Here is a 71,266-nt window from a genome sequence, read left to right as displayed (position 1 = left end):
GAGAGGGAGAAGGGTCTACGACAAAGGAAGAATTCACAAAGATGAAACAGGTGCTGGAAGCTGAGTATTTGGCAGTATTCAAGAAGACCATTGCAATGCATGAAGTGTTCCTGTGTCGTATGGCAGCACACCCTATTTTGAGGAAAGATTTAAATTTCCATGTCTTCTTGGAATATAATCAAGATTTGAGTGTGTGAGGAAAAAAATTAAAAAGAGAAACTTGAAGATTGCTTTAAAAAAAATGATTAAATCAGCAGATCGAGTAATTGTTTCTGAGGTAAAAGATGTAGATGATTTCTTTGAGCATGAACGAACATTCCTTTTAGAATATCATAACCGAGTTAAGGACGCATCTCCTAAATCTGATAGGATGACAAGATTCCACAAAAATGCTGCAGACGATTACAATAGAATTGGTACTTCATTATATGCTTTAGGAACTCAGGATTCTACAGATATATGCAAGTTTTTCTTAAAGTTTCAGAACTGCTTGATAAAACAAGAAAAATATCAATAGATGCACGAATGTCAGCTGATGAGGACCTCAAACTTTCTGATCTTTAAAATATTACTTAAGACAATCTCAACCTGCTAAGGATCTCCTCTATCGAAGATCTAGGTCACCAGTGGGTTATGAAACTGCTGATAAAGCACTGGATAAAGCAAGAGCGAAAAATAAAGATGTTCTGCAGGATGAAATGTCCCAACAATTATATTGTCAGAAATCTGAAAATATATCTGAATCTGCAAAACAAGAACTTATAATTTTTTTTTTTTTTTGTGGTACGCGGGCCCTCTCACTGCTGTGGCCTCTCCTGTTGCAGAGCACAGGCTCCGGACGTGCAGGCTCAGCGGCCATGGCTCACGGGCCCGGCTGCTCCATGGCATGTGGGATCTTCCCGGACCGGGGCACGAACCGGTGTGCCCTGCATCGGCAGGCGGACTCTCAACCACTGCGCCACCAGGGAAGCCCAAGAACTTATAGATTTTAAGACAAGAAGAGTTGCTGCATTCAGAAAAAATTTAGTGGAACTGGCAGAGTTAGAAGTGAAGCATGCAAAGGGTAACGTGCAGTTGCTGCAGAACTGCCTGGCAGGGTTGAATGGAGTCACACAAGCCACACTCCACCTTCCAGTTATAAAGGGCTGCCTTCCTTCAGATCTGACTTTTTTTCTTAATGATGTTAGGCATTTACTTACTGTTCACTGGAAAAAGAAAAAGAAAACGGTGATAAAGTGCATCTACTCTCCCTTTTTCTGAGAAACAATGGAGTGTTGCCGCCCACAGGTGCTGCGGACATGTGCTCCTGTGCCTGCGCCCCAGACAGTTGCCGATCATCGTGCCCTCCTCCTCTTTAGAAGCCCAAAGTTCTGTCTTTTTTAAAGTAGCCTCTATAACTGTGTTTATTTTATAAATAGTATTCCTTATGGCGGCCAATCTTATTTATCTTTAAGTAATTTCTGAAGTTTAACCCTTTCAAAATACGTTGTTCAAACAAGATAAGGATTGCCGTTACATGGTTTTGAATTTTGTTTTCAAAAAACACTGTATACCACCTTAGTTCACTCTTGTATCCTGGTAAAGCGTCTTAACCAGACTTATTTTTTTTAAATTATTTATTTATTTTTTGGCTGCGTTGGGTCTTCATTGCTGTGAGCAGGCTTTCTCTAGTTGCGGCGAGCTGGGGCTACTCCTTATTGCGGTGCACGGGCTTCTCATTGTGGTGGCTTCTCTTTGCTGTGAAGCACAGGCTCTAGGCCCTCGGGCTTCAGTAGTTGCAGCACGCGGGCTCAGTAGTTGTGGCTCGCGGGATCTAGAGCGCAGACTCAGTAGTTGTGGCCCGTGACCTTAGTTGATCCGCGGCATGTGGGATCTTCCCGGACCAGGGCTCAAACCCATGTCCCCTGCATTGGCAGGCAGATTCTTAACCACTGCGCCACCAGGGAAGTCCCCAGACATTTTAAATTAATGAACATTTCTTAGAAGTTTTGGGACAGACTTTATGTAATCTTTGTAAGTATGATTTCTGTAGAAAAGCAAATGCAATAGTATGCTTGCCTTAAACTTGTAGACTAAACCAACTATTGTCAAATAAGCAGTGATAACAGTGAATAAAACAAGCATATTGCCTTCTACACACCAGAGCAGAGCTGCTCCATGTGGCTGTCAGCTGCCCAGGGGCAAAGGCTGTGTCTTTCTTGCTCTCAATCCCTAGCATCTAGTACAGTGCCTAGGACATAAGTTCTCAATAAACAGTGAATGGAACTAGGTATTTCTTCAGGAATTTACACTTCGGGAATTCCCATAGAATTCAAATGTTTAAGCAGCTTGCTAAACAGTTATCAGATTGCCCAAAGTGGAAGAGCTATGTCAAGAAGCTTAAGTTAAAAAAAAAAAAAAAAAAGACAAAAGACAAAAAAAGAAGCTTGTGTAGAAGTCAGTTCTCAGTGGTTCCAATTTTATATTTAACCGTAAAAACGTGGAGTGACACGGATTTGCTAACTGAAGTTGTTCTGATATCGACCAACTTTGTGAGTAGTACGTGGAAGAAAGAACTTCTAAGAGAACTGAGGACTGATAAGAAGAACATCTATGAGAACAGCAAACGCTTAAGCAGCAGATGGTAGCCATGGGGTTAGTATCGTGATCTTTTTAAAATATACGGATGGGAGTGTACATGTAATAGTGTATTCTCACATCTCACATCTCCTATTCACCCTCAACAGACAAGCTTCCCTCCTACTCTCCCCCACCCCCAATTAAAACCATCTAATGCGAACACCCACAACTTCCCTCCCTTTAGCCTCTAAACTTTATTATAACCACATAGCCTTTCCAAATCTCTTATATTAATTACAGGAATATATGATATGGCCTTACTACTTTTAGATCAACTTCACTTCTGTTCTCACCCCATCTCCTTCCTCCTTCACCTGTCCTTGACCCATGTTCTCATGTTCCTCACCCCAAATAAAACTTTCCTTGAATCTCTTTCCCCTAAAACCTCAATCCCCTTTCACTCTTCAACCCATCGTCTTTCCAAAGCTTCCTTCTCTGGCTTTTCCTTTCTCAGTTTATGGAGTCACAGTCTACTCAGTCTCTCAAGCTAAAAAGTTTGCAATTATCCTTAAGATCCTCTCTTCCATATCAAGTTGATCATCCAGGCTTGTGACCAGTTAAATTGCATTTCAGAAATATCTCTTGAATACATTCCTCCTCTGTCTCCTCTCTACCCTGTTTTGGTTCAGACTCTGATCATCGTTACCCTTAACTACTGCAACAACCACCATATCTTTTTTCCACCAGGCATCTTACATTCTCCAGCCCAACTTCTACCCCACCACCACTGCCACCACCAGAATTATCTTTCTGAAATATGAATCCAATTGGGTCACTCCTCTGCTAAAACTTTGACTCTGCTTTGCCTAAGGGACAGAGGCCAAGCACTTGGGTGTGGTACTAATTGTCCATCCATCAAATTCCCCATCACTTACCCCAGGTTGCTGCCACATTGACCTTCCTATGGTCCCGTGCTGTGAAGCCACACTTCTTCACATGTTGGTCCTTCTGCCTGAGATGACTTTCTCCTTCTGGAAAATTTCTACTTGTCCTTCAATGCAGCTTAAATAACACCACTTCTGAGAAGGCTGCACTCCCCTCTGAAGAGCTGGATGTTCCCTCTCCTCTGTGTGCCCATAGCATTTTGTTTATATTTCCATTTTAACATGTATAATGTTGTTTTAAGGTTTTTTGAGAAATCTCTTTTCCTCTATGACCTCTTTATAAACTAAACTCATTCAGGACGGGAATCAAATTTTATTTGTCTTGTATCTGCTGTGCCCAGAGCAATAATTGACACATCTAGTAGAGGCCAATCAACATTTGTTGAGTGAATGACTGAGCCAGCAGCATTCTTCTACCGGGCAGTCCCAGGCAGCTGGTGTAAGGTTAACAACACTACTTCTTAAAATGTGCAAGAGAAAGTGCATTGAGTGGATATGCTATAACTGCAGGGTAACACACCCCAAAGACAAATGCAAATGATATTTGCTCTTTTTCTGTTATTTGGACTAACTGATGTTTTAGGTTAACTACTATTTTGGATGAACTCTACCTCTACCTCCTTCCTGTAATGTTGATCTACTTGAGTGTATAAATCCTTTTCTTAGATTGTCCACACCACTGTACCTCTTGCCCAGGATAAATAATTGGAAGTTAGTTATAAATCCTGCCTCTTTCTGGGATAGCAGATTTGGGTGCTCTTTCCTGGCCTATTGTGAGTCATACATGACAGAACTTGAAACAGGTTTACTTATATTTTTCCTAGCTGAAAGATTTATTTTAAATGTTTGCTGTTTTCACCTTCTAATTCCAAAATCCCTTTTTTTTCCTTTCTGTTTTGTTCACTCCTATGTCTCAAGCACTTGGAACAGTGGCTGGCACATAGTAGGTGTTTGATAAATATTTGTTGAATGAGTGAATGCATGTTTATTATTCTCAGATATGTTGTACATATGAGAAATATGTATAACATAAATATAATCTTAAATAAATAAAACAGATGTCCATGTACATCCCACCAAGCTTAATAGATTATTTTTAGTATTAGTGAAACCACCTTTGTGTCCCTGATTATATCACTTTTCTCTTCCTCCGTAGGAAACCTCTATTCCAAATTATATCATTCCTTACATTTCATTGTGTTTTACTACATATAGATCCTTTAACAATATATTATTATTTTTTAAAAAATATTTATTTACTTGGCTGTGCCAGGTCTTGGTTGAGGCACACGGGATCTTCATTGCGGCATGCAGGATCTTTAGTTGCGGAGTGTGGGATCTAGTTCCCTGACCAGGGATTGAACCCGGGCGCACTGCACTGGGAGCATGGAGTCTTAACCACTGGACCACCAGGGAAGTCCCAACAATATATTATTTAGATTTAAATGTGTTTGAAGTTTTGTAAACATTCTGTCATGATGTATGGATTCTTCGGTGACTTGCTTTTTACTCTCAACCTTATATTTATGAGATTCATTCCATTGTAGCATATGCTTTCAGTTCAGTTTAACCGCAGTATTACAGTTAAATAAATGAATATAACACAGTTTATTTAGCCATTCTCCTGTCAATAATAGTTGAGTTGGAGAGGATAAAAGGTAAAGCTTTGAGAGTTAGAAATACTCTTCTTGAGGACCAACAGAAATGTGGAATCATCTTCCCTGGAGCCTTTGAAAGTTAGACTAAAATAGCTTTGAGTGGAGGAAGGAGGAAAACTCTGGAACTATTTGGATCCCATGGAGGACTGTTGTTTGGCGGGGGTCTCATGACTGGATCATCTGAAAAGTCCTTCTCCTTCTACTTAACCCAGGGTGGCTGCCCCAACAAGAAAAACATTTCAGGAGTCAGTGGACAAGGTGTGGGGAAGAAGAGGAGACAGAAGACAGAAAGACTGTCCTCTAGAGCAGGGCAGGAGGAGTGGAGTGAGAAGAAATGCTCTAGAGGGATGGACTGACAGAGAGTGGGTGAACGACACTCCTGGCTCCTCCAAAGGGACATCACCAACCATCTTCAGGTTTTCATCCTAGGCAAGTGAAGGGGAGTGAGAGAGGAAGGACAATGCAGTGTAAATTACGACACAGCACTTGGCTTTCAGAGTACTGCCCGTAAAAGAGATTTATGGAGTGAAACTTCGAGCATAGGGTTCTAGAAAATGCTCACACCACCTTCAGGCACATATATCAACTACATTTGTGCACTCGTGCATGGACCTCCTCCATGTGCATACATAGAAATTCATGCCCATAGAATAAGCATATATGCAACGGTGTGCAACATAATTTCACTACACTTTGCAGATACAACCCTGTCCATTCTTGTGTTTCACACAGGATCCAGGCTAGATCCAACCACTGATGTGAGTTTTGTTCTGGTTGACATGGTTGAGAGGGGCACCTGTAAAGGTGATGAGGAGTTGCAGAAATCTGCACTAAGGATTTTGAGTTGAATACAGCAAATGATTGTTCTTCAGGAAGGACATGAGGAAAGCAGTGTTTCACACAGGTTATTTTGTTAACTGTACATAAGAGGGAGTTAGGGCTTCCCTGGTGGCACAGTGGTTAAGGATCCACCTGCCAATGCAGGGGACATGGGTTCGAACCCTGGTCCAGGAAGATCCCACATGCTATGGAGCAACTAAGCCCATGCACCGCAACTACTGAGCCTGCACTCTTGAGCCCGTGAGCCACAACTACTGAGTCTGTGTGCTGCAACTACCGAAGCCTGCATGCCTAGAGCCCGTGCCCCGCAATGAGAAGCCACCACAATGAGAAGCCTGCGCACCGCAATGAAGAGTAGCCCCCCCGCCGCCACAACCAGAGAAAAAGCCCGCGTACATCAACAAAGACCCAACTCAGCCAAAAATAAAATAAATTTATTTTAAAAAAAGAGGGAGTTAAATTTTTTTATTAGTTTCTGCTTTATAACAAAGTGAATCAGTTATACATACACCTCTGTTCCCACATCCCTTCCCTCATGCATCTCCTTCCCTCCCACCCTCCCCATCCCACCCCTCCAGGCAGTCACAAAGCACCGAGCTGATCTCCCTGTGCTCTGCAGCTGCTTGAGGGAGTTAAATTTTGATTCACTAGAAATGGAGACTGAGAAGGAGACAACGCCACTGAACAGACGCAAAAGACGAGACTCGGAAATTTCAGATGAAAAATTAGGACTGTAACTACAAAGACCAGAAAGATTGAACCTGGGATAATGTGTATCTGTCTCCTTCTATTTCCAAATTCCTGGGAGTCAGGGTGCAGCCAGGAGCTGGGGGAGAGGGATTTTTGATCTCATGCCCTTGCGTGCTCTAATGAGAAAGGCTGCCTCTGAGCTCACTCAGAGGCCTGCAAACAAGGGCTTTTGAGCCAAACCTATGGCGACGTCCTGGCTGATGTGAAGCAGCCTCCTGGACAAACTGAGAAAGGCAAAAAGGAAGGGAGACTTAGGGTGCTGAGAGGGCAACTCAGCCATTCCCCCCTGCAACCCCACGGTGGCTGCACACCACCCTACATTGATCATGACCACTCTTTCCTAAAAAGGCTTGCTTTCTTCACTTGATTTCAATGTTAATGGTTGGGAAGGGATTTCCAAGCATTCGTGCTTCAGTGGTAACATCTAGGATGTGCATGCAGAAGTCTTTCATATGTTTAAGAGCAATGGTAGAGTCATCATAGAGCCTTTTCATATGATCATTTTAGTTGTATTTGTATTTCTTTGCCATTTAGTGGTTGAACCATATGCAATTGCTGACATATTTGACCATTTTGGCCTACAAAAACAATCTCATAGGTTTCAAATGAATATTAAGAACCTGCTGTGTGTTTAATAGGGTTAGGAGGTGATTTGGTGTAATGGTTAAAAATCAGAGCCAGGGCTTCCCTGGCGGCGCAGTGGTTAAGAGTCCGCCTGCCGATGCCGGGGACACGGGTTCGTGCCCCGGTCCGGGAAGATCCCACATGCCGCGGAGCGGCTGGGGCCGTGAGCCATGGCCGCTGAGCCTGCGCGTCCGGAGCCTGCGCTCCGCAACGGGAGAGGCCACAACAGTGAGAGGCCCACATACTGCAAAAAAAAAAAAAAAAAAAAAAAAAATCAGAGCCAAACTGCTTTTCTTCTCCCAGATCAGCTCCACCATTTAGTTTTGATACATTACTTAACTTTTCTGTTTCCATTTTCTCATCCTTAGAATGGAGATGATAATATTAGTTACTTCAAAGGCTTGTTGTGAGAATTTAAATGAGCTGTCACATATAAAGCACTTAGAACAGTGCCTAACTCAAACCAGGCTCTATATAAATATCAACTATTATTACATACCAGTCCCTATTATCTCATTTAGTTTTATTATTAAATAGTTCAGGCATACAAAAAATATATATATAAGAAAATTAACACTTATGTGCCAACGTTTCAGCTTAGAAATTAAGTATTAACACAAATATAAGGAAACCCATGGGTACACTTCCCCTATCATATTAGTGTTTCTCTTTCTCAGAGGTATCCTCCATCATGAATTTGAGGCTTATCATTACCATGGAAGTTTTTTCTTTTTAATTAATTAATTAATTAGTTTAAGCAGATTTTGTTATTTATTTATTTATTTATACCACACTGTGAGGCCTGCAGGATCTCAGTTCCCTAACCAGGGATTGAACCCAGGCCGCAGCAGTGAAAACCCGGAATCCTAACTACTAGGCCACCAGGGAATTCCCACCATGGAAGTTTTTAAATACTTTTACTACATATGTACGTAACATAAGCTATATACAGTATTGTTTTATGTTTCTTAATTTGCATACCATATTTATCCTTCAACTAGCTTTTTTTTTTTTTTTTTTTTTTTTTTTTTTTTATAAATTTATTTATTTATTTAATTTTTGCTGTGTTGGGTCTTCATTTCTGTGCGAGGGCTTTCTCCAGTTGCGGCGAGTGGGGCCCACTCTTCATCGCGGTGCGCAGGCCTCTCACTGTCGCGGCCTCTCCTGTTGCGGAGCACAGGCTCCAGATGCGCAGGCTCAGTAGCTGTGGCTCACGGGCTTAGTTGCTCCGCAGCATGTGGGATCTTCCCAGACCAGGGCTCGAACCCGTGTCCCCTGCATTGGCAGGCAGATTCTTAACCACTGCGCCACCAGGGAAGCCCTTTCAACTAGCTTTTGGTGTTCAATATTGTTTTTGATATTTATCCGTGTGGCCACACGAGACTAATTTATTCATTTTAACTGCTGTAGAGTATTCTAGTATAAAGAATTGCCACAGTTTATTAGCCATTCTCCTTTGGGATACCTTGAGGATGCGTCCAAATCTTTGCTATTACAAACTTGTTATTTAATTTAGTCAACCAACTTTTATTGAAGACATGGCAAGTGTGCCTAAGTGGCATAAGTGTGGGGAAGGGTGGTATGTGATTACTTCAGAGAAGTAGCTGAGGATTTTATTCTGTGATGGGAAATGACTGGTGGATGTTGAGCAGGGGAGTGATTTATTTTTTAAGAGATCATCATGGGGCTTCCCTGTGGCACAGTGGTTGAGAGTCCACCTGCTGATGCAGGGGACACGGGTTCGTGCCCCGGTCCGGGAGGATCCCACATGCCGCGGAGTGGCTGGGCCCGTGAGCCATGGCCGCTGGGCCTGCGCGTCCGGAGCCTGTGCTCCGCCACGGGAGCAGCCACAACAGTGAGAGGCCCGCGTACCGCAAAAAAAAAAAAAAAAAGATCATTATGGCTACTATCAAAATATCCAAGAGGTAAAAGTAGAAGCAAGAAGACTGGGTAAGAATTTATTGCTACAGTCTAAATGAGAGGTGGTGATGACTTAGATAGTGATAGTAGCAGAGAAAATGGTGAGAAGTGGTCAGATTCAGAATATTTTTTGAAGTTAGACCTAACAAGATTTTCCAGTGGATTTGGTAAGGATTATATGAAATAGAAATCAAGAATAACTCCAAGTTTTTTGCCTGAGGAAATGGATGAGTGATAGTGCTATTTTCTTAAATGGGGGAACGTTGCAGGAGAAAGTTTGCTGGGGAGAAATGAATACTTGGTTTTGAAGATGTTAATTTTGAGATGCTTATTAGACACCCAAGTGGAAATTTTATTTTATTTTATTTTATTTGCATTATGTGGGCCTCTCACTGCCGTGGCCTCTCCCATTGCGGAGCACAGACTCTGGACACGCAGGCTCAGCGGCCATGGCTCACGGGCCCAGCCGCTCCGCGGCATGTGGGATCTTCCCGGACCGGGGCACGAACCCGTGTCCCCGGCATCAGCAGGCGGACTCTCAACCACTGCGCCACCAGGGAAGCCCCCAAGTGGAAATTTTGAATTGGAAGTTGGATATCTGAGTGTGGTGTTTAGGGGACAGGTATAAGCTAGAGATGTAATTTAAAAGTCATTAGAATAATAGTGTTTCTTACTTTAAATTCCCGCATATTTTCCTCTAAAGGTGTTGCACTTTTCGCATTTCACATTTACATCTTTAATCCGGTTGGAATTAATTTTTTTGTTTGGTGAGAGAAAAGGATTTAAGTTCCCCCCTAAGGGTGCCCATTGTCCCCAGCAGCATTTAGTACATAGTCCAGCCTTTTCTCTACTGGTTTGAAATATCAGATACCAGATTTAAATAGCACAGGTCTGTTTCTGGGTTCTCTATTCTTTTAAATTGGCCAATCTGACCATCCCTATGCAAATACCACACTATCTTAATCATTATCTGATTTAGTCAGGGTTTAATGCAAGAACAGAAGTAACTCTAGATATTCTAAGCAGAAAGGAATTTACTACAATGATTTAAAGAAATTCGATGCTTACAAAATTGTTGGAAGGGCTGAAAGAACAGGAGTCAGAAGGTACTACTAAACTTGTTTGTTGAAGAACATACCACCATGGTTGTGATCAAGAGGCCAGGAAGCTGCTGCTCCCATCATAGCTGCCAGCACCACCCATATATGCCCCAAAGCTTCAGAACAAAGCTGTAGTTGCTATTTATAACTTTCTTTTTTTTTTTTTTTTTGCTGTACGCTGGTCTCCCGTTGCGGAGCACAGGCTCCGGACGTGTAGACTCAGCGGCCCTGGCTCACGGGCCCAGCCACTCCGCGGCATGTGGAATCTTCCCGGACCAGGGCACGAACCCGTGTCCCCTGCATCGGCAGGCGGACTCCCAACCACTATGCCACCAGGGAAGCCCTATAACTTTCTTAATCAACTACTCATTCCATGTTCTTTTGTCTTCAATCAGTACCTAGCTGGTTCGGGTTCCTAGTGGAGAGGTCCAAACCTTTATTCCTGACAAAGCTAGCTTGTAGTGGTTCTGCCTGCATTGGAGGTGCTCTAATCCTCCATTAGCTCTACCCTGGTCATGGAGGTACTGTGAGGCACCCCAGAGGATCCCCTGGGTTTAAGCACACTCTTCCCTGCTCTCATTGCAAGGCAACCACTCTGTTTCACCCCAGCTGTTAGAGGAGCTCCTTTGCCTGTTAGTTCCGTGGCATGAATATAAAATGTCCAGAAGGCCATAAAAGTCTCCTAGGAATTAATACCTCTAAATCAGCAGAATCCAAAGTTAGAGGAATGAGAGGCAAGAAAAATGTTTAAGTAGGTCATTATGTGTAACAGTGAGAGAGGTCAGCCCTACATACATTCCTTGGTACCTAGACCCATATATTCTGGCTATGGGAGAAATATCTCCAAATATGGCTCTCCCAGTCAGTCATATTAGACAGCACCCCCAAAATCACAAAGTGTTTTCTCCCATCTGTCTCTGTAGTAGAGTCTTCATTAGGCCCTTCTACCATTCCATAAAGTCTGCTGTCTATGGATGATGGGAATACATGTTAAGACTGTTGAATCTTGTGAGCATAAGCCCACTGCCTCACTTCTTTCGGATGGGAGAGATACCGTGTGGGCTATCATAATGGTGAAGAACACACTAGTAAGTTCGGATGATGGGGCTGACAGAAGCACTGTGGGCAGAGAAGGCAAATCCAAAGCCAGAGAAAGTATCTATTTCAATGAGGACAAAACACTGCCTCTTCCATGATGGAAGGGATCCACTATAATCAACCTGCCTTAGCTGGTTCCCTCAGGTACAGTATCATATGGCTCATTATGGGTCTGTGCTATTGGCAGATTATCCTCAGGAGGTATATAGTAGCCAGACCTACCTTGGTGAGAGAAAAATTTGTTGAGTAATTTCCAACCTCGTCCTCATAGCTACTGTGTTAATGAGCTCTCTTGGCAAGCCCTGAGTCGTTCAATAGCGAGTGACTGACATTTACAGACCCAGGTGATTTTGTCTACCTGATTATTGAGACCTCACGGTGCCTTTTGGTGAGAGAGCATTTACCAATTTGTAGTTTTGTTGATTATCCCTATTGTATCCTTGTTTTCTAATTTTTACTTTTACAATTATTATTTCTTTCCATCTGCTTTGATTGGGGGGAGGTTCTGTGACTGTTTTGGTTTTTTTTTTTTTTTTTTTTTTTTTTTTGCGGTATGCGGGCCTCTCACTGTTGTGGCCTCTCCCGTTGCGGAGCACAGGCTCCGGATGCGCAGGCCCAGCGGCCATGGCTCACGGGCCCAGCCGCTCCGCGGCATATGGGATCCTCCCGGACCGGGGCACGAACCCGTATCCCCTGCATCGGCAGGCGGACTCTCAACCACTGCACCACCAGGGAGGCCCTGGTTTTTTTTTTTGGTAATTTCTTGAGTTGGAACTTAGCTTTTTTTTCTCTTTCTTCTTTTGTAATGTATTAAGACTATAAAGACCTTTCTAATGCTACTTTAGCTATATCTCACATATTCTGATTGTGTATTTTCTTTATTGTTAAATCTAAATATTATCTAATTTCCATTATTAGTTACACTTTAAATTTTTTTCTTTTTTTCCAACTATCTGGGAATTTAATCTTTTTGTTATTGCTATCTAAATTAATTGCTTGTGTGCAGAGAAATGTGGTCTTGTGTAACCCTGATTCTTTTTATTTGTTGAGATTTGTTTTGTGGCCCAGTGTTTGGTCAGTTTTTGAAATGTTCTGTATATTCTTAAAACAAATGTGTATTCTCTAATAGTTGCATAAAGCATTCTACGTATATTCATTAGAGAATGCTTGCTAATTGTGTTATTCAAATCTCCTGTCTTTACTAGTTTTTGTCTACCAATATACCAGTTACTAGAGAGTTATAATTTTTTAAATCTCCAACTATTATGTTGGATTTATAAATTTCTTCTTATAGCTTTGTTTTATGTACTTGAAGTGACCACATAAAAGTAAATAATTGCTATATCTTCCTGGTAAACTGTTGCTTTTATGATTACGTAGTGATTCCATTTTTAAAATCTTAAGGGCTAATTTTTTAATTGTGGTAAAATATAAATACCATAAGATTTACCATTTTAACCATTTTTAAGCAGACAGTTCAGTGGCATTAAGTCCATTCACATTGTTGTGCAATCATTACCACTATCCATCTCCAGAACTTTTTCATCATCCATCACAAACTGAAACTTTGTACCCATTAACCAATAACTTCCTATTATCCTCTCCCCCTAGTGCACAATAACCACTTTTCTATGTATCTTAAAGTTTATCTTGTCTCATCTTAATATAGTAATACCAGCTTATTTGGTATTTTTTCTATTCTTTTAGTTTCAAGCATTCTATGTCGTTATGACATATAACAGCACATAACTAAATTTTAAAATCCAGTCTGACAACCTCAATCTGTTAACTGGCAAGTTTAGTCCATTTATATTTAATGAGTTTACTGATAATTTTTGTTTTATATGTACCATATTATTTTGTGCTTATAGTTTTTCCGTGCATCTCTCTTCCTGCTTTCTATTAAATTGATGAAAGTTTTTTTTTAATTCCTTTTCTCCTTTACTAATTTGCAAGTTGTATATTCTATTTCTATTCTTTTCATGATTACTCTAATTTTTAAAAAATAATCTTACCGTCTTAAACAATATCCCTATTATCATCCCGAATAATGCAAGAACCTTGGAATACTTTAATTCTGATTGTATCTCACTCATTTTATATGTTATTGTTGTCCAGTATTATAATAAAACTTTATTTTTATATCCCCAGATTAGTCACTCTTACTATTGTTTCCCTAGTCAATGCTTAATACCCCCATGTTTTCCAGTTTCTTTACTCAACAAAACTGTTCTCACTATTCTTATTTTTATCTCACTTCATCCTTCTGGGTTGAAATTCTCTTTAGGAAATTCCCTAAAGAAAATGTCTTTAGTGGGAGGTCTGTTTGTGTTAAGAAACCTGTTGTGTTTGTCTGGAAATTTATCTATTTCATCCTTACTCTTGAATGATAGTATATCTGAGTAAAGAATTCATGATGAAAAAATTTTAAAACTCAGTACTTTGAATACATTATTCACTGTTATCTTGTCTCTGTTGTTGCTTTCAGAAAGTCTGCTGTGAACATAATTGTTGTTACTTTGAAGGTAATGTGTTTTTCTCTCTGTTTGCTTTTTAATCTTTTCTCATTGTACTTGGAATTGTCCAATTCATAGCAACATATATGAGTATGGATTTAGTTTAATCGATCGTGGTGAAGATTTGTGTAATCTGAACCTGAGGATTCATGTCTTCTGCTAATTCTGGTAAATTCTCAGCCATAATCTTTGAATGTTGCCTCCTCCAATTCTCTTTATTCTCTCCTCCAGAACTAATATAAGTTGGACCTTCTCATTCTCTAACCCATCTTTTAGTCTCTAATACTTTCTAACTCTTTATCTCCTTGTATTATCTTCTGAACAATTTCCTCAGATCTCTCCTCTAGCTCTATAATTCTCTCTTTCCTTATGCCTAGGTTTCTTTTTATTCATCCATTTATTTTCTTTTTAAACTTAAAAAAATATGACGTGTAACACACATACATAAAAGTGCACAAAAAAGTATTGTTGAATTAAGTACTATAGTTACAGATCAAGAAATAAAATGTTGCCAGACCTCAGGTGCCCTACATGTGCCCCTTCCCAATCACAACTGTTTTCCTCTCCACTAGAGGTAATCATAATCCTGATTTTCATGGTAATCTCTTTCTTGTATTAAAAAAAAAAAGTTCTACTACCTAAGTTTGCATTCCTAAACAATATAGGTTAGTGTCATTTGTTTTGAAACTTTATAAAATAAATACTGTACATAAATTTTTGTGTCCTTATCTCTGGACCAATATTATATATTAAATATCCACCTTATCTTATTGTGTTTATCCATGGCTCACTCATTTTTGTGTGTGTTTATACAATATCCCACTGTCTAATATACCAAATATTTAACCATTCTACTGCTATGAACATTTTGTTGTTTTCAGTTTGGTGCTATTATGAACAATTTTGCTATGGACATTATGGTTCATGTATACTGGTATATATAGGTGTGCATTTTTTGGTAGGTTATATACTTAGAATTGCTGAGTCCTAAGGTATACATACCTTCAATCTTATCAGGTAATGCCACACTGTTCTTCAAGATGTACTAAATTATGCTCCTATCAGCACTATAGGAGTATCCCCACTGCTTAGCAACCTCACCAATACTTGGTATTATGAGAATAATTTGAGCCAATATGGTGGGTATATAATAGTATCTCATTGTGGCCTTAATTTGTAACTAGTAATTTCAATAGTTACTAATTAAATGATACACTTCTATTCATTTGGTTTTTATATTTAGCTACCCTCATAGATATGGTCTATCTGTGCTGAACATCCATTTTCATTACCTTATCTTTTCATATAAGAGGATCTAGAAAGCAAAACAAATAAACACCTACCTACATTTCCCAAGTTCTGGATACAAATTAGGTTCCACCCAAGAGATGTATTCATGGGAGATTTAGAAGGCAGAAACAAAGTAGAGTCCACCCTTCTGCTACTTTTAGTGCTGCTTTTATTTTTGTCAATGTGAAAGGCAGGTGTGATAAAGACAATGAATTAACTCAGGCTTCCACTCCTCTAGCCCATTCAATGATTTGTAAGCATTTAGTTCCCTGATTTCTTCCTGTTTAAAATACCTAGAGAGATTTCTTTTCAGTCCTGAATCCTGACTCATACAATGACTATTGTACTTCACATAACCTAACATGATATCAAAGGTAAGAAGCACCATTATTTTACTGACATTAAAAAAGCCATTAGTGGGCTTCCCTGGTGGTGCAGTGGTTGAGAATCTGCCTGCCAATGCAGGGGACACGGGTTTGAGCCCTGGTCTGGGAAGATCCCACATGCCGTGGAGCAACTAGGCCCGTGAGCCACAACTACTGAGCTTGCGCGTCTGGAGCCTGTGCTCCGCAACAAGAGAGGCTGTGATAGTGAGAGGCCCGCACACCGCGATGAAGAGTGACCCCCGCTTGCCGCAACTAAAGAAAGCCCTCACACAGAAACGAAGACCCAACGCAGCCAAAAATAAATAAATAAAATTATATTTTTTTAAAAAGCCGTTACTGCAATTAAACTAAGACAATTGTTTCTTTTTTTTAATTAATTAATTTTTGGCTGTGTTGGGTCTTTGTTGCTGCATGTGGGCTTTCTCTAGTTGCAGTGAGCAGGGGCTACTCTTCCTTGCAGTACACAGGCTTTTCATTGCGGTGGCTTCTCTTATTGTGGAGCACGGGCTCTAGGTGCGTGGGCTTCAGTAGTTGTGGCACACGGGCTTCAGTAGTTGTAGCTCATGGGCTCTAGAGCACAGGCTCAGTAGTTGTGGCACACAGGCTTATTTGCTCTGAGGCATGTGGGATCTTCCTGGACCAGGGCTCGAACCTGTGTCCCCTGCATTGGCAGGCGGATTCTTAACCACTGCGCCACCAGGCAAGTCCCAACAAATAGTTTCTTTACACTTAGAATTTTTTGCTACTTCAGGAGCTGGTTCAGGCTTTGGACATAGGTTTTATAATTTATTTATTACTCTTGTGTGTTCATTAGAAAAGAAAATAGGGAATTCCTGGTGGTCCAGTGGTTAGGACTCCGAACTTGCACTGACGAGGGCCTGGATTTGATTCCTGGTCAGGGAACTAAGATCCCACAAGCCATGTGGTGTGGAAAAAAAAAAGAAAAGAAAATATAAGGAAAATAAATGTTAGGGCACTCCTGAAACTTCTTAACATTCAGAGTTCATATCTTCTGAATGTCTTTTAAATTCCATGCATGTCCATATAATGGCATCCTCTGTGACATCAAGAGCATTTCAGAAGAGTGCTCCATATATATAGCCTCCAGAATTTGTTCAAAGTCACTGTTATATCTTCTGCAAATTTTGATGCATATGAACAGGCAGTGACAACTACATCAAAGGAGCTGCCTAGTCCACAGTAATTGTAGGAAATATGCTGATTTCAGAAATGTTAAAATGTGAACAAAGCTCATCTTAGAACGATAAAATATGGTATATTTTTCATATCTAAAAATTCTACTAGATTCTTTTTCAAATTAGTCTGTTCTTTCTGATATTTTTTTCTTATTAAAAATTATTCCTTTGTATCATTAATCATATGAACATGCTTACTTTATTATCTGGATCTGATGATGTATTATCTTAAGTTCTTAGGAGTCCAAATCTATTTGATGTATCTGCTGACATTTGTTCTTTCTGGTGGTTTCTTTGTGCCTTCACAATTTTGATTTATGAGTTTATCTTAAGCAAGACTTTATCTGTAGGAATACTGTATAGCTTGGTTGAGGTTTTATATGTTTGCTCCTGCCAGGCAATCAAGCCTGGGATCACTTTTTTTTATATAAGTTTATTTATTTTATTTTTTATTTATTAATTTTTGGCTGCATGTGGTCTTCATTTCTGCACGCAGGCTTTCTCTAGTTGTGGGGAGTGGGGGCTACTCTTCGTTGCGGTGTGCGGGCTTCTCATTCAGGTGGCTTCTCTTGTTGCAGAGCACCGGCTCTAGGCGTGTGGGCTTCAGTAGGTGCGGCGCACGGGCTCAGTAGTTGTGGTTCACGGGCTCTAGAGTGCAGGCTCAGTAGTTGTGGTGCACTGGCTTAGTTGCTCCGCAGCATGTGGGATCTTCCTGGACCAGGGCTCGAACCCATTTTCCCCTGCATTGGCAGGAGGATCCTTAACCATTGCGCCACCAGGGAAGTCCCAAGCCTGGCATCACTTTTAATATTAATTTCTCAGCTAAAGAATTCCTACACCATGCACATGATAAAAAAATTTGAACCCCAAACTGGCATGAAGGGAGGCAAAAAAAAAAAAAATCTCATAGGAGAATGTGTTTTGATATGTTGGAATTTTTTTCCAGCCCAGAACCCAGACCAAGATAGATAAACTTCTTTGTCCTTTCCCTTACCAGGCAGCAGATATTTTTCCTACTCTTCCTTTTTCTTTGGGCCAAATTTTGATTCCTAATCTGATATGATCATTAAAACCTTTAAAAAATAGTGGGTACTGACTGGAGAAATGGAATACAAATTACTTAATCTAGTTAAACATATCAAATTGGAAGAAATAAATAAGCCCAAATAAATCTAAAGTTTGTATTCCTGTATTTATAATATTTAAAAATTAACATTCTGATTAGTGTTTAACTTTAAAACAGAACAAAACAAGACAAAAAAACCCAATCCTTTTGGTTACCAAGATCAGCAACCACTCCTAAATATGCCGTAGGGAACCTCCAGGATCAGCTCTCTCATTTACAGTTCAAGCTTTCAGTTCTCTTCTTATTTTTGGTCCCTTAGGAGACTTTTCTTTCTTTCTAACAAGCTCAGCTATGCATTTAAAAATATTTTATATTTTATCCCATATCTCTAAGTGTTTTATAGTAAAGCATTTTTATTTGCTATAATGCTGGAAACAAAAGCCCATTTTATTAATATGTTCTACAAAATTTCCGTTTAATAAATGAGAAAGTTAAGTCTCAAGGAGATTAAATCATTTCCCGAAGTTTACACAGGTAACAAGTGGTGGAACCAAGTTTAAAACTGATCTTTTGTCTTTAAACCCACGCTCTTAGCACCGAACCACAGCTAGACAGCCTTGCAATGTTCAATCTGCTGATACTCCAGTGATCATTTCCATACTTCCAGATAATTGAATGATTACATTCTTATGTATTATAACAGAGTTAATTTGTACTTTATAAAAATGCCACTATGCTTCAGTAAGTGGTATTGGGAAAGCTGCTCAGCCTCATGTAAATCAATGAAGTTAAAACACAGCCTCAAAAATAAAAAAAAAAAAAAAACACACCCTCACACCATACATAAAAATAAACTGAAAATGGCTTAAAGACTTAAGTATAAGACATGACACCAGAAAATTCCTAGAAGAGAATATAGTCAAAACATCCTCTGACATACAATGGTGTGTTAGTTTCTGCTTTATAACAAAGTGAATCAGCTATACATATACATATATCCCCATATCTCTTCCCTCTTGCGTCTCCCTCCCTCCCACCCTCCCTATCCCACCCCTCTAGGTGTCATAACAATGTTTTTTTAGATTAGTCTCCCAAGGCAATAGAAATAAAAGCAAGAATAAACAGATGGGACCTAATCAAACTTATAAGCTTTTTCACAGCAAAGGAAACCAACAACAAAACGAAAAGACAACCTACGGACTGGGGGAAAATATTTGCAAACGATGCAACCAACAGGGCTTAATTTCCAACATATATAAATAATTCATACAACTCAATATCAAAAAAAACCAAACAACCCAATCAAGGAATGGGCAGAAAACATTTCTCCAAAGAAGACATACAGATGGCCAATAGGCACATGAAAAGATGCTCAACATCGCTAATTATCGATATTAGAGAAATGCAAATCAAAACTATAATAAGGTACCACCTCACACTGGTCAGGATGGCCATCACTAAAAAGTCTACAAAAAACAAATGCTGGAGAGGGTGTGGAGCAAAGGGAACCCTCCTACACTGTTTGTGGGAATGTAAATTGGTGCAGCCACTATAGAGAACAGTATACAAGTTCCTCAAAAAACTAAAAATAGAGTTGCCATATGATCCAGCAATCCCACTCCTGGGCATATATCTGGAGAAAACCTAATTCAAAAAGATACATTCACCCCAATGTTCATAGCAGCACTATTTACAATAGCCAAGACATGGAAGTAACCTAAATGTCCATCGACAAATGAATGGATAAAGAAGATGTGGTACATATACACAACTGAATAGTACTCAGCCGTGAAAAAGATTGAAATAATGCCATTTGCAGCAACATGGATGGACCTAGAGATTATTATACCAAGTGAAGTAAGTCAGAAAGAGAAAGACAAATACCATATCACTTATATGTGGAATCTAAAATATTGCACAAATAAACTTATTTACAAAACAGAAACAGACTCACAGACAGAAAACAAACTTATGGTTACCAAAGGGGAAAGGCAGTGGGGGAGGGATAAATTAGGAGTTTGGGATTAGCAGATACATATTACTATGTATAAAATGGATAAACTGGGCTTCCCTGGTGGCGCAGTGGTTGAGAGTCCGCCTGCCGATGCAGGGGACGCGGGTTTGTGCCCCGGTCCGGGAAGATCCCACATGCCGCGGAGCGGCTGGGCCCGTGAGCCATGGCCGCTCAGCCTGCGCGTCTGGAGCCTGTGCTCCGCAATGGGAGAGGCCACAACAGTGAGAGGCCCGCGTACCGCAAAAAAAAAAAAAAAAAAAAAAAAAAAAAAAAAAAAAAAGGATAAACATCAAGGTCCTACTGTATAGCATAGGGAACTCTATTCAGTATCTTACAATAAACCATAATGGAAAAGAATATGAAAAAGAATATATATATGTATATATGTATATATGTGTATATATGTGTATATGTGTATATATGTGTATATGTGTGTGTGTGTGTGTGTGTGTGTGTGTGTGTGTATATAAAAAACTGAAATGGGACTTCCCTGGTGGTGCAGGGGCTAAGAATCCTCCTGCCAATGACGGGGACACGGGTTCGAGCCCTAGTTTGGGAAGATCCCACATGTCACGGAGCAACTAAGCCCGTGTGCCACAACTACTGAGCCTGCATGTCACAACTACTGAAGCCTGTGTGCCTAGAGCCTGTGCTCCACAACAAGAGAAGCCACTGTAATGAGAAGCCTGCGCACCACAACAAAGAGTAGCCCTGCTCACTGTAACTAGAGAAAGCCCGCGTGCAGCAATGAAGGTCCAACGCAGACAAAAATAAATAAATAAATACATTCATTAAAAAACAAAAAACAAAAAACTGAATCACTTTGCTATATACCAGAAACTAACACAACATTGTAAATCAACTATACTTCAATTTAAAAAAATTTGTAGAACCAAAAAATAAGCCACAATGAAACTTTGATGAATTTTTTAATATTCTAGTTTTTAAAATAGACAATAGACTTCTGGGCTTGGAAGCCAATTTAAAAAAGTATCTTGTCCATCCCCTTGCTTCCAGACAGAACCATCCTCCAGCCATTAATCACAGTCTTTGCTAGATGATAATTTCCCTGGGATCTAAGGTGCTATAGAAGACAAACTATAAATTCTTTTAGTCAAACTCAGGCTTAGCGAGTCTCACTGGCATGGTTTTTCTTCCTTGTCTGAACTCATTCTCTCCTTCTGCACCTTCAGTCACTCCTGTTCACAGGGGAGAGACAAAAGAGCTTTCCTTGTCCTCTTTAAATAACATCTTTGCCCTGTCCCCATTACTGAGTAACCGCAAGCCCCTATGGAATCACTCAAATCCTTTAAGCTTTCCCTTCTTTCTTCCTTTTTTGTCATGAATTTTTTTCTCAGCTGTAACTCCTGGTGAGTTATCTCCCATTAATGATGCTGGCTTACAGAACCCAGATAAAGTGCTATATAAATGCTAAGTAATCACAGCCAGTCTTGGCTTTGTGATGCAGGTTATCTCAGACTGTTGTGTTATGGGATCAGACCCCTGTTGACATTCAGGATGAAGTTTACCAGCTGCAGACTTTTTTTTTTTTCATTTTTTGTAATGGAATATTATGGCAAGTGCCAGTGCTCTACTAGGAGCCCTCAAAAAAGAGCATGCTCTTACTTGATGGTTTGTAAGTTCAACATGCATACATATGTGGGACGTTACGGCATACTAATAGGTTTTCAGAATGTGGCTGCTCTGGGAGACCAGAGCAAAATCTCTGTGTTGGGTATTGGGATGAGGGTAGAGAGAGATCTAGAGAGAAGAGGGCCCGAGCACTAATTCTGGAGGAAATGGGCACACATCCATAACACAGAAAAACAGTCAATCTGCTTAAAATGTTAAAAAAAAAAAATAGTTTTGACTACCCAATGCCAAATGGCCAACGTAACAGATTTTTGCACTGACTTAACTAAAGCATTCCGTTGTGTAATCTACTATCATAATCTCCAACATTTGTGTAGAACAAGTGACTATAGAACTATTCATTCTCAGGTTCATTGTCCATACAACACCAACTCAGCTCTTTTTTTTTTTTTTTTTTTTTTTTTTTTTTTTTTTGCGGTACGCAGGCCTCTCACTGGTGTGGCCTCTCCCGTTGCGGAGCACAGGCTCTGGACGCGCAGGCTCAGCGGCCATGGCTCACGGGCCCAGCCGCTCCGCGGTATGTGGAATCTTCCCGGACCGGGGCACGAACCCGCGTCCCCTGCATCGGCAGGCGGACTCTCAACCACTGTGCCACCAGGGAAGCCCCCAACTCAGCTCTTGAAAGGTGAAAATTTCTGTCATTAACCCCTCAGTCCTCACAATATCAAAATGTTTGGAATTTTGTCATTAGAAAACAGAACTGAAAAATTATCTGGGCATTTGTGACAACTATGGTCATCTTCTAATTTTCCTTTCCACCAAATTTTCTGGGAACCTGGATAAAATTGTGATATATATATAGATATATATATATATATTCTGACTATAGCTAAAATATTCTAAGACTATAGTTAGAAGGAAGCTTAGATTCTATAAACAACTTTCACACATAATGGATGAAGAAACAGGGTCAGAGAGAAAGTGGCTTACCAAAGGATACCCTGGGGACTTCCCTGGTGGCGCAGTAGTTAAGACTCCACGTTCCCAATGCAGGGGGCCCGGGTTAGATACCTGGTCAGGGAACTAGATCCCGCATGCACGCTGCAACTAAGAGTTCACATGCCTCAGCTAAGGAGCCTGCATGCCACAACTAAGACCCAGCACAACCAAATAAATAAATATTTTTTTAAAAAAGAAAATTTCTCTTTCTTAAAAGAAAAACAAAGCATACTCTTTATTAAATGATAGATGTGGATTAATATTCATATCTTTTGATTCCTACAGGATTCAGTGCACTTTCCTCTACAGCATACATGCTAATGCAGGTTAGATATTGGACTGATTTTTTGTAGTTCTTTAAATAGGCACTATGGTGCTTGAAGTAGTTGGTTAGATGTATTCTTTCTTATAGACAAAATAATAGGATGATTTAAACACCATTTAAAGTCTGTTATTCTCTTAGTATGTGAAATGGATAGCAGTTAATAGCACTTATGTCTCTATACAGACCTGAAAAGGTGTATCTTCGTATATGGGCATTTGTAATATATATATGAAGTTATTCAGTGTGTGTGCGTGTATACTGAGGGGTTAGTATTACATTTTCCTCCATGGATATATATTTCTCAAACTTTATCATCTATCTACCTACTAATTTAATGCACTAGTCTATTTGTTGGTGCATCTTTTGTATACTTTTCTAAAGTGTTCAAGAGGAAACACAATCAGAACATACAAAGACATGTACCTGCAGCCTTTTTTTTTTTTTTTTTAGAATACTTTTGCTGTTGTTGTTGTTAACTAATTTTATTTTTGGCTGCTTTGGGTCTTTGTTGCATGTGGGCTTTCTCTAGTTGTGGCGAGCGGGGGCCACCGTTCCTTGCGGTGCCCGAGCTTCTCATTGCGGTGGCCTCCCCTGTTGCGGAGCACAGGCTTCAGGCACGCGGGCTTCAGCAGTTGTGGCACATGGGCTCCAGAGCGCAGGCGCAGTAGTTGTGGCACACGGGCTTAGTAGCTCCGCGGCATGTGGGATCTTCCCGGACCAGGGCTCGAACCCGTGTCCCCCGCACTGGCAGGCGGATTCTTAACCACTGCGCCACCAGGGAAGTTCCCATGTACCCGCAACCTTAAACACACACATGGAGACATATAAAGAGTCACACGCTACCACACATTCCTTGGCTCTTCCCTGGATACTCCTGCTATAGCTGGAAGATATTATTGCTACTTCATGCTGGAACTGGTGAAGCAATCTGCTTTTTCTGTTGGCCTTATGTTTCTGACAAGAGATGACTGCATCCCCCTCATATGCTTCGATTTTACTTCTAAAAGGTAGCCAGAACAAAAGCTTCTCCCCTTGTCAGCATTATTGTCACAAACACCTTTACCCAGAAATTCATGTTTGATTCATCTTATCCTTCCAGATTTATAATTCAACAGTGTCTAGCCTCTTCTCCCGTGACTTCGTGTTGCAGAATTTCTGCTCAACCAGGCTCCTGTACTGCCCACACCAACACATACCTTGTCTCTCCAGTCTCTACACTGCACAAGCCATTGCCCAATCTGGGACACATGTCTTTTCCCACTTCTGCCCTCAGCCCCTTTTCATTTCTCCTCCCCAACTCTGAGGGATCGACCCTCCCTGGGAATTCCTCTCTTGTCTGATTCCTCCAGCTGCAGCTCCCTCTCCTCCTCCCCCTGCACTGATGTCCATCACCTCTCCTGTGTCTCAGTCTTCTCATCTTTTTGTCTGGGTCCTAAGCCTATGTTCCATCCCCCGCACAGATGGAATAAGGCTCCCTGTGTGCAGGGAACAGCCTCACCTCTTGTTTTGTGGTATCTCCTCTCCCAGTGCCGGAAGTGCCTTGTTCCTGATAGGGGTGTTGACTGACCGACTGGCTAGGGTAGAAGCTCAGCCTTAATACCCCTCTTATCTCTTTTCTTAATTAATTTGACGTCAAATTAATTAATTAATTTGACATCAGTTCTGATGCTTGAGGGGTATTTTCTAGGAGGAGAGGAGTGTTGGAGGCCTTGCTCCTGTTCTTTCCCTTCCCAAATAGACTAGTATTTCAACCTGACAGCTCCCAGCTGGTCCTCTGGCGATGGAGCATTGAGTGTTTATTTTCCTGATGTTTTTATTCCAAAGTCTTTGCCAGGGTCATGTTGTTGAAGTCAGCCAAGTGACAGCAGCCCCTGTCCCTGCTACTGAATCCGACACATTTTACAGGTACAGCTGTTACCAGAAAATTATAGAAGCCAAAAGAAAAAGGAAGGGAAAAAGGGGGTCTTGAGAGGTCATCTTGGACATGCCCCTGTCTCTAGTCTAGTATTCATCCATTTCTTTTCAGGTAAATTAGAAAAGATCGAGTATTCAAAGTGCTACACAAGGGAACTGTATATCACACTCTTCTATTCCCACTCCATTGTCTAACAGCCCTCACTGTCAGAAGAATATATTTCATTAAAGAGACCCACTACCTCTTCTTTTGAATGTAGGTCCCTTTCCACTTCGACTGTTCCCAGAAAGTGCATGATGACAAATATAACCAACTGTACACTTGAAAAAGTGAATTAGAAGATTGGACACAATCTACAGAAAGTGGATCAAGTCGTCATCCATGAGGGATAATTCAATATTTAACCCAATCTACCATTCTTTCCAAAGACCAGGCTAATTTCCAGACTGATTTGGTTGTTATCTGTGGACATCTGAAATCCCTCCTTGCTCACAATGGTAAGCAGGTTTCCAAGGTTAGATGAGTCTCACCCATAGATTTCAATGCTTTTTTTCTACCCACATCCTGCGCTATAGCTCTTTGCTCAGAGAATGCCACTCAATAACATGCACACTTAATTAGGTCTGTGTAATGCCAAGCAATTGTTTGTAAGCAGGAAGAAGATGTCATCTGGCTAATTGATCCACTCACTACCATATATCTAGATATTTGAAAATAACCCGATGAAGGATTGAAGTTTTTCCTTTATCAGCATGTAGACAGGCCTAAAATCTTATAGTCGAGCAGTATCCACAGACAAAGTTAACTGCATCGTTGACACTTCTGCATTTGGCAGGCTGTGGCCAGACAAGCTTTCTCCCCACCTGGTGACCCCAAGTTTGGCCTGAATGTCTTGGCACTGGTTATAAAGAGGGATGCCAGTGTCTCAAAAATGCCAGAGAATCTGACAGGCATTCTAACTATCTGACTTAGTTGCTTTGATTTCCATAAGAGAAGTGGAATGTATAACAGAACTTCAGGACGGAGAGGGCCCAGTTCCTAGGTTTGGAAAGGGCCAAAAAATAGGAACTCATTTCCTGAGAGTGAGTCTAGTCTACAATCTAGGGAAGATGATGGGGGTAATTTGGGTGAACCAGTTCAAGGCAATGTATCCTCATTACCTTTGGAGAAATGCTTTCATACCAGCCACTTTTGCAGGGGACCAGTTTGGGCCATTTTTACACAACCTAGTGAATGAATGGTGATTCTTTACTCAGATCTGGAAATATATCAAACCAATAATTCAGAAAATCTACTTAAAAATCCTAAATTGTCTAGATCTACACTCTCTTGTCTATATGTCAGATTAAGTAACTAATCGCCAAAGTTCTGCTTCATTTGGTGCTATGTAGTTTCCACTACAGTAGCCCTGATCTAGTTAGTTTATCTCCACAACTCAAAATCACTAAACATTGTTCAAACCAATCCCCTACTCTCTCCACCTCTAGAACCACTAGTTGATCTGAAACAGCAGCTGAAGATGGGGCGGGGGGCGGGTAAGAAACCCAAGGTTAAGAAATAAGCCAAAATCACCCCCTCCTTCCCTCTACAGGCACCTAGGCTGAAGCAATCCTGAATTAGGGAGAGGAGAAGATTTCACATTAAATCCAACTCAGGGTCTTGAAGATTCACTGGACTGGACAATCTAACTACAGATCTGAAATTGTGTATATGACTTGAAGCTGTTTTCGGACTGTCACATAAGAAGAGGCAGAAGAGTCTTAGAGCCTCTTAGAGTTTTAATCCCAAGAAAGATTACCTACCATCCGTTGACACTTATAAGGGATGATGGAAGACAAAAATCAAGTTGTATTTTGCTTGTAAAGAGCGTGTTAGTCAAGAATAAAATCCAAAATATACAGTGGAACAAACACAAAAGAAGGTTATTTCTCCCTTGGGTAAAGTCTTAGGCAAATGATTCCTGTCAGTGGGCAGTTCTCCTCCACATGTGATTCAGTGATCCAGGCTCTTCCCATGTGAGTCTCCACTATTCCTTAGGGCCTCAAGGTCAGCATCAAATGGAGGAAGGGGACAGAAAGCATTGGGAGAGGGGATGGGGATACATCCACTTGTTAAAAGCTTTGGCCAGGGCCTTCCCTGGTGGCACAGTGGTTGAGAGTCCGCCTGCTGATGCAGGGAACACGGGTTCGTGCCCTGGTCCGGGAAGATCCCACATGCCGCGGAGCGGCTGGGCCCGTGAGCCATGGCTGCTGAGCCTGCGTGTCTGGAGCCTGTGCTCCACAACCGGAGAGGCCACAACAGTGAGAGAGGCCCGCATACCGCGCAGAAAAAAAAAAAAAAAGTTTTGGCCAGGAAATGGCATATACATTCCATTGACTAAAACTTAGTCACATGGTCACATCAAACTGCAAAGGAAGCTGGGGAATGTAGTCCAGCTGTGAAGAGCTACCAGATTTTGGGAAAATAGTTGCTATAGGGACCAACCTGGAAAATTCTCGAGAAGAACCAATGGTTCAACTACAAGTATCGTGAGAATACTTCTTTCTTCTAGAGGAAGATCATCACTGCCCAAAGAGACTTTTTTCCAGATGGTGTGTGTTGATGAATGGGAGAGAGAAAAGATGGGGAGGAAAAGAGAGGATTACTGTGAAAGAACACAGGTGACCGCCATCACGTGGCCATGAAGATCGACAGGATCCTGTAGCTTGCCTACTGAGACCTTCCACGCTCAAGAGACTGGTTTCTTCTCCCATGGAACTTCTGGCCTCTTGTGTAATGAAGATGTGCCTGAAACCCCTGGGTCTTGGGGAGCCTGGAAGTGGACACAACTCTAAAAAACTTTTTTGTTATTGAAAAGAATCTAGTAAAACTTACCACTGGACACAGAGGTCAGAAAAATTCAGTGAAAGCAGAATTGCCTGGTCTTTCAACCGTAGACAAAATCATATTTTACACTCGATTAATTCCAAAACTGGATTTAATGTTTTTTAAGTGTTTCATTCTGGTAGGATCAGAAGACACACCTGGCAGGGACGAGGTCATCTCAAGAAGAGTTTGAATATTTACAATAAAAAAAAAAAAACCACTCGCTTCTCTCGAAGTCTCACCCCTGGTGGGAGCAGCTTTTAGGACCCGTCACCAAAGGCAAAGTTTCCAGCAACTTGATCCCCTCTGTTACCTATATTTCGAGCCTCTAGCCCGCTATTAAAAATAAAAGGGCATCTCCATTCTCCCCCAGACATACCATTCTGCAGCGACACTCACTACCTTATTCATGTATGTGTGAAGTGAGTGTTTTCCTGTCCCCCTAGTTGCCCTGGAGTTTTACATTAAGCGCCCTTCCCTGCTGGGTTTCTTGAGATGATCTGGAACGCACGCTGGAAAAACACACTGGGGGAGCGGGGAGGTCTGTCCAATCCCAAAGCCAAGAGCAGCCAAGCCTTGCTAAGTAAAATGAAAGAGACTTAAGGAGGAAAGAATCCGTTAGTGTAGACACGTAGGGGTTGAATTTACTCCCCCATGCCCGCAATGCCATAAAGCTGCAGGACGTCGGCGTGTGCAGCTCTGGGGGTTCCAAAGCTGCGAAGTGCGGTCTTTGGAGTCGTGGGAGTCAGTCATCCCTCAGTTCACTCCCGCCGCTCCTTCTTGCCCATCCACGCGAAAGCTGGGTCCAAAGGCTTCGAAGACCTGGTGACCCTGGTGCTGCGCCCCGCGGGGGCGGGAGACCGGTACCCGCCGTAGGCTGCCGAAGCTCCGACGCTGCCTGGACAGGGGGCCGAACTTCTGGAAAAACGGCTTTGGGGAGCTATCGGTCCTGGAAGGGCGAATGCGGGAAAGTGACTCGGTCCCCTCAAGTGGAGACGTTGCAGCGGGACCCAGCTTCTGGGAAGTTCCGCTAGGAATGTTTGAAAATACGTTTCTCCCCATTCGAGGTGTTTTGTTTTGTTTTGTTTTTTCCTTTAAATAAAAAAAAAAAACAAAGATGTGAATGAACGGGCAGGCGCCCCCTGGTCTGAGAACTGAGCTTGTGACTCGTGAAGATTTCGTTTGCTTCAGGTTGAGAAAAGAACCTGACGTCTGCCTGGACCTGTGCAAACCGTCTGGGGCTCCTTCGGAGAGGGACGTGCTCTACCCCAGCCGCCCAAAGCCTCGGAAGGTTCCATGGAGGCGGCGTCGGGACCGCTGGACCCCAGATCACCGGGAGGGGGGTGGGACGGAACGAAAACCCAAAGCAACACAGCCCGCACCCCTCGAAGTCGCGGTCCCGAAAGCGCGGGCCCAAGCACGCGGCTGCGGGGCGGGAAGGGGAGGGCGAGTTCTCAGCCCAGAGCCCCCCCCACCTCCCGCTCAGCTTCTGCCATTTCCTCCGCCTGATTTCGGCCGGAGGAGGTCATCAGTTTTCGAGGGCAGATCGGAAGGCAATATTCCCGAGCAATGTGAACGGCTCTGGGAGAGAAGAAAATTAAATAATTGGACTGAAGTCTAAAATAAAGATCCGGAGCGAGATTATGACCCCACTGGATTTTCCGCTGAGAATCCCCCCCCCATTAGCGTGTACCTCCGAGCTGGCTCTGTCCCCGAGGGCAGAAAAAGGGGCCTTTTAGGCCTTGAGATGGGGGACTCTCCCCTGAAGCTTTAGATTCTTGAAACTGAAGCTACCTTGTAACCAAGGCAGATTTTGAAGTTGTTCCAGATCGGTTTCCTGTTCAAATAGCGTGGACCTCATTCTTCAGGTTCACTGTTTGGGGCGGGTCACAGCCTGAAGGCTGTCCGTGGGAGTGGGGGGACAGTACTAGAAAACACCATCACAGCGAGATTGTGAAAACATTCCCACAACTCTTCCTCTCAACTTTTGATTATTTGTGTAATTCAGGAAGAGGAGAATTCTGATTGCTTGTGGAGGCTCATCGTCCCTGACGAGGAAAAAGACAGAGGAAAAAAAGGAAAATCTAATAGAGACCGGTGCAGTGTGCTCCAAGATGTTGGAACGGGTCCTCCGTGCGTTCTTCCTGGTTTAAAAGGACAGAGTCTGTCTTTCCGGGGAATCAGTTCCTCAAAGGATATTGCTTCTATTGCAATAAAAGGCATAGAACTAGATACAGTTATCAAAATGCATATATATGGAGAGAGAGAGAGCTAGAGAGAAAGAAAACACGGGTTTTCTCCTTATGTCAATGGAAAACATATTTCCTGGCCCTCCAGGTATTTTTTCCAGGATGATCAAAGCTGGGCTAGGACCAGCCCCTTCCACATAATTCTTAGGCTGAATATGCACTTGCAGAGTGGATTTGGGGCGTCACTCCAGTTGACTTCAACTGACACATTCAGATCCCTATTCCGAGCTGGGCAGAGCATCTGAGAGATCCCTGCCGGGTTCAGATCCTAACGAGTGAGCCTTGAGAGGCCAACATGGAGAAAGGAGGGATGTCTCTGGACCTTGCAAGAGGCACTCTTCTGTTTGCACCCAGAGGGCCAGAACCCCGAGACTGAGTGAGCAGTCATCTTGAGGGGAGAAGGGATGGGACTGGGCTTTCTTCTTCCTAGGACAAATCACATTTGGGAAACTTTTTTTTTCAAGGGTGGGGCTAAGCTTTAAAAGGTAGCGAGCCTGCTTTTCTTGCAATGTTTGAAAAGAGAAATTCACCACTGTTTATGAGCCTGTCCCTGCTATTTAAAGTACAAAGTATTCTAAAGGAAAAACTTAATATCGGAAATTTGTAGACCTACAGTGCACCATGTTTAGAAGTACAACTGAAGCATACCCAACTGTATGGGGATATTGTCATCATGAGTTTCTACATGAAACATGACTATGCCACTTCATATGTACTACATGAGCAAATGGCAACAAAAACATAGCCACCCAGAATTTAATACTAAGGTCCCTAACATCTGAATAATTTGCTTTCCTCCTTTACACTTTCACCAACTGAGATTTAGCCAGCTTTGCAGAAGTCTGTTCTCATGGCTTCCCTGCCTCTGGCCTGCAGCCCTTCCACCCACCCATCTACCCTTCCACTTCTCCACACTTTTTTTTTTTTTTTTTTTGGAACCAGGGATTCTCTCAACTTTTTTTTTTGGAGAAATCTTTGTCAGTATATGATTCAACACACACACACACACACACACACACACACACACACACACACACACACACCACTTCTCTATCCGAAGACTGGGCATAAGGAACAGAAAATAGGGGGAGGGTTTCTTTCCCCATTTGAGAGGTACCCTTTCCACAGGAACAAGCAGACAGGCAGAGAAGGAAGGGAAAGCTGGCTGATTCTTGGTCTTGGCAGTGGTGGTTAGCAACAAAAAATCCGCAGTTAGGATGTGTCCCTGTAGATAAGCACCGGAACCCCTGGAGGCACAGGGTACTAACTTCCAAAACCTCCAGATCGGTTCGCAGCAGCATGTCCTTGAATGCCGGGGCACCCGCGCCGGCTCGCGCCTCCCACATGCCCAGAGCTCTCCGAGATCTCCTTAGAGTCTGCTCTGCCCCACAAAGAAAAGTACCCACCTGTGTGCTCAGCTATCAGTGCCCACAGAGCGCACGCAAGTGCATCAGTGAGGATTACGGGTGTGATTGTGCCTGGCTCGCCGGTTCTGCTCTGGCGCCGCGGGAGCGGAGCAGGCGCTTCCCAGCGCGGGCCCTCGTCCCGCTGTCTTCCCGTGTCAGCCATTGGTTGTCCTGTGTGTAAGCGGCTTTCGCCAAGCTTCAGTTTATTCGAAGTTAGTGAAATCCAATACTAAATAATCACTACATGGAAAAACAAACAAACAAACAAACAAAAAACAAAAAAAACAAAAAACAAACCCTAAAAATCAGCCTGTTATAATTAACGAACGAACTCTCGAAGTCCTGGGATCAATCCAGAAAGAAAAGAGAAAGGAATTAGATGCTGGCGCCGTGTTCCCGGCGGAGCCAGGCGGAGCTGACTGCTCTGGCTGAGGGGACTCGCCATCCAGGCTCCGGAAGTGACCCGAATCTCCTAAAAATCTGTGCAGAGAAAAAAATTGCGCTGAAAGAACAGTGCCAACGCCAGGATTCTGCCAGATTTGGCGAGATGGCAATTTGGTTTCTGGCAGGCGCATAATTCCGCTAATTATGCCTGAGGGGAAATGGGTGTGAGAATTATATACTGCAAAGTCGTTCCTGAATATCCTCAGACATGGTGTCTTTATTCTCTCTTAAATATAAGATTTTTAACAAAATCGTTAGTAAAAAAAAATTTCTGCCTCACATATGCCTGAGTACCATGTCTGCTTAATAGCTTTCTGCATCAGAGAAAACACTGGTGGAGGTGGATTAACGAACCTGTGTGTCTGTGTCAACATATATCTTTACCCACAAAACCATAGGTCCACCAAACCCCCTACACACATCTCAGCAATGGCATAAAGAAAATAAAGGCTTTAATTTTTTAAAATTTAAACATGACTATGTTTCATATTCAAGGGAAATATTTTTAAATTTTTTAGAAAGATTACTTAATTAGATGGAGATGAGTATCTGAGGGCACATATCTTATGTTAATATTTATCTAAAGTTCCCTTAACACCGAACAAAGCATATATTATATACTTATTTGTCTAGAGATGATAGGTCTATAATAGATGAGAGAAATAAATCTGCATTACTTCTTCGGAGAGATATTCGTTAATAAACCAAGCACTGAAAAGAGAGTTAAAGTGCTTCAAATCACAAATGCAGATTCTAGCAGAAAAAGGTTTTCCTAAGGCCTCAGAGTAGGAGAGGAATTGCACAAGATTTCCTTAATGCCTTAGGAATAGCATCTCTGCAGAAACGTGAGGATGGTCTTTTTTCCCATTTTGCTTATAGTGGCTCCCACTGCAGAGGCCCCCACTGCAGAGAGCTGGAGTTGGAGGATTCGAGGGGTCTTCACCAAGCTCAAATCCTCACTGTATTTCCTTTTCTTTCACCATCATCAGCCTGCCCTCACCAGCACCCCTCTCATGACCAACCTGTAAATGTCTCCATGCTAGCACAATGCACACCCATCACAATACATGTTCCCCCAGCCTGTGTACTATCCAGTAGTGTTCAAAAACCAGGACTCAACAGTCATGCTCCCCAGAAATGCTGAAGGCCATCAAGTGCAAGAAGTCTGAGGTGGTCTCTATACCTTGAAAGATATTTTTTCTTATCTGAGTTAAATTTTCTCTGACTATGCAAGTGAGTGCAGCAATCTTTGCGAAGAGAGAAAATGGATGTCCCCATCTTTCTTTCTAGTTCTTTAGATTTCATCGACTTTGCTGCATGTATGTATAAAACAACACCACAACCAAGAGAAAAAATTCTTCTAAATACTCCCTAGAGAAGGATAAATTTGGGTGAGAGGGAAGAGACAGTGAGGGAGGGAAAATCTAGCAGCCCCCTCCCTAAGGGTATCATAGGGATAGTTTCCCTCCAGTAACTAATATTTCACCAAATTATATCTTTTTAGGAAGGTGGAATTAATTGCCACCAGCAGGAATCTTGTCCCAAGTACCCAGACATTCAAGCTCCTTCCTGCATTTTTGCTCCATAGATCCCAAGCAAGATTGGCTATTTTAGCAAAGAGGGGTTCTCGCCCTTCAGTTGAGTCTTAGGTTTTCATTTCCCTCTTTTTTGGAGATAGGAAAATTAAATTTTCTTTCTTTTGATAAGGCATCTTTTGAAGGTCCTTTAATTTCTGGTGTCCAGCTCAATTATTTTCAAACTAGAATGATTAGAATGTATCTTCTGCTGTGACTTCTGAGGGTATCTGGTCATGGGGAGAACTAGGCTGTAATCCATTTAGGGTATAATTTTTCTCCTTCCTCATAATGAAATATACTTACATCCTCTACCATCTGCCTCTTAGGACCCACTAAACTCCAGGTCTCAGCATCATGGTGGAATTGAGGGCAGTATTTCACCTAGTTAGAGATGAAATGTCCAGTGCTTCAGCTATGTCTTTTATATTTAGTCATCCTTATATAAAAGGATATATAAGATAAACAGTCCATTTTGATCCAGAAGAATGCTGTATTGAGGTCTACAACCCCTTCTGAGGAAAATGTTATTTTCCATTATCTTCTTTTAAAGTAACTGGAAATCCTAAAGAGACACACAGAGAGAGAGAGAGAGAGAGAGAGAGAGAGAGAGAGAGAGAGAGAGAGAGGGAGAGGGAGAGGGAGAGGGAGAGGGAGAGAGAAAGGAAGGAAGGAAGGGAAGGCAAGGGAAGGCAAGGGAAGGGAAGGGAAGGGAAAGGAAAGGAAGAGAAGGAAAGAGAAGAGAAGAGATTGATCTGTCTCATTTCTAGGAGTCACAAATTTAAACTTTAAAAGATGGAGGAAATGATTGAAAGTGATAAATACCTTTTCCAAGCATTCGGTTTGTTTGTTGGCTTTCTGACCAAAAGGGCCCGTTGTTAGATCTCTGAAAGGAAGCCAAATCCAGCCCCCTGCAAACACTCCTCCACCTCTTCCCCAACCCCCCTCAACTCCCTTGTCTAACTTGAAAATGAACTTGGACTTCCCTCTCAGACAGGCCCTAAAACCAGGAGAGATTTTATTTGTCTGTTTTTGAAGGGCTTCCTAAAAGGAGGAGGTGTCTGGGGTGAGGGGAGGGGAACAGAGGGCCCTCTCCCACTGCAGGGATGGGGTATGGGTAGGGGCTCTGGGGAGGCAAGAAGCCGGGAGAGATACTTTGTTAATTTCTTAACTCTGTGTTTATTCCCGGAACTTCTGTCATTGGGCGTGGGGGGAGGGCAAGTGACTGGCTGAGATGCTGCTGAAAAAGAAAAGGGAGTAGGAGGGATGAGGATTAGAAAGCGGATGGGTCTGGAGAAGGAGAGGATGAGGAGGGTTGGGAAGGGTCTCTGTGAGGAGCTTGGCAGGGCTGAGAGGACAGCTATGGAAGCAGTGGAAGAATGAGGGCTGAGGTAGGGACCCTGGAGGCCACTGGAGGAGGCTTCCTGAGACTTCCCCATGGAAGCAGCTACCTGATCTCCCCACTCAAACACAGAGCACCACGGGTGTGATGGGGGGCAGGCTGGAGGAGAATCCAGGAAAAGATTGGTGATGGCAGCCTAAACCCCGACCCTCGAGTGGATCCCTGCAGAACCATAGAGGAAAGTTTGATGTAACTTCCCAAACCCTCAGCCAACACTGCAATCCTAAATTGACAGCAGAAGAGAGTGGATTTCCCTGATGTCTAAGAGAGGGAAGTGAATAGGGCCTGGAGGAAGGCAAGTTTAGGTTTGAGAGCAGAAAACTCTGAAACTAGGAGCAAAGCGATGCCTCAGCCCATCCTGGTCCCATCTTCCTCAAGCTGGGGGCCCAAGGAGGAAGAACAATGTAGGTGGAAGATGCCAGGATGGCAGCTGCTGTCCAGGAGGTGAGTCTCAGACTGGGAGGAGAGGCCTGGATGGCTCTCCTCTGAGTCCAGGCTGTGGGGGTGGAGAGATTAAAGTGGAGCAGGTTCCAGAGGGATCCAGGAGCCTGGGAGTGGCATCTGCATCTGCACACTCCTTGGGCCACCCCCAACCTTTTAGAGCCAAGGGAGGTGGAGGGAAAGGAGGCGAGGAGGGGACTGGGCAGGGCCAGGGAGCCCCAGGATCAGCCACTTTTCTTTCCTTCCCCACCAGTATCACCCTTTGTGACCCAACAGGAATTAATTTCCTCTGAGTGTGTAAGGCTCTCCCAGCTCAGTTACACTCCCAGGGTGCTCTCTCATAGTTCCACCCCCCACCCCGGAACTCCCAACCCTTCCTGTAAGTGACCTCTCTATCCCAAACATCCCTTTCTTTCCTAGATAGCTCAAGCCCTACGTCCTCAGTCCTCCACAAATCTCTTCCATCCTGCCTGCAGCCCGTATCCTGGACAGGAAAGGGCCCCCCAAACTCTATGCCCGCCCACCAAGGCCCCAAGTCTGGGCGAGAATCCAGACCCCATGGTGGTAAGGCTCTTTGTTCTCCTGCAGCCTCAACCCACCCCCTCCTTTTTTTAAACTGGAATTTCTCCCATAAAAAAAAAAGCGGGGGGCGGGGGGGCAGGAGCTTCAGAGCTTCAAGCTCTTTTTTTTTTTTTTTTCCTGGGCAATATGGAGGAAACAGAGGAAAGGGGGAGGAAGGGAAATCAACTGATGCTTGATTTCCAAAGAAGGCAATCTGGGCACTGAATAAGGGGCACACCAACCTCATTTCTCTCATCCCCTTCTCCCTAGCCTGGTATTCAAGCTTCACCCAGCCCTCGAGTGTGTACAGCAACCTTGCATGCTCCTGCTGCAAATGCTGCTAACTTACCCCTCCGACTTGGTCTCTAACACAGCGGGCCAGGAATTTCACCCCTCAACTTTAGAAAGACACAGACATCTGCCTCTTCATTTTCCTGGGGATGTCTAAGTAGAGAGCAGGATGAGCATATAAATCAAGTGTGTATCCAGAGAAATAAACAGACCAGCAGAGATCTTTATTTGCATAGAGAGGATTTCGGCGAGGGCTGGGTATTTTCATGAATACACTTGGGCCGTATCCACAAGGGCATGTGCTGGAACAGTGCATGGAGCCTGCCCACGATCCCAAACCCACAGGCCAGGCGTGTGCACACGTACACCGTGCAAACACACACACACACACACTTCCAGTGAGAAGGCACATTGAATATCTCCTTTATATATTGGAGCCTTTGAAAACAAGAATTTCAGAGTTGAACTTAGCGGGGAACTCAGTCCATAGAGGAAGCTGAGGGCAGAGCGGCTCCCGTGGCCTCGCCATCACAAATGTCCCTTTGAAAAAAGAGCGGAGAGCGCAGCCCGGGGCTTCTCGACGGGGCTAGAGGGGCCGTTTTCCATTTTCCTTTAGTGTGATGAAATGCTCCGTCCTTTCCCGCACACACCAACATCACAGCTAGAGACCGAAGGGTCACATTCCTATTCATTCCTCCCGATTTCCTCTCAACCAGGTCCGCAGTCCAGCTCCGTCGGCCCACCCGCGAAGCCCCCGGTGGGGCGAGGTGTGGCCCAGCGGCGGGTGGTGAGCGCCGAAGCCGAGGGTTTCAGCGCCTGGCTTTCTAGGGCGGGATCGCCTCATCGCTTCGGCGATGTAATTACTACGTTTCCAGTAGTGCATATTCTCCTGGAGTGTTTAATTTGGTTTTATTTGTGTCTCAGCGAGATCCACATTTATTTTTCGGGGGAGGAGGGAGAAGCGACCCCAGGCTTAAAGTTAATTAACCAACAAGGCTCTACTTTGAGGCGCCCGCCCGCAGGCTCTCGCCTCGTCGCCTCCCTCCCTGCTCCGGGTGCGCCCCAGTCTTGGAGCCGGCAGTTTCAGGCGCGGAAGGTCTTGGGGAACCCAGCGAAAGAGTGGGAAATCGTTCAGAACATGCGGACCCTTCTCTAGCGCTTTCAACGCCCCGAGTCCTGAACTTTCGCCTCCAGCCTTCCCACTCTCTCAGGTCTCTGGGGGGCCTACATCTTCTTCGGCTGGTCTCCTTGACGAAGGGAACTTTTCCCTCTCTTTCCGCTTGTCGCTAAATTTTGGCCGCATAAAGTCCCTAATAAAAGGAATTGTAAAATTGCTGGGTTAAATCTATATCTCATTGCAATAGGAATAGTTAATACCTTTATATAAACCTGGAAAAGAACCTACTATTGATTTTATTTATTGCTGGGCCGCCTGCACCCAGAGCCTTTCTGCTGTTCTGCCCCTTACTCCCAAAGGCTGGGGGACCCGTCTTTGGGTTCTGGCCCGCGAAGACGCATCTGGCGTTGAGCTAGACCATTCCCGGACCCGGGAGGGAGCCCCAGGAACGGGGTGGCCATTTCAGGCCCTTTGTTTCGCCCAGCTGCCCCACTCAGCCCGGTCCACGTCGCCCCGGGTTCTCCACGCGGAACTGGACCCCGCACTGCACAGGAGGGGAAGCTAGGGCCTCCGCACCACCCCTACACCTGCGGAGGGAAAAAACGGCAGACCTCTCCACCCACCTACCCCCACCAGGCAGGCCGCAGGCAGACGCGGGGGGCCAAGGTCACACGACCCAGTCTAGACTAGCCAGGCCATGTTTGCTTTCCTCCTTTTACCTTGACCTTGGGACTCCGGAGGCAGAGAAGCCAGTTTCCTAGCCAAGAGCCGGCTCCCAGCAAGACCCACCTTCCCCTCCACTCCTCTCTCCTCCTTCCACCATCATCGCCCTCAACACACACTCAAGCTCGCCTGCTCAGGTTCCAAGCTTCCTGATATATTTTTCCTCCTACTGCCAGCCCAGCCCAAAGTCTGCTTTCTGGAACTCTGAGGTGACCCTTCCGAGTGAAGATCACCCTGATAAAGATTGCGTCTCTTATCCTAAGTCACCCACGCCAGGGCGCTCTGCATCGTCCAACATCACTTTGCCCCTACCGGTAGACGGGAGGCGGCCCGTGGGCCAGATCTCAGTACAGACCTGGCCATTTGCTCTCAAGTTGAAGGGATCCAGCGGGTTCGGCTTAGCCCGAGGCTATTTCCTGGCCGCGGTCTGGACAGGAACACGCAGCATTTTTAAAATCTTTGGCAGAGGCAGGAAAGAGGGAGATGCTGTAGCCCCTCTCCCCTTTTCTCTCTCTCTCTTTATTACCTCTTCTCCTCAGGGAGGCCCTGTGCTGAAAGGGAACTTGGCTCAATCCCACGGAGATGCTCTCTGGAAAGGGGTGCCTCTACTGAGGCACCAAACTGAGCACAGGAAGCCTGACAAGTCTGGAGATTGGGAGGAGAGAAGAGGGGGGCTTTTTTAGAAAATTAGTAAGTTGGTGTTAATTTTTTCTTTGAAAAGATTGGGTAGTTTCAAAGCATTGAAACACTTCACGTTAAAGGGGAGTGACCCCAAGAATGCTATGGGAGCTAAAGTTGGGGTTATCCAGCTGGGAACTGCGTTGATCCTGGCTCTGCCTGGCCCCTCAGCCTATGGCCGGCTCAACCCAGGCGGCCGAGGGCGGAGGCGGATCCGCAGGGCTGGGGTCGGGCCTCCTGGGGTCTCCCAGAGCAGCGCCTGGGAAATGTCCCTCCAAAGGGGCAGCGCTGCCGACTCTCCCTCATCCCACGTTTCCTATTGTATACGGATCTGAGGGCGCGTGCTCTTCTTGTTCGTATCAAGAGCTTTTCAGCTTTCCTCGACCGAATCCCTGCTCCTCCTCCCCCTTTTCTTTGAAAAATCTCACTCCGAGTCTTTTAATTTCTATTGTATACTGAAATACCCGTCTATTCTATTGCCCCCATTTCTCTTCTTTATTCTATCTCAATTTTTCGTTGAGAGCATCCCGCCCTCCGTGTGATGATGTTTGTGTTTGGGGGCTATTACATCCTCCTAGCCTTCTCTGCTCCGCTGGAGGAAGACCTGCGGGCAACGAGCCTAGAGAGGGTCCCTCTTAGACAACTGGGGCTTTGGGGAAAGTGGCTGAAAGTCGGAAATGGAAACACAATCCCGGCATCAAAGTCTTGCTGCTCGGTGTCGGGTTCTTTCCAGCCGGAGCTCCCAGGGAGTCAGCCAAGGCCAGACCCAGGGCTCCCCACGCCCTGCCGGTGCGCTTCAGCCTGCTTTCCAGTTTTTTTATTTATTAAGAAAAAAAATTACGGTGTCTCCCCGACCCTTAGCTCCAAGCCCCAATCCAGTCACAGCGATCTTTTTGGGCAGAAATCAGTCTCCCCCACACGCCTCCTAAGCCTAGTGGGAGGCGCCCAGGAACAGTCCTGGTCTTGCCAGACCCCTTTGCGTCGGCCAAATTCAGCCTCCCCCTCCTCATTCTCCCTCCCCGAGGCCGGCCAGGGGGCGTTGCCCTGTCCCTTTAAATCTCCCAGCTCCCTCCTCTTTGCCCCTCCTGAGAGCCAATCAGCAGAGACCTCTTCCCTTTCGCCCCGCCCCACCTCTAGGGGTGGGAACCCCAGGAGACCCGGCCAGGGCATCACGTGCACCGGTGGCGTCACGTGGGCGCGGAAGGGTTGCAGAGGGGAGGCTGGCGGGAGCCGGTGATTTCTTAATGAAATGTCCCCGCATGCGTAGAGGGCATGTAGGGAGGGAGGTGGAATCACCAGGAGGAGGAGGGGAGGGGTAGAGAGAGAAGGGAGGAGGGATGGGGGAGGGGAAAAGGGAGCGAGGTGTCTCCCCAGCTCGCAGCCTCTGGCAAGTGGAGTTTTTAAAAAGCTCGAGCAGATCATGTCATGACGACTTCGCTGCTCCTGCATCCTCGCTGGCCGGAGAGCCTTATGTACGTCTATGAGGACAGCGCGGCGGAGAGCGGCAGCGGCGGCGGCGGCGGGGGAGGCGGCGGCGCGGGCGGCGCGGGGGGTGGCTGCAGCGGAGCGAGCCCCGGCAAAGCCTCGAGCATGGACGGGCTGGGCAGCAGCTGCCCGGCCAGCCACTGCCGCGACCTGCTTCCGCACCCCGTGCTGGGCCGCCCGCCGGCTCCCCTGGGCGCCCCTCAGGGCGCCGTCTACACGGACATCCCGGCCCCGGAGGCGGCGCGCCAATGCGCCCCGCCGCCGGCGCCCCCCACCTCGTCCAGCGCCACCCTGGGTTACGGCTACCCTTTCGGTGGCAGCTACTACGGCTGCCGCCTGTCGCACAACGTGAACCTGCAGCAAAAGCCTTGCGCCTACCACCCGGGCGACAAGTACCCCGAGCCGTCGGGCGCCCTGCCGGGTGACGACCTGTCCTCCAGGGCCAAGGAGTTCGCCTTCTATCCCAGCTTCGCCAGCTCCTACCAGGCGATGCCCGGCTACCTGGACGTGTCTGTGGTGCCTGGGATCAGCGGGCACCCGGAGCCGCGTCACGACGCGCTCATCCCTGTCGAAGGCTACCAGCACTGGGCTCTCTCCAACGGCTGGGACAGTCAGGTGTACTGCTCCAAGGAGCAGTCGCAGTCCGCCCACCTCTGGAAGTCTCCCTTTCCAGGTAAGGAAGGGGCCCGAGCGCCGCCGCCGCCGCCGCCGCCGCCGCCAGGGACCCGTCCCAGCCCCGCCTGCCCCGGGGCTCCGCGCCCCAGCCACCCCCGCCGTCTGGCCCCGGCGCGCCGGCTCTGCTGGGCTGCCGATGGAGCCGGCCGGGCGAGCTGCTCTGAGGAATGCGCCGGGGAAGAAATCTGCTCCGACACGTTCCCCGGAGCTGCCGGGCGGAGAGTGAAGCAATCACAGGCGCCCGAGCGCCCGGCCGCCGGCTCCGCTCCAGTCGGGAGCTTGTCTCCTCCTCCCCCAGCGGGCTCCAGTCTCACGCGCGGCTCTTGGCCTCCTAAGCCCGCTTCCGCCAGGAATGGGGGCTGGGGTGGGCCTTGGGTGCCTTGGAATCCAAAACCACTAGGACAAAACGCTCAACCCACCGATTAATTGGGGAAAAAAATAAGAACCCCCAAACATTTTGTTTGCCTGAACGTCCAAGATCATTCAGGCACTGCAGGCACTGGACAGTTTTTGTTGCTGTTTTTAAATAGGGGTCTAGTTTACCGGGATCTACAGAAACGTAGGATGTTTTCTTTTTTATTTTCTTTTCTTGATTTAGTTTAAGAATTTGGCCACGTATTTCCTGATTGTTAAAGGAACAAGAGAGCTAAAATCTCTGGAGAGGGTGTGGAGAAAAGGAAGTTCACATCCCTCTCCTGGATTATATAATTCTTTGCCTCTCTGGTGTACTGAGCTCAAATCCTGTGGGTGTTCACACTACCAACTCCCCCAAATGCGGGGCAGAAAGAGAGTTACCCATGCCTTAGACACAGGGGAGTGTCTCTTTCTCTTAGAGGGGAGTGAGGATGAGGGTGGGGCGGAGGCGGGGGAGACCTGCCTTGGAAGGATCTGAGGTCCAGGCCCAGGCAGGGGACCCCTCTGTATTGTCTGGCTCCATATGCGGTGGGGGATTGGAATTTACTGGTGTTCTGTTCCCTTTCCAATTGAGGCTATCTCTGAACAGGAAGGGATCCTGCAAACCACCACCCCCCACTCCACAGGGGAAAAGACCAGTTCCAGGTTTCTCAAAACCACATCAGGAGCTTCGTATTCAGCTTTGTGCTGAGAAATCAGGATTCAGGGTCTAGTGAATCCAGAGCTTGAGTCTGCTCTTGCTATATATAAGCAGAGCTCAGTGGGAGAGGGCTGACTGGCTCCGTTCTGATGCCTACAGGGGTCCTGGGGGCCCAGAACAGCCATATATGTCTCCCCATACTGCCCAGAGCCCCCCTCCCAACTCTACATGTGGACCCAGGGACATTTTCATGGGGAAGTATAGACCTGAAGACCTCCTAAGGGTGGGCCTGAAATTCCTCTGCATCCGGGATTGGGGCAAGGGCAGATGGTTAAAAAAAAAATTACTGAATGATGTTAAAAAGTGTAGCAAATAACATTCTTGTAAATATTATAAGATGACTTAGTATAACACAACTGACCAAGGTGGGACCCACACTAGACACCCAATTTCTGGCTGCCAGAAGATTTAGGATGATAGAATTTTAGTACATGGTGTCATGCGTTACCTACTCTGCATTGACTATATTTTTATATAATATGATTTCTGTTATTAACCACCTAATATGAAACACATAATAATACTTTTCTAGAAGGTAGGCAGCTCACATGTAGGTGTACAATAATGTGTTGTGGAGATACGGCCCTTTAACTTCCCATCCCACCCAGATGGGGAGCTGCTTAGGAGATGGGGGTTTAGCAGGAATTCCTGGAGCATCAGTAGCTGGTAGCCAACAGGCCATGCTAAGGGGCTGAAGGGCAGAGGGGCAGATGCCCACCAAGCCCACTGTGGGCAGAGGCACAAGTGTAGAGCAGTGGGCGGTGGGTTTAGTGTGAAGAGGGGATGAGAGGGAGCTGCTCTGGCATTGCTGTGTATGCATGTGGAGCAAGGTGGGAGTGAGAGATTGGAGAGAAGCTCAGAAATATCTTTGAGCAAAATAAACATCTTAAAGATTCCCAGAAAAAAAAACTAAAAGTAAGCACTTTTTTATCACAGCCTCCTAGAAAAAAATATCTTTGACATAAAAAAATATATAGCCCAACTGAGATTTAATACACTTGCAAATTATGGCATGGAAGTGGATATAAAAACCCAGGTATCTCAACAGCTATGTGCTCACACACTCCCGGTGTGGAAATAGAATCGGGCTGGTGTATCTCAGTGAGTGCAGAGGTCCAGGCAAAAGGCAGATGAATAAGAAATTATCTTCAGACACCCTCCATCTTTCTACCCACACAGAGCTCCTCTAAAGTAGTGACATTTCCAGATAACTCTGTCTATCCAATTGTGGTTTGTTCGGCAGCATCTAGGCATAAACACTACTGTCTCTTTTCAGTGCCTCTGGCTCGGAGAGACCTCATCTATGGCAGTCTGGGCTGGTGTGGGAGATGAAGGCAATTGTTCAGAAAGATCCAGATAATTAGGGCCAAGATGAGTTGTGGCTTCTTCCTTCACCCAATTATCTAGACCCTTGTTTCTTTGCTCTTTTTTTTCTTCCTATAGTGCGTATAGACAGTTTTTAATTTTGACAGAGGGAGGCAGAAATTCCAAGAGACAATCAGCAGAAATTCCAAGAGAGAAGCAGAGAGGAGGGGGGCGGGGTGGGGGAGACAGGGAGAGACAGAGACAGATAGGATAGGGGGAGAGAGTAAGAGAGAGAAGGAAATAATGGGCTCTTTGGGCCATACTGGAAGTCTCTACTGACAGGTCTTTGGAATTTGGTTGAGAAGAGTGGCTAGGATTTCTAGCTGAACAAGGACCTCTTCGGAGGACCAGAGCCCTGTTTTGGGAGTGGGTGGTCAAGAGCCAGTGGGGAGTAGGAACATGTACACAGGACCCCAAGAGAGAGCTATGGCTGAGCATTTATCTGATTTTTATCTGCTCCTCAAAAGTGTCTATTAGGTTCCCAGGTATGAAGTGGGGTGTGTGCGTGTGTGTGTGTGTGTGTGTGCTCCCACACGCTCTGAAGGGAGATTACGGAAAGGTTGATTGTAAAATTAATCACCAAGTCCTCTACTTACTTTAGGCAGCATAGACACAACTCGAGGCCTAAGCTTCCAGATGTTTCCACATCTGCAGATCCCACTTCCTTTCCAGACAAGACAGCAGACAATGAAAGGGGGCTTCTTTCAGAAGGCAAGACTGAAGGTATTTCCCCAGTTGGCCAAAACAACCAGCTGTTAGGTCTGATCCACGAAAAACTTGGCCAAATCAACTCTTGGCATTCTGTAGAGAAAAATAACCAATTTAGACCAGTTATCTGCTTTTTTTAAACTGACTTTATAGGGTTTGTTGATTCAGCCTCATTGGAAATTTATAGTTGGGGTTTAGGAGACCCAAAATTGGGTAGATAATTGTGAGCATTTCCAGAAAGTGAAGTTTAAAAAAATCAGGAACAATTATCTGGTTAATTCAGGAACCCAAACCCACTTTTATCCGATTTGCTCTCCAGGAAAAAGGAGGTATTTTAAAGCTAAATTGTACCAAGTGGTCTGTTTCCATTTTAGAACTTACTGTGTCATTATGCTGAGTCCAAAAATCTGGGTTTAAAATCTGGCTCTGCCACTTAAGTTCTTTTACCTACTCTGAGCCTCAGATTCCTTATCTTGTAAAATGGGTTTAATAAAATAAGACTGGAAAAAATGTTCCGAGGATTAAAAAAAGAGCCTCACGGTATCATTACTGACCCTCTCTGTTTTACTCTTATTTCAGAATCATCAATTTCTTAAATCATAGTTACATTTGTAAGAGTAAGACACATTTGAGAACTGAGAGACTTTTAAAAATTATCTTGTGCAAAAAAAAATCCTTTTTAACATAAAGGATCTGCTCTGCTAAAGTGAAGTTGTTTTGTTTTGCAGATTAAAAAAAAAAACTTGGCCTATTCCTACATAGGCAGAGAAAAGTGACAAGTCCAACAATTTTCCTGAAAATTGTCGTCATGAAGACAGCCAGACCAGGCCATTGGAACCCCCTCTCTCCCATATTCTTTCTGCGTACTTTATTCCCCCTCTGCATTTGATGGTGACTTCTTCTCTCCCCATCCTGTGTAGACAAGGGTCCCTGAGAGAGAGCAGACCCAATGAGAAAGGGTATAAGGAAGGTGTTTCATGAGGGCGGGGTAGGGGGGCAGTGAGAACAAGCATTTCAGGAAGAGCTTTGTGTCCTCATTCTAGACTGTGTCTACACTTCCAAAGGGCAGTAAGAACGAAGGGGAAATCTCAAATATTCAGTCCTACTCATTAAATCCTGCATGAAGAAGTCTGCCAATTACGTTTTTAAAAATTGAAGGGTGAGTTACTCAGATAATTTCCCTAGTTCCCCACTTCCCCTTGAAAGTGTTGCTATGATCTTTTTATTGACAGAGGTGAGGGTGGAGTGGAAAGGGGTATATAAGTGACACATATTGCCTGTGACATTCTCAGAGCATGAAGAAATTGAACTAGTAGTGGGATGACAAGGTATTTAGAATTTAGGATTAGGGTTCCTGCATGGGGTGGGGACAGTCTCCTTCAGCCTCAGAGGAATGACAAGGATAGCAGATTGGAACAGAATTTGCTGTTTTGGTGAGTGGACATTTATGGGGGCAAGGGAGGGGCACTGATTTCTTTTTATAGAAGACTTACATGAACAGCTGGTTTCAACCCAAGAAGGGCTCCCTTGGTGTCTCCTCTGGTGGGCACACACCCGGGTGTGGACCCTCTACTTCTAGGGACCTGATTCCCTACATCTCAGTGCTAGGACTTCCCACCTTGGATGTTACTAAGTGGCTCACAACACTGGACCCCTAGAGATTGGCTCCCAGGCAGTCTGGCTTCACCTGGCCACTTTTCTTCTCTCTAGCTGTCGGTGCTGGCCTCAGATTCCTAGTGCAGAGCCAGTGACCAAAGGCAAGAGGCCCCACTTGGGGGTCTGTGCCCACTGAAACTGTCTCCCTGCCCACCATGCCCTCCCTCAAACATACAAAAGAACACCTTCCTCTGATAATGGGGCAGAGTATAAACTGACCCATGCCCAAATGATCTAACTGCAGGAAAGAGGGATTTTCCTGAATACCTGCAATCCTGCAGGCTAGCAGACCAGGGTGCAACTTGGAGGGACCCCTCTAAAGGGAACAAGGATTCTAATAAGGAGTGCTGTGTAGAGCCATACTGGAAGCTGAGGCAAAAGGAAAAATCAGTAATACTGGTCCCATATTAATTTAAAATTTTCATACTTTGTTCATCATGGATTCTTGGGCATTCATTTATATATTTTAAAACATTGCATTAAAATATCATTTATCTTGGTTACTGAGTTTTGGGCGCCCCCTCCTTTAAAGTTTGCGCCAGAGGCAATACCCCAGGGTCCTCACCTAAGTTGAGGCCTTGCTAATAACAGAGGTGCAAAAGATTTGGGGACAATCCGTCAGCTCCCTTTGAGTCCCTGCCGGATCCTGCGCCTCCGCAGCCCGCGCAGGCTTGAGGCCCCTCGCAGGGTCCTGGGTCCAACCATGCGACTCACTTCCTGCCGCCCGCCTTCTCTCTCCCCCCAGACGTGGTCCCCCTACAGCCCGAGGTCAACAGCTACCGGCGCGGGCGCAAGAAACGCGTGCCCTACACCAAGGTGCAGCTGAAGGAGCTAGAGAAGGAGTATGCGGCCAGCAAGTTCATCACCAAAGAGAAGCGCCGGCGCATCTCGGCTACCACGAACCTCTCGGAGCGCCAGGTCACCATCTGGTTCCAGAACCGGCGGGTCAAAGAGAAGAAGGTGGTCAGCAAATCAAAAGCGCCTCATCTTCACTCTACCTGACCGTCCACCCAGCTGCCCGCCCCGTCTATTTATGTCGCCAATTTGTACCATATCCGAACACACCGAAGGACGCTTTTCGGGTACAGACAAATATTTAATGTTAACCAGAAAGAGGAACCACTCCGCTGGGAGGCAGAGGGTATCAGAGGGTGTGCTCTGCCGCCCTCTACTCCCCACCCCATCCTCACCCCTCACCCCTATGCAGATGGCACCTACCCCGCCTCAGCGGCTTTGGAGGTGGGTCCGGGCGGGCGTGGGAGGAAGGCAGCCTGCCTCCACTCCCTCTGGCCGTCGCCCCTCGCCTTGCCAGAACGCCGAGTGGCAGTGAAGAGCCCAATCATTCCAGCCAAAGCAGAGTTGGGGAACCCCGAATGACCCCATTTTTGCCTCATCCTTTGCCCGGGCAGGTAGATGACCCCCCTGAGGGTGCGACCCCGAGCAGGACCTGGTGAGCTCCTACTTTCCTTCCAGTCCTTCCTCCTGTTCCCTGTCCCTCTGGCACTCTTTAGTTAGGCAAGATTTCCCAGTTAAGATTTTTCTGTGCATATTTTAAAAGTCACATTAATATTAATGATAAGTATTAGGGATCTGGCATCGTGATTGGAGTACAGACAGCGCTTAGGTTTTCTTTCTCTCCTGTTTCAACAAAAGCTGGAATTGGATGAGGAGCCACCTACCCTTCTCCCCGACCTGGACCAAGGAACTGAGTTTCTGAGGAGCCACCTTTGCCCACATGGCCTCCTCTGTTCTGCTTCTCAATCAACATGCGGAAATCCAGGGAAGACAGAAACTCCCACCATGCTGCTAAATCTGTCTTCTCTCCTTCTCTCTCTCTTTCTCTCTCTGTGGTGAGGCTGAGGATCAGGCCAGGCACAGAAGCAGAACTTTTTTCTAGGGAACGGACAGGCTTCTCTTCCAAGGGGATGGAGAGCGGGTCCCCCAGCAGATTCCCTCTCCAGTTGCTTCTCCATCAAGGCAGTAGCTGAGAAGGCCTCACATTTTCACTTTTACTCATTGTCCAGCGGACAGCGGTTTTTCTTCCAGGAGGCCAAAATAGCTGGCTCCCAATTAGCCAGCTAACGTAGACGCTGCCTGACATGTCCCTCCTCAAAGGCCAACTTGGTGCTGGGGGATGGGGGCTCACCTTCTCCCTTCCCACTGGTGCATTACAAAAGAGTGTTCTTTTGAAACGTTCATCCAAAATAGGCTTTTTGAAAATGTTGTGTATCTGTATATAGTATTGTGATGTCTGAATGACAATGTACTGAATGCAAAAAGGAAAAAAATACCACAAACCTGTTTTTAAAATAAAATCTTTTTTTTGTTTTTGCCTTGATTTTATTGCTGAGATTCCTTCTGAAACTCCTCCTATCTACTGGCTCTTGGGGTAGGCTCTGTTGCCCTGACTCAGCCAGAATGGGCAGGGGGAAGAGTAGAGAGAACACCCCCAGCTGGATAGATCCCAAATTTATATTCTGCTCCACGTAAGTTTTTTAAGTGAGGTATTCAGATTGTTGATACTATCTAGACAGGAGAAAAACTCTTTCCCATCCTGATGCCCCAAATAGATGAGTATGCTGGAGAGAGAAGGATGTGATCAGCGACTGAAAAGGCCTGGGAGCCTGTGAGTGGGTTCACTTCCGTTAATAGTCAGAGCTCAGAGCTGGATCTCTGTGCTGAGAAAGTGTGTCCCAGCTGGCGACTGGATGCTGTGGTGGTGGCAGCGTGCGGCAGTGGGGCGCTAATCTTAGACTCCTGAGGCTCTACTGCCCCCAGAGGGTCCCAAATCCCTCCAGACAGTTCAGAGTTGGAGCTGGGAAGGGGTCCCCTCAGTCTGCCCTGCTGGGAGGCCGCTGCAAGCTCAGCATTCCCGAGCTGCTCCCTTTTCCTCCCCACCAACCTATGCAAGAGGTCGGGCTGCTAGGACCCCATGGGCCCCCAGTTCTCTAAGCCAATCTCACTTGTATTCTCCAGCATTCTTGGGAACCCCAGTGTTCCAGGCAATCAGGAGCCCTGTAGACTCTGCCACTAATTTGTTTTCCCTGCCGCATCCGTCTGTGCCTATCTCCCTATCTGGCTGAGTTAATGAGATCGTTAAGTTGTCAGGTTAAGAGACTTTTAAAAAGCGATATAGCCTAAAACAATGTTATCTCAGATTAAATCTTTACTGCAGCAATTTTTATTTATATATAATATTTTTTCGCTCCTGAGACACAGAAAGACTGGAGGCCCTGGGTTGGAAATCAGGGTTCTCTGATCTCACTTTGCCTGATGGCTGAAGTTCTTAAAATTTTATTTAAATAAATGTTTCAGGGTGTGTGTGTGTCTCACACACACACACACACACCCCGAATCTGAGAGACAAAGAGCCTGAGGAATTCACCCTCTGTGGAGGCTCCGCTACTGATATGGTTGCCAGTCCTGTTCTACTCCATTTCAACTCTGGGTTAACCACCAAAGAATCCCACGCTGGGCAGTACAGATCTAGGAGGGAATAGATGAATCTCCCAGGAATAATGTTCATTCCTAATTCCATCTCTCCTTTCTCTCCCCACTCACCACCTTCACCTCTCTCCAAAACCCCTGAGTCTCTCCTGAGATGGGAAGAATTGAAAATTAAATGTGTGTGTTTGGTCAGAAAAAGGAACTGAGTAGACAAGAGACCCGGGGCTCCCTTGATACCCCCACCCCTCTTGACTTGGGGGTACATTGGGTAGTCCCATGACACAGCTGTAGAGTCAGTGGAAGCTGGAGACTCAGTGGGGAAAGAGAATTCTATAGTTCTCCGAGGCATCCTTCCACTTCTGCGCACAAATCCACATGAGGGCAAATGAGCGAGTCTTCCCACATGGAGGGATACGCCCTAAGGCCCCAGAAGGGGGCGATGGAAAAGAGAGAAGAAAGCTTGTGCAGGCTCACTGGGGTTGCACTGGGACACCAGTGACCCAAGCAAGCACTGCGGTCCCTCTGAGTCCCTGCGAGCCCCAGTGTGCCACAGGGTGTTTAAGATGCCTCCCATGCACTGGATCAAATATGCCTGGATCAATTTTGGAGATGTCTCTTCCATAAAAGTAAGCAAGCATGAGAATGGAAACTCCTAGGTGAGACAGGTATTGTGTGAGTATGTGTTCTGGGGAGACACACACTTCCCAGCGTTGGGAAAAAGTATGATTCTTTCCCTGATTGTGTTGGTTCCTTACCTTTCCTTCCTCTGAGAGTTGGCATTCTCATTGGGGAACTCTGTGAGACATTCCTGTGAAGGTGTGTGTATATGTGTGTTTGTGTGTATGTGTGTGTGTAGAGCCTCAGACCAGTGCAGAATTTCCTCAGCCTTTTCTGCCTGTGTGTGTGCACGTGTAGCAATGTTGTCAGCCGGCACTGATCTCAGGGTGTAGAGTGTGTTTTCTTTTTTTATGCAAATCTATAAAAAGCCTTTCTTTCCAAGGCCGGTCTCCTAGTGTCTGTGTGAGAGTGAGGATGCAATAAATATGCGGGTGCAAGGGGATAGAAAATGGCTGCAGGATTGTGAGTATCGAGACATCCCCGGGAGATGGACAGCTCTTCTCTGGGACTGAGGTTCCCGCTCTCTTTCTCATAATCCGATGACATCCCCGGCTCCTTGTGGCTCCCCGTGGCAAGGGCTGGGGGACCTGGGTGAGCTGGAGCCTCACAGGACTCTCCGTCTGGAGGGCTCTCTACCAGGCTGCTAGGGAGGGCTCAGTTAGATCTTTTCCTGAGCTTGGGGAGAAAACCCCTTCCCCACCCACATCTTCGTCCACAGACCTAGGGCCAGCAGAATGGGCCTTTTGGCCAGTAGTCAGTCCCACAGCCAGGAACCCACCTGAGGGAGTAAGGCCAGCAGTTCTCGGGACATCCCTCCAGGACTGTCTCCAGACCATCTGCTCCTGAGGCTTTTCGACAGGCGGCTCGGTCAGCAGGCCCGTGTGGGTATAAGGCGGGGGCAGCCCCTGGGACACTCTCCATCTCTCAGAGGATTGAAGCTGGGGACCCTGCAGCAGCCCCCTCTGTTCAGAAGAGAACTCCCCACCCTAGGATCCACCTGGGTCTGACTTGGATGGTTTCAGGAGCCCACTCCTCAACAAACTCCAAGTGCCGGATCAGGCAGATGTGTATCTAGACCCGCGCTGGTGGAGGATTGAGGGGCCCTGGGGAGCCAGGGGCTTCTGGGAGGAGGAGGGGGCCAGAGCCTTTTCGCAACCAACCAGGCTCTTCCTCTTTTAGCCTTGACCGTGACTAGGTCTTTCTGACCTTGACATCACAGGGAGCACAGGGAAGGGGGGAGGGTGGAAAAGGCCTTGATCTTCCGGTGGCCAGAGAAGGGGAGGGCCACTCGCCCCCTTGACGCGCCAGCCCCCTTCCCGCCAGAGCCCGCCGCCTCTGTTTACACACAGAGGTGTCGTCTCCAGTCTAGACAGGGGCGCTAATAACGCCCATAAAAGGCGGCCTCTCCAGAGATGCTCTGCAACTCGGCTCCCGCGCGCCTACCGCTGGCCGCAGCCTCCGCCTCCTCCGCCCCGCCCTCCTCAGATACCTCGGCTGGGCTTGCGGGCCGCCTTGGGAGGGGGGACCCAGAGGGTTTCTAGAGGCTGAGAACCCCCGCCCCGCACCCTTCTGAACCTCTTCCGTCTCCAAAGGTAAGTGGACCTCCGCTCTTCCAGCCCAGCCAGCCTCAGGGATAGCGCATCCTCCCACCCCCACCAGCCTCCCGGGCCCGTTGCCCTTACCCCAATCCGCCCGTGCCCAGCGCCACACCCGCCCCCGCCCCGAACTGGAGGCTTGGATTTGGGTAGCAGTTGGGTAGCTGGGCAGATCAGACCCCAGGCAGAACTCAGCCCCTCCCCAGAGCTAGGCCTGGTCAGAGGCCATGGTCACAGGGAGCGGCTGGCTGTGGGGCAGAGGGCACTCTGGGTAGTCCTCACCCCATACTGAGCTTCGAGGTCCACGGAGACCAGGCCCTGGGCTCCCCATACTTTGCTGGCGACTGTAGGTGTGGTGTTTGTGGAGAAGGTGCTTTTTTTTTTTTTTTAATAACTTGGTCCCCACACCTTTCCTGACACTCAGTAATTCACTAGGTGGAGGAGATCCTCTGCTGGCGAGCGGGAAAATGTCAGAACCCCGAAATTATTTAACTATTAGTGCGCCGAAAGGACAGTGAAAATGGGGGAAGATGGCTCACTTACGGATGCTCAGGTGAGGGGTGGAGGGATGGTCTCCCAGATGTTCCTGCCTGGGACCACCCCCATCCCTTCCCCATTTCCTGAGTGGCAATCGGGCTGGGATCTTGTGGTGGGAGGGGGACAAGTGGAGCCACTGAATGCTTGGAGGAGGTTAGGACGCTGCTGACCCCAGGCTGCTTGTGTGAGCCTGAGAGCCTGACTGGGCCCCCCTCGCCCAAGGTCCCTCTCACACCCTGCTCCTCCAGGCTATAGAGCCCTGGAAGGCAGCACAGGGGAAGGGGCCTCCTAATCTTCTCCTTAAGTCCTAGGCACCCGTAAGGGGGCCTGGGAGCCAGGTGGGCTTGGACCCCTGGATGAGCTGGTGAAGCGAAGAAAGAGGAGTCTAAGCCCCCTACCTCCACCCGTCAGCCTTGGCTGAACCCGACAAAATCCTGCCCCAAGCCTAAGATGCCCTAAAGGGGCGACATAGAGAGAGCCGAGGGGTCGGGCTGGGGCCCAGACCTTCCCCACCCGCCGCTTTTCATCTCGCCTCTCCCGTCCAGCCCAGCTCCTGCTCACCTCCCTTCAGAGACCCAGGCCCTGCCTCATGTGCATAGGCGGCAGAACCGTTTTGTGCAAACTAGGCAGTGACCTTGAACTGGGCCGCCTTGGCCTCTCGACTGATCCGGGAGAAGGCAGCACCGCGCGATATAATTTCGACCTCGGTTTGTCTGAGGAGCCCGAACACTGCGGCTCACCGCCACTCCGCGGTGGCCTAAGCCTCCCGCAGCTGCTCTGCCCCTGCCACCAGAGCCGGCGTCGATTTTATAATAACTCCTTTCGCCTGGCTCGGCGCTGGTGGGGACTCGAGGACCAGCGCAGAGCCCGTGAAGATGCAGGAGGGACGGAGGCTTAGACAGAGTCGGTGCGGGAGAGGCGGCGGCGCATCCAGCTGGTGGATGCGAGGAGGCAAAGAGGGCTGCCGCGGGTCTTCAAGGAAAGCCTTGGACCACATCCTGGCCTTCAGTTTTAGTTAACCCCTGAGTTAATGAGCGGGGCATGGTTGAGCCAGGCCAGCTGCAGCAGGAACCTGTGGTCCAGGGGCCAGCAGGCAGTCCACCTCTTCTAACCTCGTGATTTGATGAATGCGCGGAAGAGTGGGCGCAGAGATTGCTCCGCGGGTCCAGAGCCTTGCCAGGCCGTTACAGTCTTCCATGTGAGCTGCGAAGTGCCGGCGGATTAAACCCAGCTAGAAGCCGCTGCCCAGCGCCTTCGGCTGCTGCGAGTCCTAAGCATTCTCCTCACCAAGTCCCCCGTCGGCTCCTGGAGAGCAGCTCTCGCCGAGGCTGGATTTAGATCTGAAGCTTTGCACCCGAGCCTCCCGCCGGTCCCGGGGACCCAGGCTGGGAGCGGAGCTCTGCAGCCCGTTAGTCCGAGTAGGGTTAAGAAAGGGGCTCCTGAGCTGCGTGTGTGGCGGGGAGCCTAAAAGGCGCACAGAACCGCGGTGGTGCACGAGGAGGCTGGGCGCCTAGATTGCCTGGGTCCTCGCCGGGGTCCTGATAACCCCTAGGTTCCTAGCGATCCTCGAGTAGCAGGGCACTGGGGATGTGAATTTTGCTGATGGTCCTCGGCAGGCAGCTCTCCCCTAGAAGAATCAGGTCGGCTGCACGGAAGGAAGAGGGGTTTGTGCCCAAGAGGGGTTTGTGCCAGTGCCCAGGGTCCGAAACCTGGGGAAAATGGTCTTTTTTGATGGGGCCAAATCGGACTGGGAGAAACTGCGTGTCTGGAAGAAGGAAGTCCTCACTCCATCCTCATTTCCCCGGCATTGCATCTGCCGCCCTGTGGCCGCCTCTCTGCGTGCTCAGCGGCCTGGCCGGGAGGGCAGCGAGCACAGCTCCGGGCCTGAGATTTTCGAGCTGGCGAGGGATGCGAAGAGGCTAAGACCTTCCTCCTGGCGTCTCCCTTCTAAGAGATTGGAGTCATCTGGGAAGGAAAAAGAGAATGGGGAGAAACCTCCACCGCACAAGGACTAGTGATTATCTCGCAGAGCTCAACTCGGCCTCCCCCACACCAACAATAGCGGCTGAGCGCGAGGCCTGGAGGCCTGGAGACCTCGCTGCCGGCGCAACGTTCTGATTGAAAACAGCAACGATATTAAAGTCACACCCCGTTTGTCTTTATGACCAAAAATAACCCCCAAATAAATTTTTTAAATTAAATATTCAGTAAGGCTCATTAATGCATCTTGAAAAGAGGGCATAAATAAGATGTTGGAGATGCTGTGACGTGGATTTTGCAGCCGAGGGATGCTCCTCTGTGCAGCCGCGCAGCCCCTTAATCAATTAGGCACAAAAAGGCCACTCCAGGCTGTCTCCTGCCCGCTCCTCGGCGCCCCGGCTCTCGTGGTTCTGACTGAAGGTGACTGCGCGGGGCTGGCATCCCACCGCTTGGCTTCGGTTCTGGCAAGTGGGCCCGGCGCGGGGCGGGCTCCTGGGGGGGCGGGAGGGACCTTGGCCGGCCAGGGCAGGGAAGGGGAAGAGGGGAGAGGGGCGGGTGCCGAGCTGCGAGCTGTGCCGGGCAGGGCGACGCCCGCGCGGACACATTTCTGTCCCAGCTATGGTTTGGGATATGAAATCGCCCGGGGAGCTGTGGAATTCGAAGAATCTGTGTTTCTCTCTGCCATGTCCTGCAGAAGAGAGAAAAAGAGGGAGATGAGAATCTTCTGCTTCGGTCTGCTTTTGTAGCTTCCGCTCATTCTCAGATATTTAACTTTCACCCACATGGATTTCTTTCTCCCAGATTCTCTCAGACTCACGTCTCTCTAATTTTCTCCAAATCTTCTGGTGTTCTCTCATATTTAGACTTTTGCTGAACTATTGATCTCACCTGGTATTACTTAAAGCCACGCTTTTGCTAGGAGCCCGAAGAAGTAATCACATAGAAATCTGAGTATTTTGTCTACTGGACCCCAATAGAATACACCTAGTTTTGAGGGTTTTGTTTCCTTTTTCATTTTAATCTGTTTGGCTGTGTCTGTGGACTTGGTTGAGACCAGACTGTGGTTTCCAGATGTCGATTAATTTTGCCTATGGCCAGCGTTGGGTTCTCAGCCTTCTGCAGAAGGAGCTGCTGAGGTTAGCACCATAAAAATAATTTTAAACCCCTAACAAGATAATTCTCTGGCATTCTTTCCCTTACTCCCAGCACACCTATTGGGCTGGGCACTGTTATCTGATGGTCCCAGTGGTATGCTAGGCTGGTTCTGGGGTGTGAGTGTCTCCTCCACAGTGGGAATCAGGAGCCTCTTGGGCCAGCCAAGCCCTGCTGGGAGCCCAGAGCCTCTTGCTGCAAAGTCTCCAAGAGACCCCCCCAGAAGCCCCCCTGACCCACAGAAGTCATGGGGAAGAGTAGTTCAGCCCCCAGATTTTCAGGAGCAGGCAGGCAAGTCCTCATGGAGCTGGGTGCTTCCTTTTTCTGCTGCTTCTGCCTCTCTTCTGCATCCCTCCTCTGACGGTGAGGGAAGGTGTGTGGCTGGGTGGCTCCCAGCTGGAGAATGGGGAAGACCCAGCATTAGTAATCCTCCCTGAGCCCTTCCTGGAGGAGAGGACCCCAGGTGTCTCCCTAAATTCCTGGGGAGAAAGAGCTGAGGAAAAGGAGCGAAGCAGCGGCAGGGCTGGGAGAGACAGCGGCAGGGAAACCTGTCTTTACCCCCACTTTGCCTCTACTGTAAATAAACCCCGAGCCAAAGGGCTCATCCGTCTCCTTAAACAGCCAGTAAACTTTATATGACACAATATCTAATAGTAATTTATTGGGGAGATATTGTAAATTCCAACGGTTTTAGTTAATAAAGGAGCTAATTAAAGAGGGACGGGCTGGGCTCGGCCAGCTGTTGGTGAGAAGATAATACATCTGGGGGGTGGGTAGTGCAGGGTGCAGAAGCGTGTATGTGAGGGTATTTTTGGTGTGGCTTTTTTCCTCTTGCCCCGTGTCGGGCGATTGCCTCGATCTCTGCGTTAGGTTTTATATGATTTTTTAAAAACCAGAAGCCAGAGAATAAATCTGCCCCCGCGGTTCGTTCCCCCCCCCACCATTGGGGAAGGGGGAAGTTGGAGTTGGTGCGGGGTGGGGGGATTCTCTGTCCCCACCCATCCCCCTGGCGGCGGCGCCCACGTGAGCTGGACGGCCAATGGGTGGCGGGTGCAGGTTTAACTATGTTTAATGTCAGATAGCAATAAAGTAGAAGCTGCCGGTCGGGCCCCGCGGAAATGGGCGAGCATAATCTCCTGAATCCCGGGTTTGTGGGGCCGCTGGTGAACATCCACACGGGAGACACCTTCTACTTCCCCAACTTCCGCGCCTCCGGGGCGCAGCTTCCCGGGCTGCCTTCGCTGTCCTACCCGCGCCGCGACAACGTGTGCTCGTTGCCCTGGCCGTCGGCGGAGCCGTGCAATGGCTACCCGCAGCCCTATCTCGGCAGCCCGGTGTCGCTCAACCCGCCCTTCGGCCGCACGTGCGAGCTGGCGCGCGTGGAGGACAGCAAGGGTTATTACCGCGAGCCGTGCGCCGAGGGCGGCGGCGGGGGCCTGAAGCGTGAGGAGCGCGGGCGCGACCCCGGCCCAGGAGTCGGGCCCGGGGCAGCGCTGCTGCAGCTGGAGCCGTCGGGGCCGCCTGCGCTCGGTTTCAAGTACGACTACGCGGCGGGCGGCGACGGTGGCGCGGGACCCCCTCACGACCCGCCCTCGTGCCAGTCGCTGGAATCCGACTCCAGTTCGTCCCTGCTTAACGAGGGCAACAAGGGCGCCGGCGCGGGCGACCCCAGCAGCTTGGTATCGCCTTTAAACCCCGGCGGCGGCCTCGCGGCCAGCGGTAAGGACCCCGGCCCATTCGCGAGGCTACTCCGGACGGGACGTCTGACCCGGGGTGGGCGGGGGGCAGTGCAGGACTGAGCTAGGGCCTCCTGGGGTGACAGACTGTGTGGTGAGGAAGCGCTTCTTTTAAAAAAGGGAGTTGGGGTGGGAAAGCCCTATAAACATGTAAATATCCCCTTAAAAGAACTAGAGATTCCCTTCTTCCTCGGCCTGCAGCTGGAGGGGGCAGGGAGCTCCGGAGAAAGGGGATTCTGACAGACTTCCCCAGGCCTGGGGGCGTGGGGACCCAGAGGCTGGTCCCTGCCCTCCCAGGGCCTCTCTTTCCACCTTCCCACAGGCCCCCATTACCTTTTTTTTTTTTTAAAGAAAGGCCAGTGGTTGACTCTTGTCACTCGCTCATGTCTGTTCTAACTAATCAGGACCCCATCCTGGAGGATGTGAGAGGAAGGGGCCAGGATATCCTGGAGAAGAAGAGGTTTGGGGAGAAGTGAGAGGATAGGAATTTAGAAGGTTCTGGGATACTGCAGTGAGAAGTAGGGGAGGCAAGGAGAAAGAGTGAAGGGAGAAAAAGAGATTGATGAAGGCAGAGGAGTTGGTGGGGATGGGAGTCTTCCTAAGAGAGGAGAGGAAGAGCCTGGGGTCGGGTGTTAGGCCAAGGTGAAAGGGGCTGGGGAAGGACCAACGGTACTGGGCTTGTCACCTCTTGGTCTCCTGGCCAACCCTGCTGGTTCGTCTCCACCCAGGCGCGCCCTGGTACCCGATCCACAGCCGCTCACGGAAGAAGCGCAAACCCTATTCGAAGTTGCAGCTGGCGGAGCTGGAGGGCGAGTTTCTGGTGAACGAGTTCATCACAAGGCAGCGCCGGAGAGAACTCTCAGACCGCTTGAATCTTAGTGACCAGCAGGTCAAGATCTGGTTTCAGAACCGCAGAATGAAAAAGAAAAGACTTCTGTTGAGGGAGCAAGCTCTCTCCTTCTTTTAGGGGGCAAGACACGGGCACCAGCCCCAGACTGAGCCTGTCTCTGGCAGAGAGCAAGAGGGGGCACTACCTGGGACACAGTCCCCGCTTAGAACGCCAGGCGTCTCTGGCAGGTCCTCCTGGGACGTCCTCTTGTCTGTTTTGTTCGTGGTTCCCTCCCACACACCCCCAGCAGACCCTGCCAGGTCCCAGAGAGAAGGGAAGAACCCAGCCAGGGAGAGAGGAAGCCCACAGCTGCAGGCAGGGTAGTAGGGGCAGGGAAGGCTGAGGCGCTGGGGAGGGGCTAGTTTGACGTGGGACTGGGGCGTTGGGCCTCCTTCTGAAGATCTGGAGGAAAGGTGACTCAGGCGTCCCCTCCCACCACTTTCCTTCCGTGGTCTTAGGCCTGTCTGCCTGCAGGAGTAAGCGAGGGTGGGGACAGTGGGACCAAGGCTCTCAGAACTTGCAGTTATTGGGGTTAGGAGAGGCTGAGAGGAGGGAGCAAGAGTGGAGGATGGGCAGAGAGCAGGGAAGGGGTCAAGGTAGCTCTGGGAGGGCAGAAGAAAGTGGGGGAAACTAGGAGGAAGTGTGGTTTGGGAGAACAGAATGATCAGCAATGTCCAAGTCCGCTGGGGTCTGGGTCCTCCAGGCCTGGACGCAGAGCAGGCCGAGGCATAAGCATTTGGCAGACTCGGCTGTGGACAAGGTGATCAGGCTTTTGTCCCCTCTAGGGCAGGCCACCCGAACCGTCTCCTGGTCCCCAGCCCTCTCCCGAGCCCCCTGCGCCCATTCGCTCACAGGTGTGCTGTCATCCACTCTTCTTCCTGCCGCTGAGGCGGCTGCGGACCGGAAGCCGCAAGCGGGGAATTGAGAGCTGAGCGGACGCAGCCTCAGGTTCAGTAGCCACCCCAGGGACCCCCACCTGGCCCTCCGGGAAGCCCAGGAAGCTGTAAAAGGAGCTGCGAAGCGCGGCATTGATTGGCCGAGAGAGTTTCTGGCAGCCGCTGCAGATTCTCCCTTCGCCGCTGGCGTTCACGGTCACGGCCGGCCGGAGGCTGGACCGGCGTAATTTACGAGGCGGGAGGAGAATCCGCCCCTAAAAGGGGCTACCGGCCGCGGAGGCCCCCGCTCAGCCCGGGTTTCCCAGGCTGGTGACAATGAAGGAGGGGGCGCTGCAGCCCCCCACCCAACTCCTTTCTCTCTTTTACCCACCCCTACTCCACCTGCTACCCAACGGCGCCCTTTGTCTCAGGATCCGCTGTCTCCGCCCCCAGGCCAGGGAGCCGAAGATTAGGAGGACCAGAGAAGAGGGAAGGGCACATCCCCCAAACCCACTGGAGGCCAGAAAGTGGCTTCTTCAGCCGAGGGCCTTTTATTCATAGCCCCCTTCAGGCCCCAGCCCCAGCCCAGTAGATCCCAGGTTGGCTTCCGAAAGAGAAGCTGTGAAGGAGCCCCCCTGCCTTCTTGCACTCTGTTTTGATTCCCCTTGGTGAGAGTCCCCCAAGCTCCCACCTGCTGACCCACCCTTGCCAGGATCAAGAGGGCGAGAAGCAGGGGAATGATGAGAGTTAAGCCCAGCCTGGACAGTGTGAAACTGGCCTGCCAGCTTGGAGTTCTTCCCACCTGTGGAGAGTCTCTCCTTCCACACCCTGGAAAGGCAATCCACTCTCCCACCAGATTCAAGTCCCTGTGAAAGATTGTGCAGAGGCATGGGCAAACATACAGGCACAGCTGCCCAGTACAGCACTCGGCCCACACCACTCTCCTGACTGTACTTGCAAACAGGCAGCCTCATATCCCCAAATAGAGCCCTGCAGAGTAGCCGTACAATCACATACCCTCATCCCCCACTGGGCACCTGACACACTTCCCCACCCACATTAACGTATGTACAAGTTTGCAGAAATCACCACCGTTCCAGCTGTCTGCACACTCCCCTGTGGGCTGGCGCTGGGTATGAGGCACTCCCCTCTTTGCCTGGTCACCCGTGTACCCCTTCATACAGCCCCTCCTGTGACCTCTTGGTCTCTGGGGTGCTGGATTTGAGTTTCACCACTCCAGCCTGACTCTCCCAGCTTAATAAAGGAGACCAAAACACTTCAAAAGGGGTGGGGGGACAAAGATATGCAATATTCTCTTCCTGTCGCTTTAAACTTGATTTCCATGAGCTTCTCTGGCAATCTGTGTCTTGTTCTCTGTGTCTGTTGCTAGTACCTAGTGTGATCCCTGTGGGTAGATACCCTCCTTTCCTCCCTCCCCGGCTCTCTGTAGTGTGCCCTCCTATGCAAACGTCTGTCTCTAGCACGTTTTCCCTTTATATAGTCCTTGTACAGAGTTGCTTCATCATATTAATATTAATAATAATAATTAAAACACGATGGTATGATGATGTGATTTTTTTGAGAGAAAAATTTTAAACTGGCTCCATACACATGGTCTCCTATGCCCAGAAAGAATGGGATCCCCAACCTAGCTGTTCCCCCACTTTATTTTTTTCCAGCCCAGGTGAATAATAAAAATAATAAACGTATAATAATAATGGAAGAGCAGTTGCAGGGGCAACAAAAATATACAAGCAACCAAGATCTGTTGCTGAGCTGCCATCTCCAGTCCCAAGCAATTACTAGCAGAGAGAAAATTGGGGGATGGTAGATTGGGGGGAGGAGAAGGATATCTTAGGAGTCGTGGGGTTGTAAAAATAATGTGGACAGCCCGGAGGAGGCTGAAACTACCTTCAGGACCACAAAAAGGAAGTCTGAGCTGCAAGATCTCCAAGAAGTGAAGCCAGGGTAGGGGCAAGAGCTGGTTGGTGCTGGGATGGTGAGAGTGTCATGGGGTAGGGGCAGGGGTTGTTGGGTCCACACTTCACCCTGATGGTTCTAACCCTGTGGCTTCACTCTGAGAGCACATTGTGTGCACTGCAAGATGACTGGAGAGGGTACTATAAAGACCCCTTGAAGCTGGTGAAATAGGCTCCGCCTCTGTCAGCTGCGGCCTCTCCAGGCCATGACAGAGAGAGGCCCAGGTCCAGGCCAGAGTCTAGTCTCAGCTGAGCCCATGAGTCCTCTGCACCTCCACCTCACTCCTTCCTTATGGATGGGATGCCCTCCCTCTGCCTCCACCCGTGAGCCTCTGATCCCCAAGTTTCCCTTTCTCACAGCCAGGCTCCAATCACGGAGTCTCCTCCAAATTCCCCCTCCACCCTCCCGGGCCTGCTCCAGAATAACAAGAGCCCCCCTCTGAGCCCAGCCTCCCCGAGCCACGCCTCCTGCCCTGAAATCTTTCTTTCTCTTTCACCGCTCCTTTCTTTACTTCTGCAACTAGGAAAAGTAGCAGATTTAGACCAAATCCCATCCTCCCTTTGCCCCAATCCCCTGCTGAGTGTGCATCTGAAGGATTCTGGCCGGAAGGAGATCCCAAGCTTTGAGAGTACTCCTATAAAGGGCCCACAGAGTTCAGGGGAGGCTGGGGACTGGATAGCTTCTGGCAGCCTTGAGCTGGTGGTGTAGGGGAGGGACTGAGTGGTTGCCCTTGAGTATGAATAAAGATGGGGGGAGGTCTGAATCCCAGTGAATCCAGGCAAGAGACTACCCTCTTCTTAAGCCACATCTATACAGGAAGAATTAACAGTGAAGGCATTTCTGGCTAAATAGGAAAGAGAGAATTTAGAGAGGTCAGGAATAACTGGCCTTTAATTTATTCCCTTGATTTATTCCCAGAGACACTGCAGATCTGAGAGAGAAGGTTCCTTGTTGGGTTTTTGTCTATGCAGGCCCTGAGACTCAATAACTGGGGAAGCTGTCAGAGAAGGAGAAACACTATAACCTCCTCCCAATGGCTGAATAACAAGTCCTTGGGTCTCGTGGCCAAAGAGAAGGTCATGGCTGGAGCCACAACCCAAATACCCAGGACTTGGCTGAGCTCTGGATCTGGGCAAAGATTGCATCTATTTTGCAAGTATTTGTCTGGCTTAAGCCCTCAAACTACAATTTACTCCACTGATTTAAGACAAAGCACCCTGTGTCTCTAACTGGGTCTTGAGGAACAAGAAAAGGAGAGAGTTATCTGGATAATCCAGGTAGAAAAATAATTTCACTGTTGTGTATGTGTAAGCTTATGCCATTCAAATGAGTTGTGTATTTGGCCCTGATTATCACCCAGTTCTACTCCACTCTGAGCTGCGTAGTAGACGCAGCTAGGGTATTTAAAGCCACTATCGAGCGGGTGGGAGATGGGCCCGGCAGCCCGGGTTCTGTGGATGCTAATGCAGCCGGAAACCCGGCGTGATCGATGGCTCAGACCCAGAGCGGAGCAGGACCGCCGGCCCCGATCTTCGAAAAATCAAACCCCCGGGACCTTGGGTTCCAGACCGGCCGGAGCTCCCGCCCATCCTCCCCGCCATCACCAGGAAAGTAGGAGCGGTTTTTAGGCCCCCGACCCGTGCGGGAAACGCACCCCGGAGCCCCCATCCCTCTCTGCGCGGCGGGCACAGGGAGGCGCCGAAGGTCCCGGTGTAATTTTAGCGCGAGGTGGGCTGCTAGGCCTGGGATCCCGCAGCCGCGTATAAGCCGAGCGTTAGGCTCGAGCGGCCGCCCTTCGGTATATGCCTCCGGACGGAGCTGCCGGTTTTCCGCGGAGAAGCGTGCGTCCCGGGCCCTCCGCCACCGGACGCCCAGCACCGCGGCAGCCGGGGGCCGAGCTCGCGATCGCCGCTCAGGGGAGGCCCCGAGACAAAGGCCCGCCGGCCGCGGGTGGCCGACGCGGGCGCCTGGCCGCTCGCTCCCCGCCCCGCGCCCGGAGCGCTCCGTGCCCCGGCCCGGCGGACAGGGTTCCGGGGCCTCAGTCCAGTTCCCCGCCCGCCTGGCCCGGCCTCGGCTCCGGTGTGCCCGGGGTCCCGGGGAGAGGAAACCCGGCGCGCCTCCCAGCCCCGGCCCCGCCGCCCGAACAGAGCCGGCAGCTCCGGTCGCCGCGCGAGGGCCGCCGGCTCCCGCGAAGGACCGGATGACCCCTGCTGGCCAGATCCGCGGAGGCCGCGAAGACCCGGACCCGCCCAGCCGCTCGGCCCTGAGCCACAGCCCGGGGGCGGGGGGACGCTCCGTGGGTTTGTGGGTGACCTCGAAGAACAGCCCGAGTCCGAGGCGCTGCCGGGCTGTGGGAACCAGGCCTTTCTCCCAAGTGCCCTCCCTCTGCTGGGCACGCGGCGTCCCCACAGCGGCGGCCCGCCCTCCCGCCGGGTTCGTCACCGCCGGCGGCTCTGCCCCAGGCTCCGAAAGCCTGTGCCGCCCGAGGGAGCCTGGCACCAGAGCCGAGGAACTGGGCTTGGATGAGACCAAACGCAGCGGACCTTTAGCCAGTGTGACCCAGCCGGTTGCCTGGGGGTGATTTCTCCTCTCTGAGCCGGAGCCGCTTCCGGGGGACTCCGAGATAAGCCTTCCGTTTGTCAGTTTCCCTGACCCGGAGTGGAGAACTTCCTTCAAGGACCGGTCTGTGCGGAACTCACCGGCAGTTGTTGCTAGAAAAGCTCCCTGTGAAAGACGCATAGTCCACATTCGGAGCATGGAAAAGATGTTCCACAAAATGCACGCTTGACCATACTGCCGACATAACCGATATACTGAAACAGTCTAAAATGCACAGAGATCTATATTACATGTACATTCTGGGCATGGAAAATATATTTCTCTAGAAAATATACATATGGAGGCACTCTTATCTATTGTATGGGAAAACGACCTCCTGGGAAAAGATTACATATAGCGTGTATACCCATCACATGTAAAAATTCATTTACATAGATTAAACAGTACACTTGCACACATCCTGCGCAGGGGAGGTACAGTCCTACATCAATTTAGCTACATGGATGTATACACTCCAAAGGGCATATAAAATCAGTACATGAACAATGCATCCAGATATTAATATATCCACATTAAAAAACTGCATGGAAAATATACATCATGTTATTATATATACACAAAGTGCCTATCAACCCAGTGTATGAAAAATATATTCTGTGAATTATGTTTGTATACATGGTGTATGTGTACCAAATACATTGAAGTACATACTTTGATTTCACATATTACTGTATCTATAATACACATTTCTCTGGCAATCTTAAAAACAGGCATTGGCAATGACATTCTCTATCAGCTGAACCTCTTTTCTGTCCTGTATTTCTATTATTTCTGTCTTTTACAAACTCCCTTCTGTGTCTACATGGATTATTTATATGAGTGGTCTTCTATCTCTATTTAACTGTTGCTTCTCTTGTCTGAGGTCAGGGTCTATATTTAGAGCCCTAGGTCCTGTTTGCGGCAGGCTCTGACTGCATAATAACTCCTGTATGGAATTAGCATTGTAGAATTACGTTACCCCTTCTGTCTCAGGATGTGTTCTTCTAGATACAAATACAGTCACTCTGAGCTGCCAGTTAGGAAAGGGGGAAAGAAGGAAGCGCAGCAACCAGGTGAGGTGTTTAACAGGCAGGTTCCGGCTGTGTGCTGGGCATGCAAGGGCTTCTTGAAAGCTAAGGTTTGTTTAACTTTTTAAAAATTTACTTTAAAAACTCAAGTCCAGGGAGCAGTATGAAGTAAAGGCTGGATCTTGTGTTCTATGCTCCTCTCAAATCCGAGAGCAGCCCCACTCCATCCCAGATGACCAGGAAGAGGACTCCGGCCTGCCCAGCTCCTCGACTCCGGTTCCCATCCTTAACCTTGGCCAGGTCTACACAAGCAACTGGGAAAGGTTATCCAATAACCCAAGTTTTTCTCAACAAAACCCATTCCCAACGCTTTTTCAGAGGCAGTCATAACTTAAAGTATTTTCTGGAGCTGAGCTAACTCCGATCTGGCCCCCTAAAAATGAGTCCCACTTGGGTCTTTCTTTAGCAGCTAAAAATCCTGGACTACATGACACACGCCTATGGAAAAATTCTTTGAGAGACAATACACTCACACCCAACAGAGATATTGTTTATGAGTCGATAGGTTCCATGTAGATGCGGCCATACTTTACTGTCCAAAGAAATCAATTAATTAGTGCCTCACCAGTCCCCTCCCCACCCCGCCCCCGCCGGCCGCTGCTTGGCTGAGCTCGAGCGGCAGAGATAGATGTGCGTGGCCAGCTCGCTGGTCTTGTTAACAAGCCTCGTCATAAAGATGGAATGATAAGGAAAGCGAGGAAGCCCTGGTGGCCGCGAGGGGGGGGGGGCTTCGATAGCCCAGCCCGACGGGCTGTGGGACGGCGGCAAATCGGAACCAGAGCGAGCCCAGTGCTGCTCCTGCTCCAGCACCAGCACCGAGGATCACCGAGGATCTGGTGTATCCAGTGTTCTCCCCTTCTGGGGTGGTCACGCTGTGACTCGAATAATTCCCTCTCCCCTCCCCTTTCCTGAGTTGTCCCTTTTCTTCACTGAGCCCCAAATTTAAAAAAAAAATTTAATAAAAATATATAAACCTCTGTCCATGAGTGCCTGTCTTGCCCTCTGCCACGTTTGTTCCGGAACCTGCTGCCTCCTTCTTTCCCTGCATTTCTCCGCGTGGTTCCTTTTCATCTCCATCTGGCGCTCTCTTCCCTCCTTTGGCTCTCTCTCTGGCTTCATGGTTGCTTTTTCTACCAGGTTGGTACTGGCTCAGGCCCCAATGAGCTTGTAAAAATAATACAAATACCCCCTGGTTACCTCTCGGCAGAGTAAACACTCCCAGATAAGCCCAATGGAAAACAAAAAAACAAATAACAACAACGAAACACTCCCCCCAAAAAAACCCTTGGATATAATTGCTGGTTTGGGTTGCAGCACTTAATACTGTTTATTCTCACCAATGTGCATACTTAACAGAGAGATATTGATATTAAAAGGCAGGGGGGAATTAATTTTACTTTTATAGTCATCTATTAAGAGCAGAGGATGATCTGGGTCTCCTTTAAAGGGACCGGAAAAAGGGAGGAGGGAGAGAGAGAGAAAGGGAGGGGGAAGGGAGAAATATGACTGAAAGCGAACAAAGATCTTTGCCTGAAGAAACAATGTAACACTAGACAGAACTATAAAGTATGGGAATGTAAGAACACAGGACTCTCTCAGCTTCTCCCATTTGGAATCCTGTCCCTTGCACTTCCTGCTGAAATCTCAACCCTGACTACACAGCAATATTCGAGGAAGAATTCATGCAATTATCTGGATAATTGTAGGGGGAGAGAGAAAGAATTTCCCTTTGATTGTCTGATCCTCTCTGGTGTCTGTGCAAAGGAGGAGGAGAAGTGGGATGTAGGAGGGGAAAGGAAGTGGTAGGGTCTCCCAATGTGACCCTATCCCCTACAAGATGGCTACTCCTAAATCAAGGAGGTCCTAGGCAGGCTTACAGATTCTGGAACATACTCAAGAATGGACACAGATTCACTTTCATTTTCCAGGATATTTGCTTGGCTTTACATTGTCTGCATAGATCTGCCTCATCCAGTATTGCAGTTATCACAAGTAAGTAAATAATAGATAATTATAGGGGTGTCCATAATATCATTTAGTTTATAGCCATACAAGATATGATTAGAGTTAATGTCGGAGGCTTTGTTGGAGCCTGGGAGGCAACAAGAGGCAAAGCAGAGAGGCCTGGATAATCTGTCTCTTTCCTATTTTCATGTTTGTGGGAATCTCCAGAAATCCCTAATTCTCTAAATTCCCTCCCCAAAGGTCTTAAGTGAAACCTCTAGGATTTTAGGGGCTGGAAGCTGAGAGAAGGGCAAACAACAATTTGGTCCTTAAGTCTCCCCCTTAGTCTCAAGAGCAGTGGTCTCTGCTCTCCCCATACCGCCACAAACAAGGGCTTCGCCCTCCATTCAAGACCACTAGGGTCACAGAGACTTGGCGGGTGAGGCCAGTGAGAGGAAGACAGAGTCTTACCAAAACCAAATTCACTGCCATCCTCAAGTAGGCACTGGGCCCAGAGTGAAGCCCCTATAATCCCAAATTGGCCTTCTTTCCTGGACCCTCTTCCCCAGGGATACCTGGATGGGGGCAGAGGCCAAGCTAGGGCTGTGGAGGTCAGCTGGGGTGGGGATGGGAGAGTACTGAAAATATTTATGCTTGTTTCCAGGATTCAAAAGATCAGGGGAGAGAGAGAGAGAGAGAGAGATTGCAGTAGAGAGCTGGGCAAGAGAGAATCAAGGGAAACCATGAAACCAGCAGGCAAGAATAAAAGGAATGAGTGAAAGGAAAGGGGCAGGAAGAAGAAAAGCAGGGGGAAAAGAGAAGGAAGGGAATAAAAAAGAAAAGGTAGGAAAAAGTGAAGAAAAGGACAAAAGAGAAAAAGAGGAAGTGAAAAAAAAGGAAAGGAGAGATTTGATAGAGAAAAAGAAGCAGGGAGGCAGAGGCCAGGGTCGCCTGGGCTCTGCCTGGCTGCCTGCAGTGGTCTGGGTGGGCGGGGGGCGCCCTGACAAAGTGAAGGTCAAGTTAGCATCGTACCTTATAAGGAAGGCCGTCAGTCCTCCATTTCAGCCTTTCTTTCTGCCAGGACGTGGACGTGGCATTTCTGGTCTTGTAAACACTGGACTCTTTGGGGCCTTAAAAAAAATAAATAAAGACCCCCCCTCCTTCCTTTATTGGGGGTGAGCTTGGCCGGCTGGGGGAAGCAGTGGACAGAGAAGTCAACTAATGAAGACTCCGGGAAACTTTTCTCTCCTTTTCTCTCTCTCTGGCTCCGCTCCCGCCAGCTGGGGCCCCCTCCCTCCCTCCCTCCTCCCTCTCCCTCCCTCCCTCCCTCTCCCTCCCTTCTCTCCCCACCCCAATGCCTCTTTTTCTCTCCGTATCTCTCCGTCTTCCGTATCTCTTGCCACCGTCTGTAACTCTGGGCTCCATCTCTCCACTCCCCCCTCCCATACGCAGACTTCTAAATCCATTCCATTCCACCGCGAAGCGGAGCAAGACGTAAGAATTGGAGAGAAAATTAGCCGTCACAAAGAAAAAAATGTTCATTTACAGCTTAGATGTCTGACTATTAAGATTTTCTTCGAAAACAAGGCGGTACACTCGGTAAGGAGGAGGGGAAGTGCGGCAGCAGGAGTGGGGAGGGCTGATGAAGCAGGAGCCTTGTATTTATTTATTTCTCATACCCAGAGGCGGAAAGAAAGGGGGAAGAAGCGGCAAAGCGAGAGAGAAGCTGTTGAACCCGGCAACTAGCAAAGTAGGAGGCTGCAGCCGAGGGACGGGGAGCGAAGCGCGCCGCGCTAGGACCCTGTAATGCGGCTGCGATCCCTGAGCGTTGAGCCGGCTCAGCCTAGGCCTTGGGTGCGGAGAGACAAGTCTATTAGATATCTGTTGGTCTGAAACGTGGGGGAAAGGCAGGGGTGGAGGGAGGCAGGGAGAGAGGCGGAGTAAGGCGACGCCGCTGCCTGCCCGCTGGAGGGAAAGCGAGTTCCGGAGTGGAGGCGGCGGCGGGCTGGGCTGCGGGAAGCCGGCAGCGGGCAGCGGGCAGCCGGCGGGCTCAGGCGAAGGAAGGCGGCCGAAGAAAGGAGCCTGAAGTGGAATCATTGGCCCTCTCCCTCCAGGGTACCAGGGTAGCAGCACTAGGGGACAGAGAGAGAGAGAGAGAGACAGAGACAGAGAGAGAGAGAGAGAGAGAATGAACATGGCATGGAGGTGTCTGTGAAGGGCTCACCTCTTTCCAGGACCTCACAGCTTGTTTTCGCCTGCTCTGCGCCCACTCAGCCCTTTTTAGGCCTAATCATTGCTTTTGAAATGGGAATTCTAATGGCAAGGGAAGGGAGGGATGCACTGATGGGGGGCTTCTGGTTAAATCTAATGTCCCACAAACCCCTGCTGGTTGTCACCTACACCCTTCTCAACTGGAGTCTGGGATCAGTCCCCTCCCACTTGACCTACCTGGTTGAGGGTGCCTAAGAGCTATCTGGGACTTGAAGTGGGGTCTGGGGCCCAGGTGGGAGCTGCCAGGAGCGGTGGGGGCAGGCAGGGAACTCTCAGGCCTGTATGCCTGGAGCCCTGCCACCCTGTGTTCTGATCAAGAGAAACAAAGGGGGAGGATTTGATTATCTCTGCTGGTGTTAAAGGAGCCTGGCTTTCAAAAACAGCCTCTGACCCTGAGATCTAAGGTGATAAGTGTCTCTCCCACTGACGTTTAATCTGGGCAAACGTCCTACTGCCTGGACTCAAGGGGCTGAGGGGGTGGCCAGGGTGAGGACAGTTGCTGCCAGGAAGCCCCAGGGAGGGAGTGGCAGGCCCTCTCTGGCATTATCTGGAGTTCTCTGGAGAGTATCTTTAAAGGTCAGAGTGGACTGGGGAAGCCCTTTCTGAGGTCCCCCTCAGCCCAGAGAAGGGGAGCCCCAAGAAGGGAGGGAGTTTACTACGAGCTGGGAGAATTCCCCCTAGTGTGGGAAAGGCAAAGATAGCCAGACCTCATCCTGCAAAAATGTATTTTGTGTCTGTGACAGAAAATTGGTAGTCACTTGGGAGATGTAGGGACTTGCAGTGAGCGGAGCAAGGCAAGACGCTGTGGTGAAGGCAGAGGCTGAGGTGTGATTTAGGGTGGTGCAGGAATCTGAGGGAACGAGACTGGAAAGGTATCACCCAAACCCATTTTCTCAGAGAAGCCAAACACACACACACAATGGGCCCAATACTGAAAAACACCAGATGATCTGCTTCCAAGGGACATAACAGGCCAAGCGGATACAGGTTAATAAAACCCGCAAAAGCCCAGACAGGAACACTTAAAATGCCCGAGAAACAAAGCATACCGTGACAAATTCTCACCCAACATACAAGTACATGCACCAGAATGTTCCCAGGCACAGACAGACCTTCCCCATTTCGAGCCCTCACCCTTGGACCCTCAGGTATACCTGCCCAGCTCCAAGAGCACACACACACTTGCGTCCCCTCCTAAACCCACCCGCAGAAACCCCTGGGGGCAAGGGGGCGAGCACTCAGCTGCACGCACGCCCCACGGAGCCAGGCCCGTGTCCCCTGAGCTTCAATAATGCATGATCCACACCCGGAGATAAAAGTCTAGACAATAGACGGTTGTTTATGACAACGAGGCTCTCCAAGTTTGGGGCCAGGCGATAAATCTCTGGCGAATCTTCTTGTAACTCAACTTCTGACTGTAGTGACCGGAGAACCACGGAGACCGAAGAGAGGAGAGCAGCAAAATGGGAGAGACTTTTGAATCGTGAGCAGAAGGCGACTTCCCCGCTGGGGCAAGGGAGTACAGGCGGCCACATTCTGCCCCACGTGGCAGGTCCACACTGTGGAAGCTTTCGGATCAGGCTTCAGAACACAGGCGAGTCAGGTTTCCTGGCTCCCGAAACTGGGGAGAAATGGCAGGGCCTGCAGGCTGGGACTGACCCATAAACAATTCTTGCTGCAGGCAAAGAAAGGGTCTTTTTGTGGGTGACAGGAATCTTCTTGCTATGTGTCACCTGAATTTTTTCACCCCATGCCTGCGCCCTCTCTCGCTCTCTCTCTCCTTTTCCTTTTTGGGTTGATGGGCTGTTCCCTTTTGCATTTTCAACCCAGGCATCTGATCACAAGTAAAGAGCCACTGAAGTTGATCTCATAAAAATGCCGCCAGCTCACTTTGATCTGCGCGGACTGGGTCCGAGCCTAAGTAGGCGCTGAAGCTGGGGAATGGCGGCTCCGGCCAACCCGGCCTCCACTGGGCCAAGAGTTCGGAGATCTGGGTGGCTCAGCACTGCAGTTCTGCCCAGAAAAGGCATTTTTTGTGTGTGTGTGCTGTTGCAGCTGAGTTTGGAGACCAAGGTCCAATGGTAGTGGCTCCATTTCCAGACCGCTTTTAAGACATTTCCTTGATTTTAGAGCATTTGGTGAGGGGCCAGTGAAACTGGCTCGTAAAATGGGACTTTTATTGGGAGAAATGGGGTCGCGTTGCTAGCCTCCCGGGACAATCCCTCTGCTGAGGAGGAAAGGGGGTGGGGCTGTGGGGGCAGAGGGGCTGCCCTTCTCCCTCCTCCTATCCAGGGGCCGGAGGAACCTTGGAGCAGCGTCCTCTTAGGTGACCTGAATTGGGGCCTTGGGATTGGGGCAATGGCCAGGGCTGAGGAGAGATGGGAGTCTGAGAACTGGCGGTCCCTTTCCCTTCTAGTTCCCTGGCTGGGGGTGGGAGGTGTCACAGGGTGCAGGATAAACCGCTGGCCTGAAAATCCCCAAGCACATTAAAGAGATTATTAAACTCAGTGGCATTGCAAGGGAGAGAGATTTGTGCAAAAGGATGCAATCCTCGCTGGCCCAGCCTCGGATCCACTGAAGGTGTCCATGCGCTGATTGCCTATCTCTTTATTGACCCCACAGAGACTGAACTTACAGACCAGAGAGCTCTAAGGGCCCCCTTTCTCCAAACTGGGGTTTCCTCCCAGTTCTTGATCTGTGGGGGGGAACCCCTTTCCCTACCGCAGTCTGCTCTCTCCAGAGCAGCAGCAGGAGGTGGACAAGCTCTGAGGGGGCCCAGTACTGTGTGTGGGGTGCTGGGCTGGGACCTGGAGATACTGCCCCCTTCTGAAGCTACCTCTGGTGTCTGTGTGTGAAAGGGAAGAGTCTGTCGTGGCCCTGGCCAGAGTACCGAGGCGGCTGCCCAGACCGCAGCTGCCTGCTAGCCGCCAGGCAGGCAGGCGGTGCTGAATGAGGCCACCCAGAGCCAGTGGGGCGGGCAGGATGGCCCTGCTGAGGAGGATTTCAGGT

At 48.1% G+C, this 71,266-nt stretch overlaps 2 protein-coding genes and 1 pseudogene across 3 annotated transcripts in view; all 3 read left to right on the top strand.

Moving 5' to 3' along the window:
- LOC308625725 (sorting nexin-6-like) overlaps positions 1-5,598 on the top strand; it is a 6,018-nt pseudogene extending 420 nt beyond the window's left edge. The window contains exons 1-2 of the transcript in view: positions 1-805; positions 5,556-5,598. The exon at positions 1-805 is cut by the window's left edge and continues 420 nt beyond it. The product of the transcript in view is annotated as a sorting nexin-6-like (transcript). The remainder of the gene's footprint in view (positions 806-5,555) is intronic.
- Positions 5,599-39,969: 34,371 nt separating this feature from the next.
- On the top strand, positions 39,970-47,816 carry HOXC13 (homeobox C13; the record flags this gene model as incomplete). The annotated part of the gene is made up of 2 exons (XM_081249482.1): positions 39,970-40,702; positions 46,293-47,816. The coding sequence occupies 2 exons, from the start codon at positions 39,970-39,972 to the stop codon at positions 46,547-46,549; spliced, it is 990 nt and encodes a 329-aa protein (XP_081105608.1). The 3' UTR covers positions 46,550-47,816.
- An 8,178-nt stretch (positions 47,817-55,994) lies between these two features.
- Positions 55,995-57,579, top strand: HOXC12 (homeobox C12; the record flags this gene model as incomplete). Its single annotated transcript, XM_081248955.1, has 2 exons — positions 55,995-56,595; positions 57,341-57,579. 2 exons carry the CDS (start codon positions 55,995-55,997, stop codon positions 57,577-57,579), a joined length of 840 nt encoding a protein of 279 aa, XP_081105081.1.
- Between the last annotated feature and the right edge of the window lie 13,687 nt (positions 57,580-71,266).

The sequence above is a fragment of the Mesoplodon bidens genome (genome assembly GCF_964165515.1).
Source record: "Mesoplodon bidens genome assembly, chromosome: 11".
Taxonomy (NCBI): domain Eukaryota; kingdom Metazoa; phylum Chordata; class Mammalia; order Artiodactyla; family Ziphiidae; genus Mesoplodon; species Mesoplodon bidens.
The sequence above is the reverse complement of the archived record's forward strand: the minus strand, read 5'-3'. Positions and strand labels throughout refer to the sequence as shown.